This window comes from Lactuca virosa, chromosome 3, assembly GCF_052849685.1.
Source record: "Lactuca virosa cultivar CGN04683 chromosome 3, Lactuca_virosa_CGN04683_v6, whole genome shotgun sequence".
In the NCBI taxonomy this organism is placed as follows: domain Eukaryota; kingdom Viridiplantae; phylum Streptophyta; class Magnoliopsida; order Asterales; family Asteraceae; genus Lactuca; species Lactuca virosa.
Window position 1 is genome coordinate 116,787,226 of NC_136428.1, and position 72,089 is coordinate 116,859,314.

A 72,089-nucleotide genomic window follows, 5' to 3' on the forward strand; every position below is an offset into this window, starting at 1 on the left:
AAAGCTTAGGTGAGAGTAGTCAACTATTCATTTAAAATATCTTAGGTTGCGTTTAGTTAAGGAAAAACAGTTTTCATTTTCCGTTTTTCGTTTTCACATTTCAGTTTTCGTTTTTTATTTTCAGTTTTCATTGAAAAATTTAGAAAACGCGTTTAGTTAAAACTTATTCATTTTTCATTTTCAGTTTTAGAAAATTAGAAAACGCGTTTAGATGTGTATATTTCTATCGGTTTTCATTTTTAGAAAACGGTAGCGGTGGTAGGGTGGGGGTGGGGGCAGCGACGGGGGGCAATGGTGGTGTCAATGATGGAGACGGTGGTGGCGGCAGTGGGGTGGCAGCGGTGGTGGTGACGACGGAAATTGTGGCAGTGGTGGTGATGGTGGCGACGGTGGTGCTGCTGGTGATGGGGTAGTTGTGGTGGTGATGGTAGGTCGGTGATTGTGGTAGTGGTGTTGGGTGGGTGTGTGTGTATTTGTAGGGGTGGAGGTGGGTGTGTGTGTGTGTGTGTGTTTGTGGGTGGGGGTGGGGTGAGTGTGTGTGTTTGTGGGGGTGATGGGTGTGTGTGTATTTGCGGGGGTGGAGATGGGTGTGTGTGTATGTGTTTGTGGGTGGGGGTGGGGTGAGTGTGTGTGTGTTTGTGGGGGTGGGTGTGTGTATGTGTGTTTGTAGGGGTGATGGGTGTGTGTTTGTGGGTGTGTAGGTGTGTGTGTATTTGTGGGGGTGGAGGTGGGTGTGTGTGTGTGTGTGTTTGTAGGTGGGGGTGGGGGTGGGGGTGAGTGTGTGTGTTTGTGGGGGTGGGTGTGTGTGTGTTTGTATGGGTGGGGGTGGGGATGGGTGTGGGTATGTGTGTGTGTTTGTGGGTGTGTGTGTATGTGTGTTTGTATGGGTGTGGGTGGGGATGGGTGTGGGTGTGTGTGTGTTTGTTGGGGCGGGCTTGGGAGTGGGTGGGTGTGTGTGTGTGTTTGTGGGTGTGTGTATGTGTGTGTTTGTGGGGGTGGGTTTGGGAGTGGGTGTGTTTGTGGGGATGAGCTTGGGAGTGGGTGGGTGTGGGTAGGTAGGAGTGTGGTGAGTTGGGGGTGTTAGTGTGGGGTAGGTAGAGATGAGAGTGGGGGTGTAGTTATATTTTAGAAAAATTTTGGAATTAGAAAAATATGGAAAACAATGATTATCAGTTTTCCATAAATTTCCAATTTCTTTGTAATTTTAAAAAACAAAAAGTTTTTATTTTCCGTGAAAAATTTAGAAAAATAGACGAACTAAACGCATTTTTAAAATTCTCATTTTTCTTGGAAAATTTTCCGGAAAACGGCCCATTTTTATAAAGCAAATGGAGCAACCTGTGGATACCCACATAACTAAGCTTTTTTTGTTGATTGTTATTGTGAAATTGACTAGGTTACACTATTAGCCATGGAATAGAGCTTGATGGAGCATATCGATCAGCCGGAAGAATGTCAATATACAGAAGGTACTTTTTTTAATAAGTCGATACTTTCACCTTTAAAGCAGTATTCAAACTTTTATGTGATTTGATTTCTTTTTCTATCTTATAAATGATAGGTGGGGTAACTGTAATGGTGAGAATTGGTTTTATATCATTTTTTGTTGCTATTAATAGGCTTGGTATCATTTGGGGTTATATATATATATGATATTACCCCCGGTAATGATAGCCAGATGATTAGATTTTATGCTAAATATGGGGTATTGGGGGACCTTCAAGGATTTTTATAAAGTTGGGTGAACTGTTAAGAGAGGTGGGTGTGGGCAACGCCCACAGGCGTTATTAGGAGAAAAATAAAGGAAACGTCGTTACCAAATGTTGTGGTGGTAACAGGAAGTAACGGGGATGTCTTTAACATGCAATAACATGGGATAACATGGGAGGGGGGCGGTGTTCATTTGCGTTATTAGGTGTTATGAGGCATAATAACAGGAGTGGGCAACTGGATGAGCATACGACCCGTGGGACCGGACCGGACCGGAAAAAAACCGGGACCGGACCCGGACCGAACCGGATTATCATATTAATGGGCCGGTTTTCGGGTTTGGTTTTTATCAATAATCGGGTTTCGGGTTTGGACCGGACCGTACCCGAATTAAAGGATTTAACCCGGACCGGACCGGAAAACCAAAAGTTATTTATTTTTTTTTATCGACAAACAGTAAGCAAAAATTACCAAAATAAAAAAAATGTTGTCCGATTGAATTGATTCGGTCTCTCCTGTGGATCACATTATCTTGTCAATTTTTTTTGGTTTCGGCTTGTTCTCTTGATCGCATTATGGTTTGATTTTTTTTCTTGAAAAACCAAAAGTTATTTCCTAGTACAAATTTTTTTAATAAAAATAGTGCAGTTCTAAAAAAAATAATGCAATATTTTTTAATAAAAATAATGTTGTTAAGTGCAATTTTTTTATAAAAATAGTGCAGTTTTGTTTTATAAAAATATGGCAGTTTTTTTTTTTATAAAAATAGTGATGTTAAGTGCAGATTTTTTTACATAAAAATAGTGCAGTTTTTTTTTATAAAAACAGTGTAGTTTTTTAATAACGTTTGTATTTGTTTGCATACACCTCATTTGCACGTGTTCTAATTAGAGTCCCGCAGTGTACCGTTATATTCATCTTCTTTTATGTATTTTATCAGTCGAATTGTACAAACAACAAAGATACGAATGATGGATGTTACGTAATAAGTTTATAATTTGAAATAGTATGCTAGAGAGTAACAAACCAAACAAAACCTGAAACCGTAAACAACAAATACACGAAACCCAGTTTGGTATCAAGAACAAGATTGGACCGAAACCGTAAACAACACTACAAAAGTCTAATTCGGTCCAAAACCCGAAACCCGGTTTAGTACCCGGAACCAGACCGGACCGAACCCTGACCCGCTACACCTAAAAACGGTCCGGTTTTCGGGTAAGGTAATTCACGATTTTCAGTCTTCGGGTTTTCGGTCTTCGGGCCGGTCCGGTCCGGGTTCGGCCCGTTGCTCATCCCTAGAGTAGCCTAAAGGAACTTATAAGGTGGTATATCACAGATGGAAATTATCGTTGACCATAGACAATTTTACACTCTGTTACTTCACATAGGTCTGAAATTTTTTTTAATTTTTTTAATTTTTTTAATTTTTTTTTATATTGTAGGTTGAGATGTCTATGCTTAGCTAATTGTACTTTGGAAAAAATCTCTATTTTGTTTATTATAATTTATACACCCCCATATTCTTTACGCCTTTTGTCCTAGATACCTTCTACCTGACCTACTACCCAAGCTGATAGAAGTTAAACTGTTATGCGAGCTGATAGAATTCGAGAAATTACCCAAGCTGATACAACTCAGATTGTAACCCAATATGATACAGCTCAAATCTTTTCCCAAGTTGGTAGAATCAACCTTTTATCCAAGCTGAGAAGACTCAAACTGCTACCAAAGCTATTCCTTCATCTACCCTAAACTGCATAGGGGTTTCACCAATAATAACAATGAAGTTTGAAAGAACTCTGTAGCAGCAACAATAAGATAAAGTTGCAGCCACCTCATTTCTATGTGCAGTACCCTTGACCAAATGGATCAACTTAACCTTCCAAAGCTCACCGGGGGCATGATTTGGAACATCATCAGTAGTACCCTCCGTGATCCGATTTTATATTAGTACACATTTATTATTAGTCAGATCTTAATAACATAGTTATAGTTCAGGGTCTAGAATGTAATTGTGTTATCTATATATTCCTCTTGTACATGTCCTTTTAATTGATACACAACATACAATTACCAATAGAGTAAATTACACAAATGGTCCCTATGATTTGGGGTAATTTGCGCGCTTGGTCCATAACTTATTTTTTTAACTCGGAAGGTCCCTACTGTTTGTTTTTGTTACGCGCTTGGTCCCTACTGTTTGTTTTTGTTACACGTTTGGTCCCCGTCTTACCTAAAAAGACTATTATTTAAATAGAAAAAAATGGTGGGGTATGTAAGGTAAGGTGAATGAGTGGGGTTGGGGGTGTGTTTATTTAAATAGATTAAAAAATCAATGACAAAATAGTCTTTTTAGGTAAGACACGGACCAAGCGCGTTACAAAAACAAACAGTAGCGACCTTCCGAGTTAAAAAAATAAGTTAGGGACCAAACACGTAAATTACCCTAAACCATAGGCACCATTTGTGTAATTTACTCTTACCAATATTTAATTTGGTATCAGAGCTGTCATCATCGGCTCCCTAGGGTTACAATCCCTGCCGCCTTTTTTTTCTTCTTCCTTTTTGTTCAGCAGGTGAGCGATCAACACAATCTGATCATCATGTCAACCATTATCGCCTTCTCTACAACAGAAAAAACGTCCCACAACTCTCACAAGTTTCCCTTTACCCTCTCCCCTACCAACTATGGCTTCTGGAAAACGATGATCCACCCGTTTCTTGTAACCAACAATCTCTTTGGTTACATTGATGAATCTGTCCCATGTCCTAACCCGACCCTACCCGCAGCAGACAAAGCTACATCAACCGAACCCCAACCGAATCCTGCTCATGCCTTCTGGCTTGCGAATGATGTGCATGTGCGCATGCTCCTCCTGTCTACAATTTCAGAGGCGTCTTACCCACATGCACAGGGAACGACATCAAGAGATCTTTGGCTCTCTCTACAACGAGCCTATGCACCACAATCTTCCTCCAGGGAATACACACTCAAAACCCAACTTCTTAAACTAGAGATGAAAGCCGATGAAACCGATTCTGCCTACTTGTTACGTGCTCAAGAATACTCTGATGTATTGGCAAACATTGGAGAAATTATGAAAGAGAAAGACCTTGTTATGTTAGTGATATCTGGCCTTCGTGAGGAATACAACGGCCTCAAATCCACTCTCATTGCTCGACAATCACCTACCTCCTTTCAAGATCTTCATGGTCTTCTTGCTGATCATGACTTTATGGTCAAGAAGACCTCACCTACGGTTGCTCCTATCCAAGCTTTTACCGCCACTTCATCCAACCGCTCCACTCCTATCACCACTAATCTATCACCTGATCACCTTCAAGCCCTTCAACAGCTTGTTTCCCAGCTTGGTCTACAACTTAACCCGTCTACCACCTCACCTCGAGCCTTCTATACAAATCGCCACCAGCCCTCTCGTGGTCGCGGCTCCAACAATCGTTGTGGTCGGGGCAGCTACAACCCCACATCAGGAGGTACGAGGAGTCAATTCCCATGGGCTTCCACCCAAAACATCGTTTATGGCATGTGTAACCGGTGTGGTATTGGTCACATCCCGTCCCAGTGCCCTAACCGTGACCCTAACACCACCCGCTCCCGCCCACAACCCTCCGCTAACTTTGCAGAAAACCGATCTCAAACTACTACTTGGCTCACCGACACCGGTTCAAGCAATCATGTTTCTCATGATCTCTCCTCCATTGATAGTCACACACCCTATTTTGGGGAGGATGCTCTTCACGTTGGCAATGGTATGGGTTTACCTATTCTTAATATTGGTTCTACTCGTTTTTATTCACCCTCAAAAACTTTTTCATTGTCCAATATTCTTCATGTTCCTCAAATCAAAAAGAATCTTCTTTCTATTCAAAAATTTTGCTTAGATAATGATGTTTTCTTTGAGTTTCACTCTTCCTTTTTTGTTGTGAAGGAAAATACTACCAAAACTACCCTCCTCACGGGTCCAAGTAACAATGGGCTCTACTCTATTCGTCTTCCATCGTTTAAGAGTCTTCCCAAAGTTGTATTCACCGCTCTAAAAGCATCGACTAACATTTGGCATCAACGGCTTGGGCATCCTCATCCGCAACTTTTAAAGTTTATGTGTTCTAAATATTGTCTTCCTGTTTCTAGTATATCAGATTCTTTTTGCACTTCTTTTCATATTGGGAAATCATCTAAACTTCACTTGTCTACTTCTACTTTTAATAGTAAAAATTTCCTAGATCTTGTTGTGTGCGATGTTTGGGGCCCTGCACCTGTGACCTCAGTTGATGGTCATAATTACTTTTTGCTATGTGTTTGATGATTTCTCTCGCTTTATGTGGATATTTCCACTTACACGCAAATCTGATGTTTTTGAAGTGTTTAAACAATTTCTTACCGTCACTGAACGTCAATTCTCTACAAAACTTAAGTCTGTTCAAACGGATTGGGGGGGGGGGGGGGTGAATTTCGAAAATTAACACCCTTTTTCAACTCTCTTGGTATTACTCACCGTCTCTCTTGCCCTCATACGAGTGAACAGAATGGCCTGGTTGAGAGGCGTCATCGTCATGTGGTTGAAACTGGTTTGACTCTTCTTGCTCAATCTGGTGTTCCAAATACTTACTGGCACTTTGCTTTTAACACTGCAGTCTATCTTATAAATCGCATGCCATCTAGTACCACCTCTCGTATATCACCCTTTGAGCATCTCTTTAAACGAAAACCTGATTTCTCTTTTCTGAAAGTTTTTGGGTGTCAATGTTTTCCTCATCTTAGAGCATACAATTCACATAAAATGGATTTTAGGTCAATTCCATGTGTCTTTCTTGGATACAGCTCCTCTCACCACGGGTACCGATGTCTTGATCCCACTACGGATAAAGTATACATCTCTCGTCATGTTCGTTTTCACGAGAATTTTTTCCCCGTTCTCGTACCAGCTCCAGTTACACCTACACCCTCCACAACCAACCCCTACGTATCCACCTACCCACTCCCTGTTATCCCTGAGACATCCATACCACATGATATACCACCACCACCCCTTTCACCTTTACCCCCACCCACAACTCTGATTACCACACCCTCTCCTGCCCCTGCTTCGGTGTCACCTGCAAATACGACTGCCATGCCTTCTCCAGCAGTATCGGTTGCTGCCTCGGAGCCACCGTTATTCACCTATACGCGTCGGAATCGGCGCAACACTACCACCACAGACCCTGTCACGACTTCATCTCTTGGGGCTCCTTCTACAGACACTCCTGCCACTCGGGTTCGCCCCTCTAACCTTCGTCCAAACCCGAAAAAGTCAACTCGGTTTGACCCATCTGCTTTTCATGTTACTACCCAGCATGAACAGGAACCCACAACCTTCTGTGCTGCTGCTAAACATCCACACTGGCAAAAAGCCATGGATGATGAATATGAAGCCCTACTACGCAATGACACATGGATACTTGTGCCACACTCACCTAATCTTAATATTGTCGACTGCAAATGGGTTTACAAAATTAAACGAGACCACGCTGGTACTGTAACACGTTACAAGGCGCGTCTCGTAGCCAAGGGGTTTCATCAGCAACCCGGTATTGATTTTCATGAGACGTTCAGCCTAGTTGTCAAGTTTACTACTGTCCGGGTAGTTCTGTCCTTAGCTGTGTCCAACAACTGGCCCCTCCGTTAGCTGGATGTTAAAAACGCCTTTCTTCATGGTTATCTTAATGAGACTGTCTATTTACGCCAACCTCTTGGCTTTGTTGATCCACGCAAACCCAACCATGTTTGCTTACTACATAAATCCCGGTCTTAAGCAGGCCCCATGTGCTTGGTTTCATCGGCTATCTCGGGCTCTTCATGCTCTTGGTTTTAAAGGGTCTCACACGGACCCCTCCCTCTTTATACTCTCAGATTCGGGTACATAAATTTATATGTTAGTTTATGTTGATGATATCATCATTACAGGTAACAACCCTGGTGCTATTGAGAACATAGTAAGCAGCCTAAGTCAGACTTTTTCTCTTCAAGACATGAGAGCTCTCTCGTATTTTCTTGGTGTCAAAGTTGCTTATCATGGCACTAGCCTTTTCTTGTCTCAACAACAATATGTCTTGGACATTTTACAGCATGCAGGTCTTACCGATGCCAAGCCGACCAGTACTCCACTTACTACAGGTGCTTCTCTCTCTCTTGGTGACAGCCCACTCTTTGAGAATCCTGTACGGTATCGTCAAGTAGTTGGCGCTCTACAACATGTCACCCTATCCAGACCCGACATCACCTATGCCGTCAACAAAGTCTGTCAGTTCATGCATTCTCCAACTACTAATCATTGGTCTGCTGTTAAATGAATTCTTCGGTATCTTAAGGGCACCAGTACTTTTGGTCTTCGTCTTACACCATCGCCTGACACCACTATTCATGCTTATGGAGATGCGCAATCTCCTCTGGTTACTGCTTTCTCAGACGCTGATTGGGCTGGTTTCCCGGATGACCGTCGATCCACCGGGGGATATGCTATATATCTTGGTTCAAATTTAGTTTCTTGGTCAGCAAGGAAACAAAAGACTGTCTCTCGGTCATCCACTGAGGCTGAATATAAAGCCATAGCTGATACTGTTGCTGAAGTTACCTGGCTTGAAACCTTATTACGAGAGCTATGCATTCCGGTTACTAAAGCACCGATCTTATGGTGTGATAATCTTGGTGCTACTTATCTGTCTGCCAATCCTGTGTTCCATGCTCGCACGAAGCATGTTGAGATTGATTTTCACTTTGTTAGAGAGAAGGTTGCTGTGAAGAAACTCTTAGTTCAATTTATCTCTACTGATGATCAGATTGCTGATATTTTCACTAAACCGTTATCTTCACAGAGGTTTGAAGGGTTACAATCCAAGCTACATGTCCTTACTCGGCCTTAGCTTGCGGGGGAATATTAGTTAGATATTAATAACATAGTTATAGTTCAGGGTCTAGAATGTAATTGTGTTATCTATATATTCCTCTTGTACACGTTCTTTTAATTGATATACAACATACAATTACCAATATTTAATTTTTATAAAAATGAAAAATGTTTTGTATTTGAACAATAATTTTCTATTATAGATTGGATTTTTAAAGTACAGTATTGTAATGAGTTGTGTGTTGTGTGCATTTGTGTTGAGTGTGGTTGGATTTTCGGATTTTCAATGCTGAAATGAGAAATGTAAAAAAGTTTACTTTTTATAAAAAAGTTTGGTCTTTTGCATAACAAAATATGAATTATTCAAAAAGTTGAAAGACAAAGTGTGTAATGAGTAGGTCCTTTTGTTGTAGAATTAGAATTATAAGATATGAATAAGAGTATTGCTTTACTAGGTTTGATTTAATGATTGCTATCCTTTTGACATCTCAACTATGTGTTGACAAGTAGGAGTAGACCCAACGCTTCATAATATGTTCGTGTATTTCATCATTTATGTCATGAACGAACTATTTTTTTTTTCTTTGGTTACTAGGTTGTTGGAGCTGAAAGAAGTTGCCAAAAAGATTTTTTTTAATTGACATTTTAATGTGTCGAGTTGTCCTTTTACCTAAGACTGTGGGATGTGCTTAACGTTCGTACGGACCGATACATTTAGTTGGCGGCAAACACCGCCCTCGATCAATTTTTCGTTGGCGGTGACAACGACATACTTGCACCGATCAAAATTGTGATCGTTGTGACAATGTAGTGTTGGGAAATGAAATAAACAATAGCTTTGACAGTAGTATTTTGACCGTATACTATGCGTTAAATCTTTATATTTATTTTATAGTTATTAACTTATAAAATAACCAAATGCATAACTTATAACATTTAACTCATAAAATAATCAAATATATAGAGTTAAAATTGCCTCCTTAATAAATAACTATTTATTTATTTTGCATTATTAAATAGTATGGTACAGCAATCATTTATTTAGATTTAGGCAAGACACAATCATATTTTTCAACGCATTTTAAGTACTCATCTTACAATTTCATATTCTTTTTTCTTTTCACCAATTTAGATCCTCATTTGTCCTTATGCTTAGTTATGGACCAAAACCAACAATTTAAAATATACACAAGGACCAAAAATATAAATTAATGTTACATTTATTTTGTTTGATATGGGTCCTCCTCCATGTTCCCATTTCCTGAGAGAGAAGATACAAAAAAAATATGGTGTAACATCAACAATAACGGTAATAGCATACTTTATCCAAAAACACCATTTAGTCTTATCTGGTTGTTTTTTTATCCAACACCCAAATCAATCATGCAAATGAATATTTTGGAACAAGGGGATTACATTGCGTATACTAGTGACCAAGAGCATACTTTACGGTCCCTATTTACCAGTGCAATATCAACACTCTTTCAAACGTGACATTCATCGATACATCAACCGTTGCGAGCTCAATCCCAAAAAATGGATTGCTTTGAGACTGATTTTATAAAGGTCTAAATTACCATGTGTTAAAGAAATATTTTAGAATTCTTTAAGTTTGTGTTGTAGGTTATTTTTCTTTTTAATATTAAACTAATATTTTTTTTTATAGATTTTAGCAAAAGTCTATCATGTTTCGACTGTAGTTGACCTATGTAAGGTTGTATCTTTTTAGAGTTTCAGACACATGCTCTTTGGAAGGGGTATTTAGCCGGGAGAAGTTTAAAAAATCTAGAGCTTATAGTCTTTATAAAAGGTATTTAATTTTCATCAACATATTTTTTGGTTCTCTTACAAGTTCATGTTCATCAATTGATATGTTCTTTTATGTTTTCACTAACTTCCACTTCATTTATAATGTTGTAACAATAGTAATTATGTCTGGGATGTCTTACCTTTGTTCTAGAGGGTGGGTAGGTTGGTCTTTTTTTTGTGAAGTTTGTAACAAGTTTTTAGTCATATTTACTCATATTAACAACATTTTATCATACTTTTTGAGCAACCATAGAAATAAGGTGATATATATATATATATATATATATATATATATATATATTTGCATATTTGCTTTCCTTCTTGAACAGGTTTGCACATCCCTTCCGCATGTCAAAGTTTTATCTGAATCATAATAAGAAAAGCAAATTCATAAAGAAATTAACATACAATGACATTTTTTATTTGAATCATAAAAAGAACAACAAATTCATAAACAAACATACAAATCATGTGGTTGATTATTGATAATGATTTGTTTATTATGAATTTTATTTTTTTACTTCAACCAAGGAAAAAGCCCATTTGATGATCTTCGTGGAGAATGTATGTATTTTTTAATACGAAAGACATTTTGTTATTTATCTAAATATTTTTAGTAAATATGTTAGAAACTACATTCATTTTGTAAAAAATAAATTGATACAGTGTAATACCATTAAAAAAATTAAAAAAATAACACCTGATATGTCACATCACTCTTAATTTTATAACATTATTATAGAAAATAGTCATCATCACATCACTTATGATCATTATTTTAGAAAATGGTTATCATCACTCATGATCATTATTATAAAAAATGGTTATCATGTTATAATACCTACTAATTTATGTCGTTATTTGTTTTTTATAATAATTATAAAAACAATAATTTTATAAAGCATGTTATTTAAACAAAACATAAATTTTAAATTAAACATAACATTTAAATTATAAAAACATTACAATACCAAAAAAAAAAAATACGGTAAGTTTAAAAACATAAACGATAGTCCTAATTGTCCAAATGTTTCACCCGAAACTTCGTCTTCATCACTCTTAGCACTTCCGTATCTTGAGACACCAATCCTTTCTTTCTCAGATCGCTCCCTCTCCTCCTGTGCTTGCCTACAAAGGAAATCCAAGTGCTCACGTTGTGAATCAATTTTTTTTTTTGTAGTAAATTGTGTTCCTCAAACTTTGCTTCAATTTCCTCCATATGCTTTATTTTTTGTTAATTTCATCCGCATGTCTTGCAGCACGTTTCCCTTTGTTGCGTCCTACCGGTCGTTGTGGAGGGGAGATCTCTTCGATGTCGTCCATAATCTCATTGGTCTCGGCGTTGAGGTCGATGTGAGTCCGTGCGTCAGAAACGTCGATCGAACTCGAATTACGAGACCTCTTCGATTGAACCTCCACCGATGTTGGAGTCTGAGTCTATTTTGGATCTCCTCTTAGCATTTCTCGTGATTTATCAAACTCGAACACATGACCCATCTCGAATAAATATTGATCTTTTGCGACTTTAGACAAATCAAAGTCATCGGCACCGCTTTGTTTTTCAGAATGAAGCTTAATTGTTGTAGATCCCATTGAATTTGACACACCTCCTATCTATTACTACTAAGCATATCGCAATTACAATATGGTTTTTTCTTCAAAGTCATTGACGACGCTTTGCTTTTCAGAATGAAGCTTAATTGTTGTAGATCCCATTGAATTTGGCCCACCTCCTATCTATTACTACTAAGCATATCACAATTACGGTATGGTTTTTTCTTTAAAATACCGTGAAATTTAGCGAGCACCATTTCCCAATAAACAACTTTCTTCATACCATTTCCCTGACATTCATTTTTTGAAGTCCAACACCATGCTACCTCTAAAATGCACTCTCCTCACCCGGTGTCCATCATCGTGGAATTTATTAATTTTATGTGACAACTTTCCCTCTCCTACTACCTCCGGTTTGCGTTTCGGCAACGATTTCTACCGATGATTGTTTGGATGGTTGTTTATGTTTCGACATTTAACACCAAAGAAAAAGTATTAAAAAGTTTTTGGTGTAAATTTGGGTTGTGGACAAAAGATTTTTTTGGATTTACGGTGATGAAGGAAATTGCATTGGATGTTAGGTGGGATTCAAATAAGGGATAACGTCACTGTAGCACAATCAACTTTTGTGATTTGTCCAACTTGACCAATTATGTTTTTTTCTTGCGCATTAGGTCATCTAACTTTTAACCATTCCTCCGTTAACTAGTTATCTAAATTACACGAATGGCCCCTATGGCTTAAATTTCTTTCGTAATTGGTTGTTATCAGCCATGTTTTAAATCACACGACTAAAACTACCATAATTTTGAATCTCTAGGGACCAAAATGTAACATTGTCATCATCTTCCCTAAATTATTTCGTATCCCAACTTACCCGACGCTCCTTCAAAATTGATTAGAAATGTTGAGAGAATTTTCCAAAATTTTCGTATCTTCAGTCGAAAGGAGGACCTACAGGAACTTGAAGGATCAAACCGTCGAAATCCTGCTACCTGATTTCGACTTCGATCATACAACTGAAAGGAGGTTAAGTTCAGTTTCAGGTCTCGTCGTTTGGGTACTTGCACTCTCCAGATCATCCTGATACACCATCCTTCTGTGAGGGCACTCTCTGTTCCGAGGTTATGACAAAGTTCGTAAATAAGAATTTTGTTGCTTGGGGTGGGAGCATTAGGGCAAGTGAAGGGTTCAAGATGAGTAACAACTTGAAGGTTTCTAGGTTTCCTTTCTGTGCTGTTGTCATGGCAGCTACTAATCAGAGAATTGCTTTGCTCCAACATGTATCTTACCTAATGTCAGGACTCTTGAGTATACAAATAAATTATTTCACATTATGAAGTTTGAAGACTGTTAAACCTGAAGTTTATGCATCTATTGGTCCCTAACCAACCCAAGAAACATCAATTGTAAGCATTCACATTAGTGAAGGGCCCCTAAATGAGAAGGACCTTGTAACAAGTTCAATCACTGTTGTCAATAATAGTAAAGTATCTTTGCTTGTTCTTAACATGTAATGCCTTTACAGGAATTAGAAATCTACCATTAACTTTGTGAATATATATAATGTAGGTTGAAGGGCCTAAATCACCAGAAGAGCTGCTAACAATGTTGCAAATGGTTCTTGAAGAAAGTGCCCCTGTTCTTGTAACAGCAAGACTTGAAGCTGAGGAAAGAAGACACAACATCCGATTAAGGGAGGAACAAGATGCTGCATATCAAGCTACACTTGAAGCTGATCAAGTAAGCTCTTATTTACTTTATTTATCTTTTTTTTTTAAGATTAGTTTTCAATTTTTCATCTGATTGACTAACTTTATTTTACAAAATCAGGCTAGGGAACGCCAGAGGAGGGAAGAGCAAGAACGAGTAGAAAGAGAAGCTGCTGAAGCTGAGAAGAAGCAAAAGGAAGAAGCAAAAGGAAGAAGAGGGAACTAAGAAAGAACTCGACTAACAGATCAATGCTTACAGGGTATTCAATGTTACACTTTGGCCCCTAGAGTAACATGGCTGATAACGACCAATTACGAAAGAAAATTAAACCATAGGGGCCATTCGTGTAATTTAGATAACTAGTTAACGGAGGAATGGTTAAAAACTAACGATAATGACCTACTTGACATGTACAGTAAAAGTTAGATGACCTAATGCGCAAGAAAAAAATATAATTGGTCAAGTTGGACAAATCACAAAAGTTGATTGTGCTACAGTGATATTATCCCTTCAAATAACTTCTTTGGAATAATATTTGAGACGAGCTTTGAGAGTTTAAAAGATTTATATAATAGTTATATTGAGTGAATCCAACCGGAGAGGTTGTGTTTGGTTGTGCGTTTGGGTTTTTGTGACAACCCGAAATTTTTTTTTTTTTTTGCTTTAAAAGCTCAGTCAGTCAACTCAACTGAGTGTCAGACTCATTGTTAATGAGTTCTAGCCTGGTTGAAGGTTGTTCTAAGGAGTTTTAAGTCTAATACACTCAAGGAATAAGTGTTAGGAAGTACCTGCTAGAACCACAGTATAGCATGCAAGCCTTAAACTCCATCAAGAGGAGTTTACGGCCAAGTTACCAAGAGTTTACGGTCGTAAACTCAAGGGGGCCGTAAACTCACCCCTCTCTCTCTCTCTCTCTCTCTCTATATATATATATATATATATATATATATATATATATATATATATATATATATATATATATATATATATATATATAACTTAGCCATTTTTCCCATTCTTTCTTTCCTTGGCCGATTTTCTTCAAATCCTCTCAAGTATCATCCAACTTTTCATCCTAGATCTTCACATAAGTAAGTACTCTATCCTTTGATTAGTTGATACACCTTCTTAACTAGCTTCATCCATTGATTTCATCCATGGAAATCAATCTTTTCTTAGATCTTCAAGAAACACCAAGAACACCAAGAACACACACTAGTGTTCTTGGCCAAAATCTACCATTTCAAGCCTCTATATCGTAAGTACTCTTCCCTACACTTGATATCTAGTTAGGACTCATGCTTAGAGCCTTGAAAACATCAAAAACACAAGAACAAAAGGAGTTTACGGCCAAGCCATCTCCCATGGCCGTAAACCCCTATAAGGGTGCCATTTTGGCCATAAACCCTCCTAGATGCAAAGCTTGTGACCTAGAACCCTTCCTTGATGGAAATAGGACCTTAAACTACTCTCAAATGCATAATGACCATGAGTTTACGGCTGTAAACTCCTTTGGGGCGTAAACTCATCAAAAGCCTCCATTGAGTTGGTCTTTCTCATCCTTGTGTAGAGCAAAAGTCCCTCAAGCTTCCCTAGCCTTCAAACAAACACTTATGCATGTTTGACCATGAGTTTACGACCGTAAACTCCCTTGGCCGTAAACCCATGGTAGTAAACTCATGGTAGTACCATTCCACTTTCCTTTGATGAATCACATGTGATTCCAACACTTGGTCAAAGTGTTTCCTAGTCCCGGAAGGTGTTTCCTTTCATATAGTTGCTTATAAACACTATATTTATGTCAGTATATGCCAATATGTGTCATTTAGGACTTGTTGTGTCTCGGGACTTCATTCGTGGAACTTCTCATCCTTACACGCGTATTCGTTGAATCACCCACATCAGGTGAGTTCATACCCCGTAATGAATCTTTTAACTGTTTTAAATGCTTTTAAGGGAGAGAATACAAGTTGAACACAATGATAATTGTGTAATTGTTTGTTATAAACATCTTTCAAAATATTGCTTATGTCTTTTATAAGTGATCAAATCATATCAAAAACTCTTTTAAAGTTATGTTACTTTATAGTTTTACAAAAACTCCGTTTTTGAAGTACAAGCATAACTTAGTAGATAAATGAGTCTTTTCAATAACAGTTCAAGTAAAACATTAGTAAACTACAATAGGTATAGTTTAGGAAGATACTATTCATTTCTTCTAGTACAACGAAGCATACAAAGAGTCAGTTCATACATGAGTCAAAGCATACTATTATGAGAAACAGAACATACTATGATGAGAAACAAACAGAACATACATACATACTAGACAGAGAGAACATACAATACAGCTAGTACATACTATACATTATACAAGAGAACATACTGTGATGAGAAACAAACAGAACATACATACATACTAGACAGAGAGAACATACAATACAACTAGTACATACAAAACATATACAAGTATATTATAACATAAATGTGAATCACTGTTTCGAGGCATGACATCACATGTCATGGTTCGATTTGCAGCGAGAATCTCCTAGAGGGAGAGCGTGAATTTGGGTATAGAAATATACTGGATTGACTATCCTACACCTTGCTGTTAGCTACAGTGGGATTTGCAAGTCTACGGGTGCCAAATGTCATTCCTTCCGACGTCTTTCATCGTCGTGTTATTAGTCGATAGTATGGTACAATCATATCACATTATATACCTTAAATAACAATTGGTTTAAGGTAGAAAGTACATCAGTAGTTACTATAATACAACACTACAGTACTTTATTATTTCCCCATTTCATTCACATTGTGATCTTCTCACAATAAACAGTAATGTAAAAAACTATATTTTTGGTTAATGATAGTCTCACTTGGGAAATTACACAACTCATGCAAGAAACAAACATAGATAACATTAGATGCCTTGGTAGAAGGCTACGTTTAGTAGAGAGGACCATAATGCTAACCTTATGATTCCTTAATGTATACATCAAAGGATATATATATCAATAGGATCCGACAGGTAATAGGATGTGTGCTCTCCGCTTCATTTCCTGTTCCTTGTTTGGTTGTGGGCTTGGAACGAATTCACCCAGTCTATTTTCTATTCGATTTTAGATATATATATATATATATATATATATATATATATATATATATGCTTAGTATACATTAAGTCATCATAAGGGTACCAAGTATGGGTCAAGTCATAGGACACAGAGTCAATGCACAGTTTTCTAGTACAAAACATACTTTCCAAATCAGAACTTTTGGTATACAAAACTAGAAACTTACCAGTAAAGGGTTTAATCCATTTTATTAAACCAGTATAAACTTAAAGGACCTTAGGTGATTAACTCTATAATACCTGAGTTTATACATCATGGTTATATATAATTAATACCCGATAGGTAGTTGGATGTGTGCTTTCCGCCTTACTTCCTGTTCCTTGTTTGGTTGTGGGCTTAGGGCAGATTCACCCAATTAACTTTCTATTCGATATTAGATCATATATAGCCAGTATAAACTAAGTGATATAGAAGTAATCACTGTGGTCGCCATTTTATTATAAGAAATAATGGTTTTCTTAAAGAATCTTTTCATTAAATATAAAGGAACCATTACAATTAACTTCATGAGTAACAAGTGAATACACTAGGGTTATATACCACAATGATCAAACAAACAATGGGATGTGTGCTTTCCGCCTTAGGGCAGATGCGCACAATCGATTATTTGTTTACTCTGAGTCTTATATCACCTGTATCCATTTAGTACTAATAGAAAGGATTGTAGAGTCATTTTTACTTATCTTTCATTAAAGTAGGAAATATAGGATTTTCTAGTGGAACAGGCGAACTTTTCTAAACAGAACTTACAACTTAATACATTTTACAACTACATTTTTCAACAACATTTCACAACAACTTTCTACAACTTACTTACATCATTAAAATCTTATGAACTCACTAGCTTAATTGCTGATCAACTCTTTCAAATAACTTGTATTCTCAGGAGCCTAGTAGACAGGTACTCGTGCTGGGAATTCAGAAGATGGAGCATAGTAGCTTCAAGTCTTGTTTTGTTATTTGCTTATGTATTCTATGTTTTGGGAACACACACATTGTAAACACTTTCTTTCTAATGAAATGGTTGTTCATTACTTTGCTTACTATAATGCATATCTTGTGATACTAAACATGACGTCCTCCACCCCGAACGTTTCTGCGTTTCCGGTTTTGGGGTGTGACAGATTGGTATCAGAGCATTGTTTATAGTGAACTAAGTATATCAACCGATAAAAGATATACAACTATAAATACAATGGGGCTTAAGTGCTCTGGATAATGATATATTTTAAGAGTATAACGATAAGTTATAAAAAAAATACCTACTTGCTTATACATGTACATACTAGACCAAGTATCACAAGAAGAACAGAACTAAAGTATTTAAAGGTTGAACACTGTCGTCAAACCTGAACAGTTATGTAATCATAGCTACGATCAATATAGCCTGATCAACTATATTCATTCGAGATGTGACCGACATGTGTTTGGGAGCGATGTGGTGTTGCAACAGTCTTAAAACTTACCTAACACCAGTCAAGAGAATACTAGATCAAGTACATTAGAGTTAGAATACTATAGGAGTATTCTATGATACCATAACGCGATAACAAGTTTAAAACATACCAAGTACATTACATTAAAATAATGCAGGAGTGTTTTAGGCACCATATAAATAACTTGTGTGATAACTTAAAAGAACCTTACGGATAGGTCTATAATCTTACAATGTATACTCCCAAGGTTTTATATAAATTGAGATCTTATAGACTTAGAATTTGTGATCTACGCTTCACTACTCATTCCTTATTTGGTTGTGGTTTTAGAGTAGGATCACTTATTCGAAGGTCTATTTAATCTTGAATTATATACAACTTGTATACATTGTACAATTATAGCAGGACTCTATAAGGATCACCCCATAAAGTTATCTTAAATCTCATAGATTCTTTAGTCACTTCCATTCTCGCACGACAAGCCCAAAAAGATGTAACCACTTCCTCATAGTAGACAACAAAAGAGTCCAGGAGGAACAAGAGCAAGTTCATGAGGAGCTTTCAAAGAGGGATCAACCGCAGTAACCAAAACGTCTTACACGTCACACTAATAAATAATAATCTTGTTAACTTAATGAGCGAGTGGAGACACTGCTCACATTATGTGTTAGGATTATTTTCTTACATGCAGCTGGTAACAGTTATTCAGGTAACAGATATTCATTCGAGGATAGCCATTTCAAATTCATAGAGTTTATTAGGTATAGACTCTTTTATGAATTGTTTCTAGAACCCTGTGGAAGTCAGGACCCGATACACCCAGAACTAGGATAACCTTGTCTTTTCAGCTTTCAGCTTGTGTCCATTGCTTTAGACTTATTCTGTCTCATCTTTGTATTCTTTTAGCAAAGATGCCTCCTCGCAGATCAAACAGACGCACTACTCCGATAACTCCAACTCCGCCACAATTTGATACTGCTACTCTCCACGCAGCGATATCCTCCGCAGTGGCAACTGCTATAGCTCACCTCGGTGAAAGTGGTACCTTCGGATCTGGTAGCGGTACCCACTTAGCCAACCTCGGAGCTACTCACGGACACCCAAGGGAGTGTTCGTATAAAGACTTCATGAACTGCAAACCAAATTCCTTTAATGGAAATGGTAGAGTCATCGCTCTGATGCGATGGTTCGAGAAAAAAGATTCGGTCTTCGAAATCTGTTCGTGCCCAAAAAGGAGCAAAGTGAAGTTTGTTGCCTGCACCTTCTCTGACAAAGCCCTAACATGGTGGAACAGCCATGTTAAGTCACTGACCCTATCAGTGGCTAACTCAGTAGGTTGGGAGAACCTAAAAGCGATGATGTTGGAAGAATACTGCCCGAGGGGCAAAGTTCAAAAGCTGGAACAAGAACTATGGGAGCTCACTATGGTCGGCTTAGACATAGTGACCTACACTGACCGGTTCAGCGACCTAGCAGCTCTATGCCCCGGGATGGTTACCCCGGAGAGCAAGAAGATAGAAAGATACATATGAGGTCTAACTGCTTCGACCCAAGGAGATGTGTTGTCTTCTAACCCAACCACATTCGATAGCGCCAAACGCCTGGCCTAGCGACTCATCGACCATGGAGTCCGCCATGGTGTGGAAGTCCTTGTTCCCGAGCCATCAAAGGGAAATGACTATAATCAAAAGTCGGGGAACAAGAGGAAGAAGAAGTGAACAACACAGGAAACCCCGCAAGAGCAACAAACGAGTACTATGTACGCCGCTACAACGCCTGCTGCTCCAGCACCTACCAGTCGATATGCTGGAACCCTCCCAAAGTGTGGAAAGTGCAACTATCACCACACCGGAGTATGCCGGGAAATGCAGTGTCTGAACTGCCACAGAAAGGGACACACAGTCCGTTTCTGCAGGGCACCGGCTCAACCGATCTCCCAAGTCCCCGGAGCTGAAGAAAACCAAGCCTGTTATGGCTGTGGTGAGACTGGACACTATCAGAGGGACTGCCCGATAACAAAGAACTCAGGAGCGGATGGACGAATTCTGATGATCACCGCAGGGGAATCTACCCCGGAGTCGGCGACGAGCAGCTACATTTTCGAAATAGTAATTACTTTGAAAATTAATTTATATTCATATAAGATTAAAACTTGGGGAAAACACTTAAAAAGTAATTATAATAACTCACGTATTGAGATAGATCACAGTATTCCAGAGAACTAAAAGATCCGTTTAGAGAAGCTATGATGGCGTAACATATACATCATGGCTGTGAATAACTAAGAGGTTGCAGGCTTAGAGTGAGTGATTCCGCCTTAATCCCTGTTCCTTATTTGGTGGAGGATTTGAGGCAGAGTTACTCAGTCCACTGTCTTATTCATCTTAAATATTCATAACTTGTATATGACAGGCGATCGTAGTGTTACCAAGGAAGATCATGATATAAAGTATCATCACCAGTTATCAAAGCAGTTTCATTAGTATGTATGCGCACATAGCGGTACGATACGTAGAAGTGTTAACATCAAAGGGAAAACAGAAAGTACTAGAACATTCACAAAGAGTACATTATCGAACACACTTGGGATACATCATCATATAACAGACGTTTCTTTCAAATTGGTCAAAACTTTGTTCAGTAAAGAGTCCGTTACTATCATTCGTCATGAATTGGCGTGGTCCTCACCATACTAAGTTCATATGTTTCTATCGCCTCGATCGGCAAGTTCTCGAAACCTTCGTCATTAGTATCGACAGTCCGACCTAAACCTCAGTTTTATCGTTCGTATTCTAAACCCTGAAGTACTCATGCGACGGGTACTTTGTCCTCCGAAGCCTTATCGTCGGATGTCCGCAGACCGTCACGAAATACCACTCGTCCAACAGGCCAAGTTCGAGCACAAAGGCTATGGACGAATACAGCCCACCTATCACTATTCAGTGTATACGCGAGGGTGGTATATGATTATGATTACGCAGATTTAGTATGTGTGTTTCCGCCCTATCTCCTGTTCCTTGTTTGGTTGTGGACCTGGGGCAGAGTCACACATCCGACCGTCTTACTAATCCTAATTATATACGATTTGTATACACGAGGTAATGATAGATGGACCAAGTATAAATCCTATCATGAACACCAGGGCAAAGTTGCCAGGTCTACGAGTAGGTATTCTGCCAATCAGAGGAGCGCAACCCTAGTAGTACTGCTAAGAAAGCTAATTTCGGGACGAAATTCCATCTAACGGGAGGATGATGTGACAACCCGATTTTTTTTTTTTGCTTTAAAAGCTCAGTCAGTCAACTCAACTGAGTGTCAGACTCATTGTTAATGAGTTCTAGTCTGGTTGAAGGTCATTCTAAGGAGTTTTAAGCCTAATACACTCAAGGAATGAGTGTTAGGAAGTACCTGCTAGAACCACAGTATAGCATGCAAGCCTTAAACTCCATCAAGAGGAGTTTACGGCCAAGTTACCAAGGGTTTACGGCCGTAAACTCAAGGGGGCCGTAAACTCACCTCTCTCTCTCTCTCTGTATATATATATATATATATATATATATATATATATATATATATATATATATATATAACTTAGCCATTTTTCCCATTCTTTCTTTCCTTGGCCGATTTTCTTCAAATCCTCTCAAGTATCAAGAGGACAGTGGGAGTCTAAAATGGCTATAATCAAAAGCCGACTTTCTTTCCTTGGCCCATTCTTTCTTTCCTTGGCCGACTTTCTTTCCTTGTCAAGGAATGATTCTTGGCAAGAGAGTCTTATATGTCAAGAGGACAGTGGGAGTCTAAAAGATCCTGAAAGAGTTTCAAGATCTAATCAAGAATAAAACCTGTAGTTTATCACTAGCACACGACTTGAGGTTTATAACCTACCGTGTTGATATATTCCTATTTCTGTGCCCATTCCAGTTAAAGTTGGTTTTGCATTGAGTGCATAATAACTTGGAAGCAATGGCAGGCCCTTGTGCTGCCAAGTGGCAAGAAATTAAGATTGCACAAGTTCGGTCCATATGAGTTTGGATTTGTCACTAATCTTGTCTTGTGATTATGGTTTGACAAATTCACATGGATAGGAACACATACACCATAAAAATCTAAGTGTCATAAGGTTTCTCTTCGATTCATGAAAATGATGGTAAGGAAACACTTTCACTAAGTAGATTTTAGGTAGATAGCAATTGTGATATTTGCATTCTCAAAGTCGTTTGTGGAGCGCGTGTGGGTAACCGGCACACTAACATGGACTTGTGAGAAATGGCAAAGGTCTAAACAATTGAGACTATGATTACAGCATCCCTTTTCATAGTTCTGAAATTGTTTAGACACTCATATGAGTTATCTAAGGAAAGGTGTATGTTTTTTGATAAAGTTTTATCAAAGCATCTTGTATCAGAAGTCCGATCTTTGGTAAGAAAGTCAATAAAGTATTGATTTCTAGAAGTCCAACAGATTTCTGGATACATGTCAAAGCTAGTGGGAGCATAAGTGTTATGCTAATAATTATCATGTAAGTGGGAGCATGATCATTATGTTAAGTGTTAATTATAGAAAACAAAAGGTTTCAATTGGGAAAAGTTGTTTTGCTATAATTAAAGGAGAGGAAATTATACTTCATTTCAATTCTAAAAGCTTAGATTGAGATTTTGATCATCTTTAGTCAAGGATATATATATGAATTTTATGTTGGAATGGCCAAACGTAAGGAAACTCTATATATATTGCGTTCTCAAACTTCGATTATGATTACGGCATCCCTTTTCATAATCTGAATTATGAGAACATGGCAAATAGAAATAGAAATATTATAGCAAAAAGACTGGTCTAGTATCATGTCTTTATGTGAGACATCATGAATCGTGTCCCATATATTTCGGATATAGGATCGATTGCATGTGCTATAATATTCATCTTTTCTAAATTTTCCAAATGCTCAAGGCATTAAGAGGATAGAAGATCTAGAATTGGATATGACTAAAATGATTAAGCAATTGTCGAGGACAATCTGAGGTTTACCAAAGATTGGTTACTCATGGACAGTTGGAAGTATAAGTGTTGATTTTGGAAGGACCATATTGACATATTCGGAAAAGAGGTAACTCTTGTTCAGAAGTGATAGTCAAAATGGGAATCTGGAAAGGTTTCCATAGGTGGAAGTTGTTCTTCAAATCTTTGTAAGATTAGAAAACTTAATGCAAGAAGGATGTTCAAAGGAATGTACTTTGAATGTGAGACTTCGTTTCCATGGAATTGATCTCCATTGGAATACTCTGTAATGTCTGTTGACAAGTCTTTGTGACTTTGTGCATAGTCATTATGAGAGGATCAATGCATATAAGTTTAGAATCTAACAGATTTCGTTAAATGGTAGGAATTTGGAATTCTTACATTTGCGATAAAAAAAAATTTGGGATTGTGAAATAAGCATCATTGGAATCATGTTCAATTGATCTATTTCACAAAGTAAAGATCATAGATAAACATAGTGTGCATACTTGGTGTATGGCATGACTAGTGTTTAGAAAACATAGTTTACATGCTTGGAGCATGGGACAACTATTGTTTTAATTCAAGTATAAAGTTGATTATTTGAAACATTATACAATGAATAATGAGTAATCAATATGGTGTTTAAATAAAAGGTGTTTTATTTGCTCTCAAAGGTGCTTGGGACCATAGAGTGATTAGTATTATTCTTGTGTTTCACTTTGCATGTTTTGACTTCCAGAATTGCTAAGTTATTCTTTCCGAATGACTAAGTTATTCAAACCATCCACAGTCGATAATACGTTGGAAGTAGGTATTAAGGCAAGAGTGTCATGAATCGGGTTTGTAGATATCCAAGGTAGTGGACATAGTAAGAGTTACTACAACATTCATGAGTACTCCTGGAATAAGGATTCGAGTATTGGATTAAACCCACGCTCATTTGACTCACTTCATGGATTTTATCATGAGTGATCATGAGACGATAATATCTTATATTCTTCAAACCTAGAGATATGACTTGTTGCCTATGAGTTGGTCATACATTGATTGCACGTAAACGCATTTGGTAACTCGATGTTATAAAACGTGCCTTTGTGTATGATTCAACAAGTAGTAGAACAAGCATATGAGTCGAAGTTTATCCATTCCTTTTACCCTTAAAGGGATAAAAGCGATATATGTGGGCCCCTCGATGATTTGGTGATGACAAACGTAAGCGCTCGGCCGGGCCTGGACTGATTTGATTTGTTCAATTAGTCAGTCGTCATAAATCGGAAATCGGGAAACAACAAATGGACAGAGAGAATGATTATAATCCATGTCTCAGTCCATATGATATCTAGAATGGAGGAATATATGATCCCTTATCTAATGGACGCGTCATTGATTTGTTAAGAGTTCGACAGCGGCTTTAAGAGCTACGATTGCTAGTCGGGTTTTGGAGTCATATGCAATAATAGTTTTAGACTTATCCCAGTGGGAGACTGTTGGATTAGGTGTCTAAGCCCATAACTATTATTGGTATGTATTCGACCCGAGAGTAGCATGGTCCATTTGGGTTGCATATCATCAGTACAATTTGTTAGGATGGACTTTTGAGAGAAGAGGTTAGATATGATTTATTAATATATTATAAGTTGTAATATATTAATATGAAATCATATGTTTTAATTAGTATTGATCAAGAATTAATTTGGAATTAATTTAGTTATCAAAAGAGACTAATTAAAACTATGGGGATTAATTATGGTAATTAGTTATATTTATATGTGTTGGGCTTATGATCCATATTGGACCAAGTTTATGTATGGATACATAAAGAGTTGGGCCACATGAACCATGGATCATAAAACCCATGGATATGGGTTTGGGTTATAACCATGACTCTTAGAATTCAACATATATAAATACATATGTTATGACCTAAAAACCACCACCCTAGAGAGTGTGTGGATGTTCTTGGAGTTCATGAAGGTTTTAGAGTGCATGGAGATTCTCTCGCAAGTCCTACCTTTGTCCTTGATGTGTTGTGACTTCATTTGAGGCTTCCACACTATTGGGGCTAAGTTCTTAAGGCCAAATACATCAAGACTTCCAGCCACACAAAAAGGTATGTTACACTATCTAGTATTTTATGTAGTTTGTATGACAATTGCATGCTAGCTATAGGTTCAATACCTTGGAAACCATTTGCATGTATACTTAATGAAAACATAGATCCAAGGTATTTAGGGTTGTATGTGCACCATAGGATGTTGTATTATACCAAAACCCAACAGAAATAACGTAGCAAGCCCAAATCCTTCATAGCAAATCGATGAGATAGATCATGCTTCAAGGACTCAATACGACCATGGTCATCACCAGTAACAATCATGTCATCCACATATAAGGACAAAAGAATCTACCCTGTACTCGAGCATCTAACAAACAAAGTCGAATCATGATTACTCTGGACAAATCCAAGAGAAGTAATCACTGTGGAGAATTTCTCAAACCAAGCACGAGGTGCTTGCTTGAGACCATACAAAGCTTTGCGAAGCCGACAAACCTCACCCGGCTGGTGCTGAATTCTTGGGGGAGGAGTCATATAAACCTCTTCATGGAGGTCACCATTCAAAAAAGCATTCTTGACATCCATTTGAAAGATCTTCCACTGTCGAACAAATGCAACTGCAATCATAGTACGGACTGTCGTCATCTTTTCCACTGGGGCAAATGTCTCCTCATAGTCAAAATCGTATTCTTGGGAATACCCTTTTGCTACAAGTCTGGCCTTGTACCGCTCAACAGACCCATCAGCTTTTGTTTTTATCTTGTACACCCAACGACAACCTATCATATGTTTCCCAGGAGGAAGGGAAACCAAATCTCATGTATGAGTCTGATGAAGAGCAGTGAGTTCCTCAGCCATATCATTCTGCCAAAGAGGATCTAAAACAGCTTCTCTATACGATTCAGGTTCGTACAGATGATGGATGCTCGCTATAAATGAATCAAATGGTCCAGAGTATGTAGAGTAAGCAAAATCTGGAAGCTTGGTGGACTTGATAGGATGAGTAGATCTCCTTAGGGGTGGTGGTGGAGGTGGATCTTCAATTTCAATAGTCGAAAGAGCAGGCTCAGGAGCAGGAGGAGTCGTGGAACTCTATGAAGAAGTGGATGTGTCATGAGTTGAAGGATCAGGTGGCATAGATGGGTCTTGAGCCTTTATCTCTTCGTCAAAAGGATTAATATGCAGAAGATCTGACTTCGTTACATTGTGGACTGTAGCAGGAATCGAGTAAAAAAGGAATATGTTCCAAAAAAGTGACATGTCGGGAAACATATAACTTCCGACTCACAGGGTCATAGCAACGGTATCCTTTTTGTCCAACACCATACCCCAAAAATACACAAATAGCAGATTCCAGTCCCAACTTGTTCCTCTCAACATGAGGATGAAGAACAAAACAAGTACATCCAAAAACTCGTAAGGAAGAGTAGTATGGTAGGTGGCCATATAGCTTATCAAAAGGAGACATTCCTGAATTCAATGACGTAGGGATACGATTAATCACATAAACAACAGCAAGGACTGCTTCTCCCCAAAAGGCACTAGGGACCTGCGTAGACAAAAGAAATAAGGAGGTTGTTTCAATAATATGACGGTGTTTTCGTTCTGCCACACCGTTTTGCTGAGGAGTGTCAGTACATGATGACTAGTGTATGGTATCATCAGAATCAAGTGAATAAAATAATTAAAGGTATATTCACCCCCTAAGACACACCTGAAGCACTTAATCACAGCCGAATGTTGAGTTTTAACAAGAGCTCTAAAATTGATGTAAATGCTAAGGAAATCAGATCTACGTTTCATAAGATAAACCCATGTATATCGAGTATAATCATCTATAAAAGATACATAATAGGTTGAACCACCCTTTGTGGATACTGGTGCAGGACCCCACACATCAGAATGAATAATATCAAAAGGAGCACAGGAATAAGACATACTTTTATTGAAAGGTAAAGCAGAGAATTTTGCCAGTTTACAACCATTACAATCAGAAATATCACAAGTGTTCAAATTACCCAAAACACCAATAGATGCTAGAAAACTCAAACGCGATACATACACATGTCCCAAACGATAATGCCAAAGATAAAACTCAGACGACAAAGGACTCAAACAAAAAGAAGACAAATCAATACTGGAGGCATACAGTTCCTCCACCCTACGGCCGATCCAAATCACCTTCTGGGTGTGTTGATCCTGTATAACACAGACAAAATCAGAAAATAACCCCCAATTACCAGAATTACATAACTGACCGACTGAGGCAAGATTCAAAGTAAGTTTGGGAATGTAATAAACATCAGGGAGAGTGATATGAGAAATAGAGACAGACCTAACACCCTCTACTAGCATAGATGTATCACTAGCAGACATAACAGAAATAGATGACACATGTGACAAAGAAGTAAATGATGACAAATGAGGAGTCATGTTATGGGTTGCACCATAATCTAAAATCCACAAAGACGAGGGAATACCTGATGTACCGGATGAAGTAGGACCAGAATGAGACATAGATGCAGACATGGCAGTGGGATTAGAAGCCAAATATTGTCTAAAACTCTCAAAAACCTTGGGATCTAATATAGATGGTGGCATGTTTTCAACAGATTCCGTGTCAACTGGTGGTGTAGTAGCAGCAACAAACTGTGGACGGCGAGGTGTCCGTGGAGGAGTATCGGATGAATGTGGCTGAAACTTCTGTTGACCAGACCTATTTTGTAGTCCCGACTGAGGCTGACCAGATTTACCCTTTTGACTAACAAAGAACACTGAGCTTTCCAATGATTTTTTTGTTTGCAAAATGCACACTCATGATAATCAACCCTTGAAGTTTGTCGAGACTGATTAGAGAAAACATCAAGCACAACAGGAGTGGAAGTAGGAATGAAGGTTGCTTTAAACACTTTAAAATCTCTTCAACAATCAACTCATGAACAACAGAATCCACTGAGGGAAGGGGGAACGATGAAGAATCATTCCACGCAGGCCTTCAAAATCAGAACGCAAGGCCATCAAGAACTGGACCAAACGTTGTTCTTGATGGGTTTTGAGCATTACAACAATCCTATGGTGTACATGCAACCATAATTGCTTTGGATCTAAGTTTTTCTCTATTAAACATACAACTATGAACACCAAAGCAATAACCCTATGGACTAGCATACAATTTTCGAAATTAACATACAAATTAGGGTTAGAAGCTTACCTTACTTGTTATGTAGCAATAACAAGATTAATCCTTCTTGATCTTGACTTCTGAAAGCCTAGTGCCCCAAGTGTTGCAGCTCTAATGGAGTCACAAACACTCAATGCAACAAGATGACTTGGAGAGGGAAGGATTTCGGCTAGGTTTCCTTAGAAGACATGCATAGGCCGAAAATCTTTAGTGAGAGGGTCTTTATATAGTTGTGGCTGCTAGGGTTTTCAGGTGGAAACCCTAATACCTTACTTAGGCAACAAGCAGCCCATGGACACCTCCTTAAGAGGCCTTGGACGAAATCTATAGGGCCTCCTATAGGATTTCGTCCACTCCATAATTAAGGAGTCCAATCAGCCCAGTTCTGCAACTATCAATTATTTGCAGAACAGTCCCTCAATTATTAATCAGTTCCTTTAATCCTAAAATTAATATCAAATTAATTTTATGATTAATTACTAATTAATAATATGATTTCCAAATAATATATTAATCTTGTAATGTATTAATAAAACCATTTTGAGTACCAATTTATTATTCATATAATAAATCCTACTCTCTCTCCTCTTGTCATCCTATCAAATTGCATGAGCGAAGGCAACCCAAAAGGACCATGCTCATAATCAAGTTAAGTACATACTAATTATAGTTATGGACTTAGACACTTAATCCAACAGTCTCCCACTTGGATAAGTCTAATAACTATTATTGCAAGTACGATTTCAGAATCTGATTAGCAATCGTAGCTTTTAAAAGTCGTTGTCGAACTCTGATCTTATCAGTAATGCGTCCTTTAGATAAGGGATCAAATATTCCTCCATTCTACAAGATATCGTATGGACATGAGACATGGGTTATAATCATTCTCTCTGTCCATGTGCTGTTTCTCGATTTCTGATTTATGAGGACTGACAACAGACTACAATTGAACACATCAACTTAGTTCAGGCTTAGCCAAGCGCTTAGGGTTGTCATCACTAAATCATCAAGGGGCCCACAGATATCGCTTTTATCCCACATTGGGTAAAAGGAACGGATAAACTTCGACTCATATGCTTGTTCAATTTACTCATCAAATCACACACAACAATACGTTTTATAACACCAAGTTACTGGTGCATTTACATATTGTCAATGTGTAACCGACTTGTAAACTACAACTCATATGTCTCTGTTTCAAGAATATAAGATATTATCGTCTCACAATCACTCGTGATAAAATCCATGAAGTGATTCAGATGAGCGTGAGTTTAATCCAATACTCAAATCCTATTTCAGGAGTACTCATGAACACTGCAGCATACTTGTTCCATGTCTAAGCTCTTAGACAATCTACAGTTAGATCCATGACAGTCTTACCTCATTACTTACTTCTAAAGTATGATTGACTGTGGATGTTTGAATAACCTAGTTATTCGGGAAGTAAAACATGTGAAGTGAAACACAAGAATAATCTAATTAACTATGGTCTCAAAACTTTTGAATATAAATAAAGCACTTATTATTTAATCACCATATTAATTTGACTTATTCATTGTATACTGTTTCGGTTAATCAACTTAACACTTGAATTAAAGCAATAGTCATCCCATGCTCTTAGCATGCGCACTATGTTTATCTATGGTCCTTTCTTTGTAAAACATATCAACTGAACACATTTTCAACGATGCTCATTTCACAATTCCAAATCCTTATCATAAGTGTAAGAATTCCAAATTCTTGCCACTTACTGGAATCTGATAGATTCTAAACTTATATGCAAAGATCCTTTTGTAATGTCAAGGCACCAAAGTCACAGAGACTTGGCCAAAGATATTATAAAGTATTCCAATGGAGAACAATTCCATGGAAACGAAGTCTCATATTCAAAGTACATTCCATTGAACATCCTTCTTGCATTAAGGCTTCTAATCTTACACAGATTTTATGATTAACTTCCATTTATATATTCCCATTTTAACTATCACTTTTGAACAAGAGTTGCCTCTTCTCAGAACATGTCAATATGGTCCTTCCAAAATTATACTACACTTCCAACTGTCCACAAGCAACCAATCTTTGGTAATCCTCAGATTGTCCTCGACAATTGTTTAACAAATTTAGTCATATCTCGTTCTAGTCATTTTTCCCTCTTAATACCCTAGGCATTTGGAAAATTAGAACATATCAATATTATAACAAATGTAATCAATCCTATAAATACATGATACTTTATCATTCTCTTGTTATGATATTTCCATATATTGAATTTCCTTATGTTGAATCGTTTCAACACAACATTCATATATATCCATGACTAAATTCTATTAAAATTTCAATCTAAGCTTTTAGATTCGAAATGAAGTATGAGTATCTTCTCCCTATAACTTTCTATAGAGAAACAACATCTAAACTTGCAACTTTGCAAATTTGTAACTCTTGTTTCCTATAAATAACATTGCCTACTTGCAATATTAAGTATAATCATACTCCCACAAGCATAACAATTATATTCATACTAGCATAACACTTATGCTCCCACTAGATTTGACATGTACCTAGAAACCAGCTGGACTTCTAGAAATCAATACTTATTGACTTTCTTTCCAAAGTTCAGATTTCTGATACGTGGTGCTTTGATAAGTCCTTACCTAGACTTTCTCAAGATCATACACCTTTCAGATTAAGTGGCACAAGTGTCAGTTTAAACCCTTTCAGAACTTATAGTGATAAGTTCCAAATGTTCAAACGTTTTGCCATTTCTCACAATTCGAACTATGAAGAGGGATGTCGTAATCATATTCGAATTTGAGAACGTAATTATCACAACTGCTAACTCTAATCCTTTAAATCTACTTACTGAAAGCGTTTCCTCACAATCATTTTCATGAAGTGGAGAGAAACTTTTTGCCACTTAGATTTTATGGTGTATGTGTTCCTATCCATGTGAATTCTTCATTTTCAACCACTATCATAAGATAAGGTTTATGAAAAATTCAAACTCATACGGACTGAACTTGCTTAATCTTAATTTCTTGCCATCTGGTAGCACGAGGATCCTACCATTGCTTCTAAGTTATTGAGTAGCTCACCCCACAGATCAATGTACTTTCCATTGATCAAGTTGCTTTGACTTATGCATTCAAATGAGAACTCATAGAACTCACATGCATAGTCAAACTAACTAGAATAGGCACAGAAACAAGAATATGTCAACACGGTAGGTTACCAACCTCAGGTCGTGTGCTAGTGATAACTAAAAGGTTTATTCTTGATTAGTTCTTGAAACTATTCAAGACCATTAAGACTCCCACTGTCCTCTTGACATATAAGATTCTCTGTCAAGGAACATTTCTTGACAACCATATATTCAAGAGTTAGTGTGAGACCTTATCAAGACAACACTTCATGTAATTGGTTTTAGTTGATCTTTGTTTTATCCGAAACATCACAACTACCAATTTCAAATGTGCAAGAGTTAGAAAACATTTCTACTCCACATTTTATGAGGCGTTATAAACCTACTTAGAACATGTTACTCAAGGTACAACTTGGAGTATGACTCTAAGACTCGATTTTGAAACGAAGCATGACTCATCGTCTTGATTTAACCATTTCAACAATTCTCGATTCCTCTTCTTATCCATACAAGTGCACTAAGGTGTTCTTAGAGGATCAATTGTGACATGGTTCCACAATCATTAGGATGATCATAAAACACGATACTAAAGTATTCTCCTTTCCTTTCATATTGGATAAACTTTTATCTTTCTGCCTAATTTGATTCTTCTTATTCGTTCTGCTATACTTTGAATCTTTTCAAGGTATCAAAATTATACTTAATCTTGTAAGCATAACCATATTTACTGAGCTTTCAGTAAATCATAACGAATAGATCCTTTTATCTTTCACTTGACCTACATACTTATGAAAACAAGAAATTAGTCCTAATTTTCCAAGTACCAAGATTTTCATACATCACATGATTCAAATCATATGATTCCAAGTTTCTATCTAATTGAAACTTGGGTGATGAGAATCTTTCCTTACTTAGAAAATTACGACACTACCACAATCGATATAACTAAGAATCAAACCATTTCCAACATTGCTATTAATAGAAACATACAAACAACAATTTTCACAAATGTTATTGTAAGGAAACATAAAATAAGATAAAATCAAAATTTCCTTTATTTATAAAATTGCGGAAAAACTTGTCCTTACAACGCAAATACATATGAAAACTATGTTTCTAAATATTCCTAAGAAATCTATCATAACTCCTAAGTAGTAGCTTCAAGAATCTGATCATTGAACCATGCGATTGAAATTCATCTCTTCATGATCAAACTCAGCTAACTTCTTCTTCTAAGCTTCCATCTTTCTTTTGGATTCTGTAAAACATCAAAATGCAATCTTATCACATCATGTATTAAGAATCTATAAATAGGAACTTAATAAAGTTAGATAGTGAACTTACCTGAAGTAGAACCATACAATTTGATTTTACCATCTCTTAGATCTCTCAGGTAGTTAGGGCAGCTTCGCTTCCAATGTCCCTTCAAATGGCAGTAGAAGCAAATGGACTCTTCAGGAGTGACGCATAGACCTATTTAAGAATTTTCCTTTCTCTTATGATCAAACCTTTTGACCATGGCCAATTTCTTTCCCTTAGGAGAAGAAATCATTTCTGGACTATCGTTGTTATTGCCTTTGTCCATGGAAATTTGGGAAGTAGATCTTCCAATCAACTTTGCTTTACCAGTGTGCCGAATCATTTATGATTCAGCAGCAATTAGCAAATAGGTCAGATCAATGAGGGTTACGTCGTGGTCTATCATATAGTAATCTTTTACGAACTCACTATACGACTCAGGAAGTGATTGAAGAACCAAGTCAACAGCCAACTTCCTTGGGAAGACGATGCCCAACATTCCTAGTCTGTCAATGTGCGACTTCATCTCCAAGATGTGTGCACACACAAAACTACCATCTCGATGCTTGCATGCCAATAGGGCTTGAGTAACCTTGAACTTTTCAAGTCTTCGAGAACGTGGGTCAAAGAGAATTATTGGAGGAAGTGCAAGAAGTGAAGTATGATTTCCAGTTCCATCAATGCACGACAAAGGGATTGATCTGTCACCTCGATCGCCACATGGAATATCATCTTCATGAGGAAAGCTTTTTCCAAGAGGATAAGGAAGACCATAGTTGTCAGAACTAAACATCTACAAGGGGAGAAATTCAAGTTAGTTGAATTAATCCTTAATATAACACCCAAAATGAAATATTAAGGCTAGGACCCTTCACAATAATTCACAATTCATAAGAGGGATGTCGTAATCTAATTGCAAATTATTTGAAGGTAGGTAAATGATGACTTACCAATTCCACCACGAAACAAAATTTTAAACGAATTAGGTTTTTAAATGAAACTCCTAGATCTTTTGAGATTCATTGAACTTTTCAATGGCATGTTTAATCCCAATTATGCCCTTCAAGTTTGTGACCGGGATACCGAGGATCACAAACAAGGTGTGAATAACCATGCAAATTAGCTTGGTACTCTCGATAACATTTATCGCCTAATCAATGTGTCGGTTAGCCACACACGCTCCATTGATCAACGATAATTTTCGAGCTACCCATTGACATCCTTCATTAGTCCCAAATTAGTGTGCCGGTTAACCACACACGCTCCACTAACGACCAATAAGGTGCAATGTGCAATTTCATGGATTAGCACCAAATTCACATTTTTCTTATGTAACTAAGATTTGGGAATTTATAAAAAAATTTAGTTACTTGTATTTCATTATACTTATTAATGAGAGTTTGTGTCCTATCATACCCGTTCGGCTAACGACCCTCCACTGGTCAAGGGTGCGGTGGGTAAGAATGGATACCCAATGACGGTCATTTTACTGGCTGCTTCCTTAAACACCCCTTATAGACCAGCTTCGTGAATGAGGTCTACTAATGGTAAGACTGACCTTTTACTTATACATATAATATATTAGACTTTTAATTTTATATAGTATAAGGGTGTATTTTATACATTTAAAATACTAAGGTTTAATCTTTTAATAAATTAGATTTTTAATTTAATTAAACTTAAACCTATCTATGGACTTATTAATTGTCCTTTAATTAAAATACTTAATTAATTAATTAATAAAATCCATTAGGGTGTAATTTAAACTATTAAAAATACTAAGGTTCTAAATTTAAGATTTCAAAATTAAATCTATTTAATCAATTTTTAAATTACAAAACCATGAGGGTGTATTTTTAAACTATTTCAATCACTAGGGTTTAACTATTTAAATTACCAAAAATTAAAAACGTTTAATTTCAAATTTAAACTATAAAACCACAAGGGTGTAATTTGAATCTTTTCAAAAACTAGGTTAAATCTTTGAATCAAAATAATATTATATTATCCATATTTAACCAAATCCATTAATTTTGATAAGGATATCACATACCAATCAGAAAAATCGAATTTAGGCATTAAAAACGAGTTATGGTAACTATCCAAATCAAAAAACTGATCAAAAAGTCGAAAAAACAGGCACCAGACCAGTCAACTGGACAAGTCCACTATGGAACTCGTCGAGTTCAGCAGTCAGACAGCACAAATTTTCGATTTCTTGATCTTTTGGCAATTCACTTTTGCATCTATTCAAGTGAAAAACATTCTAGGCTCTGATACCACTGATGGGTTTTGAGCATTACAACAATCCTTTGGTGTACATGCAACCCTAATTGTTTTGGATCTAAGTTTTTCTCTATTAAACATACAACTATGAACACCAAAGCAATAACCCTATGGACTAGCATACAATTTTCGAAATTGACATACAAATTAGGGTTAGAAGCTTACCTTACTTGTTATGTAGCAATAACAAGATTAATCCTTCTTGATCTTGACTTCTGAAAGCCTAGTACCCCAAGTGTTGCACCTCTAATGGAGTCATAAACACTCAATGCAACAAGATGACTTGGAGAGGGAAGGATTTCAGCTAGGGTTCCTTATAAGACATGCATAGGCTGAAAATCCTTAGTGAGAGGGTCTTTATATAGTTGTGGCTGCTAGGGTTTTCAGGTGGAAACCCTAATACCTTACTTAGGCAACAAGCAGCCCATGGACACCTCCTTAAGAGGCCTTGGACGAAATCTATAGGGCCTCCTATAGGATTTCATCCACTCCATAATTAAGGAGTCCAATCAGCCCAGTTCTGCAACTATCAATGATTTGCAGAACAGTCCCTCAATTATTAATCAGTTCCTTTAATCCTAAAATTAATTTCTGATTAATTACTAATTAATAATATGATTTCCAAATAATATATTAATCTTGTAATATATTAATAAAACCATTTTGAGTACCAATTTATTATTCATATAATAAATCTTACTCTCTCTCCTCTTGTCATCCTATCAAGTTGCATGAGTGAAAGCAACCCAAAAGGACCATGCTCATAATCAAGTCAAGTACATACCAATTATAGTTATGGACTTAAACACTTAATCCAACAGTTCTTCCCTCATAGCAATGTAAGGCTCAAAATCTTTTAACTCTTTAGATTCAGTAAGAGCCAATTGATCCCACAAATCAGACAAAGCAACATAGATACTCTGGTCATTTTGAAGGGCACGAATATCATATTCTAATTGATACTGTTTAGCAAAGTTGGACTGAGTATACAGTCTCTCCAAGTGATTCCAAATTTCCTTTGTCGTGTCATATTTAGCCAACTGCATGCCAATAGACTGAGTAACAGAATTATTAATCCAAGTAATGACATTGGAGTTATCAGTCTCCCAAGCATCAACCAACAAATCGAAATTCTCAGCTTGAGGCACTGAGGGTTTGGTTTTAGTCCCAATGACATAGCCTCACATATTCTTACCACAAAGGAAGTTCTTCATAACATAACTCCAATACGTATAACTCTTTCCATCTAGACGAGTACTGATTGAATGAAGGGAATCATCCTTTCCAGTTATGTTGGCAATGAACAAATAACCACAACAATTATTAAGCAATCTGAGAATGAGAGTAGTAACAAACCAGCGGAAACAATCAATCGAACAGCAAGAGATCGATCAGCAACAACGAACTCTGCTCTGATGACTGCTACAAAGTCTTCTAACAACGTATCAAACCTTAGTGCCACAGAAAACTGCTACGAAGTCTTCTAACAACGTATCAAACCTCTGCTCTAATACCATGATAACATTGCCATATGATTATAATTGAGAGAAATTATAAGGTTTTCAATGAAAGCATAAATGCTACAAAGAATAAAGCGGAGAATAAATACTAGCTAGACAAAACCCTAATGGGCTAAAGACTAAAAGGGCCCACAAACATGTGGGCTAATAATATATAGGCTAACAGATTGGTACGTTTCTGGTCAACTATGTACCTGCTTTAGTTTTATTCTATTCGTGGGCGAGCTGTGCTCTTAGGTCGCTTGCTATTTCCAAGGGTATTGATGTTGCTCTAATAGTGTCGTAGCGATGATAGGATGACTAGGAGCCTCTTTAATTCATTAGGGAGCGATATGTGATTAGAATTACATAGAATTAGAAAATTGACTTAGCCCTACTTCCTGTTCTTATTTGATTGTGGTTTTAGGGCGGAATATTTGAATGACTATTTGACTACGTATTATTGATAGTCACTTGGATTTACTTAGAATCCAGTATGGATTAGTTGAGCTAGTTTAGGGATCTGATTGATTGTGGACGACAACAAGTGATAGTTCGGATCTCAATTGGGGAGAACTATCTCTCAGTCCTCTTCCAAATTACACCTACACTCTTTAAAGTTTTTACTAACATTTTGATACGATCCAAAGAAAGAATCAAATACTTAAAGTGTATTTGATTGGGATACTTTGAAATAAAACATTAGACTCCTTTTATAGGCTTGGAGAGTGGAGACCACAACTTTTTTTTACCTTCTACCAATGCGGGACAAGTCTAAAAACCTTATTTTATATTGTCCAATATCTCAACAGGTTTTAATTGAATAGTTTTGGAGGGAGGGGGCTCAAAATATTGATATATAGATGATTGTGAAAGGTTCGCATGGAAAAATCCTAAAGTTTCCACAACCAGATTGTTGGAACCAAATTCGGTGTTATCCACCAAGAGTAATGAGGGTTTATGCACACCTAAAAGAACAAGGTGAAAAAGATCGATTCTTCAGTTTCAAAATTCAATATTATTAAAATTCATTTAAAGATAACCCCCTAGATTTTTATGTATATCTGTCTTCAAGAATAAGTAGAAGAACACGTTGTATTTTCCATTAGGAAACAAAAGCGATAAACTTATAATAAAGGAAAAGATGTTTTCCTTTAATCTTTTGCAGGTTATTGAAGAAGATTAATGTCTTGATTGGGCAAGAGCACATATTAAAATGTCTAATCCTCACCTTGATATTTTTAGTCTTGAAAGCTTCATGAACAATAGGTGGTTATATTTTCGTACTCCATGCTTTTGAAAATTATAACTATATACTGAGTGTGTAGATCCTTAACCAATATATCGTTATTTTCATTTCTCTTGATCTTTAAGTATCATATATTGTTAATTGGCTTTTGGGAAGGGATTTCTTGGTGCAACTATGGTGACAATGGTAGCTGGACGTTTGAGTATCTTGCTCCAAATTACATATCATTGCTGGGTCTTCTCCTCTTTTTTGGTGGCGATCTAGGAGGGCAACATGGTTTATAGAGTTTGTTCTCCTTCCAACTAAAGGAGCTTGGATGGTTATTTTAAGACAAAATTGCAAAAATGGTCCCCGTGGTTTCTTATTTTATGTGGTTATGGTCCAAACGTTTGAAAAGTTGCAGATTTGGTCCTTTTCAACAAGTTTTATTGTGGTTTTGGTCCCTCATCCGTTAAGTTTAACTGGTTGGCTGTTAACTTTTTCAAAATGACAATTTTACCTCTAGGGACCATTTTCGCAGTTTTGTCTTTTACCATACCATAAAGACCATTTTTGCATACATTCTTTTTTATTTTATTGAAGTATTATATATTAATAAATATTATTTTTAATATATAATATTATATATTAATAAATATTGTTTTATTAGATTATTAATTTATTATAGTTGATTTTTTTTAAAAAAATTTTGTTAGAGTAATTCTTTTTATTGAGTTATTATATATCAATACATATAGTTTTTAATATATAATATTTATATCATAATAATATATTATTAGATTATTAATTTCTTTTAGTTAATATTTTTAATCCTTTTTATAAAATTATTTTTATTGGATTATGTAATTTATTATTTTCTTCATATACTAAATATTGTTTTATTTGATTATTAATTTATTTTAGTTAATTCTTTTTAAAAAAAAAGTTGTCGAAGTAATTATTTTTTATTGAATTATTATATATCAATAAATATAGTTTTTAATGTATAATATTTATATCATAATAAATATTATATTATTGGATTATTATTATCTTTTAGTTAATTTTGTAATTTTTTTTAACTATTTTTTATTGGATTATTACTTTTAATTTATTATTTTCTTCATATACTAAATATTATTTTATTGGATTATTTATTTATTTTTAATTATAATAATAGTTCTTGTTAATTTATTGGTTCCACCACAAAGTCATGTGATACGCAAAACCGTCGTCTCTTATCATCAAAATCGTTAGGATCGCTGCCAAACACTTTCATTTCATCTAGCTTATAATGAGAAACCATAAGGAAAATACCACCACCATCACTCGGTCACCACCACCACTTATAAATGTTATAGGGGTTTGTTGCGCATTATGTGGGATATGAAGGATTCCAGTGGATTATGAAGAGGTTGTCACAGGTGGCTACCAGCAACGCTAGGTGAAATAGGGTAGGGTATCTATTGAACCTCCAATGAAGGTGTTTGGAGGTGATCCTGCCAATTTTTGACGATGATAAGCGACACTTTTACGTATTTCAACGACTTTGTGGTGAAACTAATAAAATTAAAAACAATTAATAGTATACATTAAAAATAAAATAATAATCCAATAAGATAAAATTTATTATATTAAAAAAGTAATATTTCAACAAATTAATAATTCAAAAAAACAAATTACAAAAATTAATAATCCAATAATGTATTATTTATTATGATGTAAATATTATATATTAAAAATAATATTTGTTGATATATAAGAATCTAATAAAAAAATTGCACCAACAAAAAAGAAATTATAAAAAGAATCAACTAAAAGAAATTAATAAGTCAATAAAATAATGTTTTGTAATATATAATAATCCCATAATATAGTATTTATTATGATATAAATATTATATATTAAAAACTATATGTACTGATATATAATAATTGAATAAAAAAGAATTACTTCAACAAAAAAATTAAAAGAAATATAATTAACTAAAATAAATTAATAATCCAATAAAACAACATTTAGTATATGAAGAAAATAATTAATTAAAAGTAATAATACAATAAAAAATAATTAAAAATTACAAAAATTAACTAAAAAAATTGATAATCCAATAATATAATATTTATTATGATATAAATACTATATATTAAAAACTATATGTATTGATATATAATAATTCAATAAAAAAAAATTACTCCAACAATTTTTTTTTTAAAATCAACTAAAATAAATTAATAATCCAATAAAAAATATTTATTATTATATAATATTATATATTAATATATAATACTTCTATAAAATAAAAAAGAATGTATGCAAAAATGGTCCTTATAGTATAGTAAAAGACAAAACTGCGAAAATGGTAAAAAAACACAGAGACTATTTTTGCAGTTTTATCTTATTTTAACAACTTTTTGGAGACTCGAAACAATTATAGAATCATCGATTGTTTAGGTAAAAAAGCATCAACATAAGCATCATTAAGCTCATTATCTTCATGTATTCATCATAATATCTATCTTCATTTTATGGCAGTGGATCATGCCAAGATATGGTTGGGATTATGAGAACTTTTTCTGTAATTAAAAATAAGATGTGTTATTTTTAGATGATTTGTTATTAACATATACTTTTTTTAGTATGACACCCAACTCAAAACAAATATAGTCACATCTTTCATTTGACTCTTTTTTTTTCATTACCATTGAAGATGAATTGGGTCCGAAAGCAGTAAAAAAACATGCTAACTTCGATACAAAATACATATATTTAAAACAAAAATAAAAACTCAATAAAAATTTTGTTTGATAATCAACAATAGTCTAATCCTAGAAAGAATATTTGATGAACAACAACGATGACAATAAAAATTTTGTTTGATGATCAACAATGGTTTAATATGTATAGAGTCTTTCAAAACAAAAATAAAAACTCACAATAAAAAAGTTAAAAACACAAATATTAGAAGTAATTTTGTTTGATAATCATCAATAATCTAATCCAAACCAGAATGTAATATTCAATTAAAAACATTTAAAAAAGTAGTCATGATGTTTTTTCCTTCACCAAATGACAAAAAGACATTCGCGTATATATAAAATAAAATAACCAAGTAATAAATAAAAATACCAAGAGGAATGAAGCACCAAAAACCGTGAAGATTAATCGATTTTTAAACTCGACTGCCCTTTGATCTCCAATAGACTGACTCTGGGTCTTACCAACGATTGGGTTGATCTTTTTTGGTGGTTTAAGATTCTGATTTGTACACCATTCAGCTATCAAACTTCTCAAGGCATAATTTGGAGTGAGAGTTAGGTTTTTAAGTTTTTGGCAACTTTTTGGGCATGTTTTATTCCCAAGATTTATCCATCTTTGTATGTATGATCTCTCATATGTCTGCAACGTAATATAGAAATCAAATCTAGAAGGAAGAAGAAGACGTATTATTCATTCATTTCAACTCACCTGTCCTGTGGACACCATAACAGGATCCCTAAGCAGTTCTCGTGAGATTGGGCAGAGGAAGTCGATTGGAATCACAGGATTCTTTTCTGCATCATATGTTTTCAATGGAACCAGTTTTGATTTAATTTTGATTGTTCCATATCGTCGTGTTGCTCCTCCTTTCAGTTGACCTCTCACTAAATCAACCTAACAAAACAGATGATTCAGAACAATATTCCTACAAGATATGTAATCATATAATCAACTGTTCGATCAACTCTTCTTACTTGATCTCTAACATAAAATCATCATATGGCAACTTAGCTAACGCCTTTTCCAAATTGGACTTAACACTTTGGAGTTCAACTTTGAATTCCAAGCCTGCTCTTTCCTATACATGTAATTAAACAGTGAAAGATGATCATCTAGTGTTGTAGATCAGTAACAATGACAGATGAATTAGTTGAAAAACTATCTAACTTATTTGATTCTCGATCGAGTAGTTCATAAACTTACAGGGGAAATATTAACGTTGTGATCGAAGCTTCCTGCAGACTGAAGCAATCTTGTAGCAGCTTTAAGAGTCTTCGTTAGCTCAGGTAAGGAACAATGAAACGTTAACAAAGTACCTGTCATACGAAACGTGTACGATCACATAGAAAATCCCTAATTTCTTCGAACAAATGCAACAACAAGGAGACTCTTCTGGAAAGATCTGTACACTCCTTCTTGAATGCTCCTTTGAATCCGGTAGCGGAGAGACCTGCTACATCGCGGATTAAGCGGAGAAGAGACTCGATTGCTTGCACAGTGGAGGTGGAGTCGACGTCGGCGGCGGCTATGGGAACCGAACTAAACAAAAATAAATACTATTAGTCAGTCATCAACATTTGAGCATTACAGAGAGTTATAATGTAATACGCATTCGAATTTCTACTACCTGAAAAAACTGAAAACTTCATCTCGGATTCGCATACATTTTCTGACTCCAATCCTCCACGCTGTTTCTCTGAATCTCCTTAGCATTTTGGCTCGTTTTTCTGTAACGAGAACGATGAAGCGGTTTCTTCATTTTAATATGATCTATTCAGGCGAATTTTGGCAAGGATTTGCCATGGCGACTTCGAGGATCCTTCCTCCATTGAAGCCGTTTCCATAATTTCTATTTTCTTCTACAGGTTGGCTTTCCTTTTTTAAGTTAGTTTTTGACTTTTTAGTTTGTACCTCTTACTTAATTGCCAATTTTCCAATAATTACTTACAATTTACTTTACATGCTTGAATTTTAAATAAATTTATTTTGTATTTCGTTTGGGGTTAAATTGTTAATGGTTATTCTTCTAAATTAACTCTTGAATATATAAGGCTAAAGGGAATCGTGCAGCACTTGCCGAACTCCACATCAGCTCCACCAAGGAAGAAATGGGGGAAGAAGCTCCGAAGAAGAAGAAGAGAGGGGTGGGTTGTCGAGTGGGGAGAAAAAAAAAAGGAAAGAAGAAAGGAAGAAGAAATAGACTTGGCTTGCCATTGCCAAGTTGCCTTTCCGAGCTCGGCATGCCGAGTTCAGGGGCCGGTATTCCTCGAGTCCATGTCCCTTGTCGAGGGTGTGTCGAGTCCACTCCGTGCATCCTAAATTCCAGTACATTCAAATATTGTGGATTTAACTTAATCATAGTAAATACCAAATATCAATGTTATAAAAAAATGTTGTGTCATTACTTAAAAGGATAAGAGAAAATGACAAGAAATGCAAATGTTTGTAAGATTTTTCTATCAAATAGCCATAAACCATAAAAATACGCAAAACATACATCTTTTTTTACATGTCTATTTGTGAAAATGTAGCTGGCCTGCAATTTTTTTTAAAAACCAAAACGTCGTCGTTTTGTGCTCTACGAAAAGATATGTCATCTGTGAAAAATAACGTCATTTGCAAAAATCTATAAAAAATACTATATTTTCTGAAGAAAAAAAAACATGTATTGTCTTATCACATTGACTACTAAAATCAGAGAACATATTGCAAACATCAGAATCCGTACAACAAAAATCTATACAATGTAGAACATGCTATCTTATAAGAAATTGTTTTGAAACAAAACACTTTCCATAACCTATTGTCCAATTTTGAGAGCCAGCTTTTTATACCATTTTAGTATCATTTTACCAGGAATTTTTTCCAACTTACCATTTCTGCTTTTGTTAAGGTAACATGAGTTCAAACATTCTGGATGAGTATTTTATTGTTTTTTATATCACTGGTTCATGACAGTAAGAAAATATGGAATTAATATATTTTAAATCATTTGTTAAAAACTTCAATGATTAAATTCCCTTAGAGATGAATTTCCCATATCTATACAAATTGGTCAAACATATGACGTGTTTATAAGACAGACCTAATATAGTATGTCATACCAAAACCATATATTGAAGTATGTTATACAGGTAGCTGATGTGAAATGTTTAAAAAGATTATTCAACAAGTTTCAACTCATGTATATCTATATCTGGTGGAGAATGATCAAGTGGAAGAGACATATATTGTTCAATATAATGTTGCAAATTGATATGTTACTGGTGGAAACCGATAGAGCAACGGAAAAAGTAGCAACAATCAAGTAGGTATGCATACATATGCAAATGATCATCACAATGTTGGTGGATATGTTGCATACAGAACACCAATACAACAACAAATTCAATCTACAAGTTGTTTATGAAAACCATTACATGTATCTACAAACCATTACATGTATCTACAAATTTATTATGTTGATCATGGATATTATATACCACATCAAACGTTGATAGTTACACATCAAATGTCAGTAGAATGACAAATTCATTATGTCGAACCAGAAAATTATCAAAACTTTGATGACATAGATAATGTTACATGTAACTAAGATAAAAATGATGGTGCCTGTCAAAATTAAGATGGCAATTATGATTTTTAAAGAAATTAAGGAGAATATATATATATATATGGTACTTTTGGAGTTGTACTTTAATAGCAATTCAGTACTTTGAATTAATATGACACTTAATGTAACAATATACTTTCTATATGTTTGTTATTTAAGACCACAAAAGTTCCAGAGCACTGTATTTAGTATAGTTTAATAGCAATGTACTTTAATAGTGTTGTACATATATGCATTGTACTTTAAATGCAGTTTACTTTAATAACATTATATGTAATAGCAATGTACTTTAAATGGTTTGAAAACTCGACCTTTTTTTAATATAGATCATTTCTATGAATTTATCAATTAAGATTTAGATAATGTCATAAGATAGGAAAGAAAAACGATTGGCATAAATATGACCGAGAAGAAAAACAAATTTATCATTGAAAATATAAATGTCACATCATCAACCATGTTGGACAAAAAAGGACTAAAATGGGACTATATCAATATTTCCTTACTCCAACTTTTCCCTTAAATAATAAAATAAATAAATATAGAATTGATTTGATTAATCATTTGTTCATAACTTTATTTTCTTGATAATTGTCTTTAAAAATCGGTTAAAAGTACATGTGGCCGATCGATTATGGTTCTTTAGGACTATGCACAACTGACGCTGTGTTTAGCGCACCCCAGCTAATTTTTTTTTCGACTTGTTTGGGATTGGCATGTTTGTCAAACCAAAAAATAGATGATAAGCTACTCCGATCATTGAAAAAAGAAATGTCGCATCATCAACCATGTTTGACAAAAAATGACTAAAACTGGACAATATCAATATTTCCTTACTCCAACTTTATCCATAAATAATCAAATAAATAAATATAGAATTGATTTGAGTAAAAAATTGTTAACAAATTTATTTTTTAGATAATTGTCTTTACAAAACAGTTAAAAGTACATGTGGCCGGTTGATTATGGTTCTTTACGACCGATCGATTATGGTTCTTTAGGACTATGCATGATTGAGGCTGTGTTTAGCGCACTACAACTAGATTATTTTTCGAGCTTTTTGGGATTGTCATGTTTGTCAAGCCAAAAAATAGCTGATAAGATACTCCAACCAATGTTTGAAGGAGCTTTTTATATTTTTCCAATTATGTCCTTCAAAAATAGCTAAGAGATATGCACAATCTCAAACAACGAGCAACGTGATTATCCCAAATCATTATATATCCGATCCAATTCACCTCCAAATCGCAAGAATATTTTTCCCCCGCCATTAATTTCTATAAAGCGATGCATTATCAATGTTATCGATTTATGTTAGAGAAGCACGACATCGTAGCAATTTGTATAAAGCAGGCATCGTTGAAGTCTTGTTTATCATCATCATGTATGTATTCTTTTGATTTTCTTTATTGTTTCATTCAGTTGATCGAAACTATTCACACATGAACTTACATATTGGTATTACTATATAGATCAATCTCATCCATTCATATAGGAAAATATTACATAGTAGACAAATGATAGCCTAACCGAAAAGGATATTTAGCACTATATCCACATCTCATGTATCATCGGTCACAGTTTAAACATGTGCTTACAACCAACGTCCAAGAGGCTTTTAATCGTGCACATTCATTTCTTCGAAGTTCAATTGAACGTTCGTTGGGAGTGTTGAAAAAAGAGGTGAAAAATATTGAATAGAATGCCAATTGGAAAATATTGAACAAAGATGGAAAATGACGACATTTACGCTTCATACAATATTCGAAGAAATGACTGGATAAATATGAATTTCAACATTGTTCAACAACATAATTACATGCCTACTGAAAAACAAGATAATCATTTAAGATTTGGTCAATAATAATATTCGACAGTCACAACATGAGATGCGAGAAATTTGTGATAATATTACAAATATGATATAGGATGCACGAAATTTCACTTAAACACATAATCGGGTATATGTTATTTAGTATTTTCTTTAATTTAGTTTTCTGATTTACATATTTGTCTTATAATATTGAATCATTTTCGTACATGTCATTTTATATCGTTTTACATTCCCAGCTAGCTTATCAAATGGTTTTGTGTTGTTTTCAGATAATCTTTCAAACATAACTTAAGACTTACGAATAATTACACGATGATTAGTTAGAGATAGACATAAAATTAGTTATCCGCATTTGAACCGAAAACAACACAAAACTGGCTTGAGGAATAATCGAGTTTTTGTAAACCGGGCGGATATATCCGAGCCGACTGGATTAACCATATTTTACCGAATAGAAAGCATGTTTCAAAAAACCGGCTAAAACTGGATTTTCTTAGACTGATTTTAAATCGTTTAACAACAGTTCCACATTTTTTTTTCTGAAAACCAGTTTGAATCCGAAAATGTTACAGAATATTTTGGCTTAAAACAATAAAACCACGGCTAATTAAAACAGGTTAAGACCTAATTAGGCCCGGTTTTTGTCCACCTCCAACGTTAAAAATCTCCACATATGAAAATGTAGAGTAGAGAGAGGGAATAAAGTCAATAAACATGGAAAGATGAAATTGATTCCTAATAATAATTTAATGATTTATGATTAGGTTAATATACAACATAACAACACCAATCAACTGTGTACAAAGTAGAAACTTGGGTATTAATTAATTTTTAAACAAACACAAATGTTATCCTCTATAATCGATATCAAACAAATAATAACAAATATCAAATCAACTATTGACCAACAAGAATACACAAAGAAAAGCACAAGAAGTTGCTTCACCTCTTTGGTTTTTCTTCAACTAAAGAATCGTGTAAAAAAAATAAAAAATGAGATAAATAAGTCAGTCAACGCGTACTTGTACATGTTCCAGATTTTGTCGAAACCTTTCAATATGTCCCAACAACAAGTTAGCCTTTCGTCTACCTCGCTCACTACCATTATCAGCAAGCTCCACCAATGGCGTCAATGCCCCAAGTCTGATCACACACCCAATATTCTCATCGTCTCGCTTACACAACGAAAGCAAAATCGAAGCAGCATTCTCCTTGTTTCTCGGAATCCCGGATTTTACAAAATCAATCAAATTAGGAATAATATGAGCTCTCACCATAGCCGATTTAGCTTCGTTGTGACTAGCAAGAATCGAAAGTAAAGTCAAAGCTTCATCAACCATGGCGCTATTCAAATCGGTCAACATTTTAAGCAGCACCGAAACAATCCCAGCCCTAACCGCCCTCCCTTTATTTCCTTGATAAATACAGAGATTAAACAACGCCGTCGCAGCGTCGTTCTTCCCTCTTCTACTCCCGTTCTCAAGTAAATCAACCAACGCCGGAATCGCACCGGATCCGCCGATTACGATCTTGTTTTCGTCGGAGAGCGATAAGCTGAAAAGCGTCGCGGCGGCGTTTTCTCGTGTTTCCATGGTTCCGGATTTGAGAAGTTGAACAAGAGAAGGTACTGCGTTTTCTAGCATTATTAATCCTCTGTTGTCGTCGTATATCGATAGGTTTAAAATCGATGTCACTGCGTGTTCTTGTGTGGTGACATCTTCAGATGTTAATAACCCAACGAGAATCGGAATCCCTCCTGATTCAGCGATAATCATTCGGTTTTCTGTGATTCTTTTTGATAAACATCGGATTTTTGACAATGCTGCCCTTCGTTCTTCGATAGATTGACTCGAGAGGCTATGAATGATTGATTCAATGCTTACATCAAGAAACGATCCATCGCTGTCTTTTAACCTTCTGTTTGTTAGTAAAGTTGAGTGTTCGACTTTGTGAATTGTACACCATTGAGTGATTAAATTTCTCAAGACATAGTTTGGTGTAAGAGTTAGGTTTCGAAGTTTTTGGCGCGTTTTTGGGCATGTTGTGTTTCCGCCATTGATCCATCTTTGTATGTAGGATCTCTCATAAGTCTGTAACATAATATAAAAAGATATATTTAGATGCAAATAAATTTAAAAGAAAAAGAGAAATTTTATGAAATTATGATACGCCATACCTGCCCTGTGGACACGATGACAGGATCTTTGATGATTTCTAGTGAAATAGGGCAAAGGAAGTCAACTGGAATCACAGGAGAAGTTTGTACATCATGAGTAGTTTTTAATAGGGTTGATTCAGTTACAAGCTCTAAATCTTTTGGAAGATTTTCATTTGTAAAACTTCCCACTTTTGATTTAACTCCATCATCATCATCATGAATGTTGATTATTTGAAAAGAATCAGACTCTGTTGCCAATAATAGGATTGGATCTTGTTGTCCACCATATCGTTCTGTTGCTCTTTTCAATTGAACTCTTACTAAATCAACCTAAAAAACAGAAGGATTGAGAATAATGTCATTGCAAGATATGTATATGAACAAGTGTTTGATGTTTGAATCTTACTTGTTCTTTAACTTCTTCTGATATGTCAAAATGATCATATGGTAAGTTAGCTAACGCTTTTTCCAATTTCCATGTGACACCTTGGAATTGACATGCGAATTTCTCGGCTGTTCCTTCCTTTAATCACAAGTAATTAAAAGACTATCAGGAGAAAGAAACTAGAAGGCTCATACGATAATATGCTTGACTAATTCAATCGAAAGACTTTGTAAATTCAGTCAAACAGAAACAAGTTAAATGTAGCGTAATTATGACGCATTCAATTTCTAAACTACGAACTTAGAATCTATTAGCTGAAATTTCCTCCATCGAATCGACAAAATTGGGGATGTACTTACAGCGGCAATATTGTGATCGAAGCTTCCAGCAGATTGAAGCAATCGATTAGCAGCTTGAAGAGCGGTGGTTAGCTCAGATAAGGAAGAAGGAGACGATGAAGAAGAACATGCGATATCCAACGGCATCAAATCACCTTGAAAATCCCTAATTTCTTCCAATAAATACGACAACAAAGCTACTCTTCTAGAAAGGTCTATACAGTCCTTCTTGAAGCCTCCTGTGAATCCGGTGGCAGTGGTTCGCGCTACATCGCGGACTAGGCGGAGAAGAGACTGAATTTCCGACACAATGGTGGTGGAGTCGTCGCCGGCCATCGGTGGCGCTGGTGGATTATTCTTCTCCTCCTCCGTGAACAGCCGCTATTCAAGGAGTAACGGCGAGGAATTGGCTCCCGGTGATTTGTTAAATCTCATGAAAATTGGAATCAATCAAATTTGATTTTGTAGGCAATGATTTTTGAAGGAGAAAATGCGTGTTTTTGGTGAAAGAGAAGAAGACAGTTGTAAGGGGGAATATTACATGAACGAATACGATAAGTATTCAAAAGTTTGTTGGCAACTAGGCTGTATATATCCAACAAAACATGTATTTAATATTTAACAAATCAAACCCAAAAACATAAATTTGGTCAACTTATTTTAGACAATGTCTTCTGAAATCTTTTAAAACGTATGTTCTAGATTAGTAATCAAAGAAGGGAAATGAGTTGGAAGTAACTTGTAGTTATATAAAAGTGATCGACAATATATTGTTATAATTTTTTATATTATAAAAACAAATAAAATAGTATATAAATAGTAAATACGTAATTTTTTAAAGACAGCCTAATATTATAACTATACTTAAGATAGCTTTTAAAATAAATTTATTTTTAAATTTAAAATATACGTTTTAAACTTACACACATAAACAAAGGTTTTTATGGTGAGTTTTACACGTATACTGCTTTTGCCAAATGTTATTCAAAGCTCTTTTTGAAAGTTTTCAGAAACTTTTCGCTACAAGTTTAAAATTCAGAACAAATCATATTGTAAATATGTATAATTCGTAAAAAAGACATAATTAGTTGACTCTTATTCATAAGTAATTCAATTAGAGCATTTTAAATTCAACACTTAGGCTGTCTTTGGCGCGCCACAATTAGCTGATAAGCTAGATTATTTTTCGAGCTTTTTTATGTTGTCGTGTTTGGTAAGACAAAAAGTAGCTTATAAGTTAACGTTTTGAAAAGTTACTTAGACTAGCTTTTTAGGAGTTTTTTTTTTAAATTTTCCAAATACACCCCTTAATTAATTATAGAAACACATACTTTTACATGTCTTTTTATGTAATTTTATATATTTCAGCTAGATTTTCAGCTAGTTTTACCAAACGTTATTTTTCATCAGCTAGCTTTTCAGCTATCAGGTAGCTTTTCAGACATACCCTTAAGTACAAACATTGTCCAAATTGATGAGCGATACTAGATTAAGATCATGTGAACTTTAAGCAAATAATCAAATACCGATATTATACTAAACAAAAGGAAAAATTTAGATAACACGATTACTTTAAGATGATTATTAATTTCTATTTTAAATATATTTGTGCTCAAATATAATAACTATAATCCATGGCCATGCACCATTTATTATCTACGTTTTTGTCCAATTAGTTCTTTTTTTTTTTTAAAGTTTCTAACCTACACATTTTATAAGTTTATATTTGATTATTTATTGTTAATAAATTTTCTCTGCTATAAGTTATAGATATGACCACTATATCCTATTTTAAACAAAAAATTATTTGCTTTGTATATCTTGAAATTTAAAAATCATTAGATACAATTAAATGAAAATTAAAATAATAAATGTCGAACAATCGTTATCTGGGAAAATGAAAAATCGAAACATAGTTTTGGTTCTCTAAAAATTTATATTATTTTCATCATAATATAAATATCTACACATCCACAGATCCACTTGATATTTCTAACAAGATACATACTCCTAACAAAACTATGGCGATATAGTTGAAATAAATATATTAATTTTATCTATCAAAATATTTCATTGTTGTGAGTTGTCCCATTTATAGGAAAAAAGATATCCACGAACGTACTTTAAGGAAAACATATTGGGTGTATATTTAGATACTCTAAAGTTGAAACATAAATATTATGGAATTGTAAAATAGGTACTTTTTTTCTTTTAAAAAAGAGTGATAGTTTTGTAAAAGGAATTGAATACACAATTTAAGATTAAAAAATAAAATAAAATGTTACATTGCATAAATACATACAAATACAAACATGTTATTACAGGTTGGGACTAGCCCATTTGACTAACAAGGTATTATAACAATGAGGTGATGGGTTAATTCCGTACGTATATTTACCATTCTAAAAGAAACATAAAAATATATTATTCAGGATGGAGAAAAGTAAAATAGGTATAAGAATCTACCCAAAAACGAAACAAGCAACAACCAAAAATGAAATTTATTATTATTCCCTGAAAAAACTTTAAACCCGTCATATATTTTTCCTGTTATAAGTTATAGAAAATCTATTAAAAACTAAAATGTTGTTACGATTGTAGGATGAACAAGTGTCACAAAGTACAATCTAAATACGATAAAAGAAAATAGTTTGATATCAAGTTTGATAAAATTTATGACAATAACCTTTGAACAGACAGATAGTTTAGATTTTTAAAATTCTGCTAAAAGTAGCGGCACATGATGTTTGAAGGTTGTGCCCCACTTCACTTTTAAAATATAAAAAAATTGTTGTTATGATGCTATCTTAAAAATCTAATTTCAATACAAATATAACTATGATAATGAAATCTAATCACCAATATAATGAATGCATAAGTATAACAGTAGGATCAGATCATTCTTATCCATAATGATACTATCTTCCAAATTGCATTAAACATGTACCAAAAGAAAACTCCCCCAATGACTAAATCAGTGGTCACAATTAAAATGTAGCATCATGCTATTATCCGATCAATATTCTTTTCATGCAAATAGATATATTTAAATCTCATGAACACATTTGTACAAAAATAAAATTTGATGACAGATCTGGTTTTACTATATCAACAACATGAAAGTATCTCTAAATGTCAATCTCTCGTTCCAACAGTAAGATCAGATCTTTTTTTTTATTACGTATTTGGAAATTTGTCGTGAATCTTGGAATCAGGTGGCTTCTGGCACGGTTCTATTGCCAATTACCTTCGCTGACTATTTATAACTGAACAATTTTCTGCTTTTTTAATCACACTCACTAATATAATTAGCAACAGTCTATTAAGTATCGATTTTATCATATTATCAATAAATTTTACTTATATATAAAAAACAAATTTCTTACATTAATATTTATTTGCTATAAACATAACACTATTACCCTAATCAATAAAATAAATAAATATAGACAAAACTACAAAAATGGTTCATATGGATATATTATGTTTATTATATGTTATATTCATATATGAATGATACTTAAATTGTAAAAAATAAAATTAATCATACTTTTTATTCATAAGTGAATATAACGTGGTAATTTAGTTTATGCATTTCATCAAACAGTTGGAGTGCGTACAAGTTAACTTTTTTAAAAATGTTAAAAACATGATACTTCCGATTCAAGTTATCAATTCCAAATCATCATATACTTCCGATTTCGACTTTGAAGCGTGCAATTCCGATTTTGATTTCATTCCAACAAAAATTCCGATTTCAATTTTGAAACCTTGAAATCCTGATTCCTGATTTCTTTGTAATACCGATAATCAAGACGCGAACTGTTCCGATTAGAATATATGTTCCAATTTCAAATGCTTCTGACTTCAGATGCGACATCCTATGTCTGATCGATTTCACATTTTGATTTTGATTTCCGAAAATCTGATTGGGAACTGTGAGTACCGATTCCGAGTCTTTCAGTGTCGACTGTAACTGCGAGTCCAGAACTCTGATTCCAAATTCATGAACAGCGAAGAAATTCTGATTCCAACTGAGTTCGTTTGCGAATCTGGGAAATTCTAATTCGGAGTATTCAACAAAGAAATCGATGTTACGTATTTGAGATTGAAGGTTATTATCATATTTACAAGTTTGCCACCGTGTCTTTTTATGCTTAGATTAAATGAGTGGCTGAGAATGATTCCCCCATTCTTAACCTTTTTTATTTTCTCAATTGAACTTACCTCTATATATATATATATATATATATATATATATATATATATATATATATATATATATATATATATATATATATATAACAATAAGAGATCATATATCATTCAAAAGCACAACTCGGTAGCGAAGATTGTAAAAACATCATGTGTCGTTTTGAGAACCCATAAATCATTGAATACCAAGTGAAAAAAACATTACAATAAACATGTTACCTAAAAAAACATCTGACATCTTTTTGAAGCTCACTGGATCGTTTTTAAGATCCAATCCATCAACTTTAGAGAGAGAGAGAGAGAGAGAGAGAGAGAGAGAGAGAGATATTATTTTAATATCTATTAAATAATTATAAAAATATTTTAAAAAAATCCATAAAAATAGAAAGGATATAATAGTATTTTTAGTTTAGACATGAACCAAAATTATAACAAAACCTGCTGAAAAGAACCACTATTCTAAAATTTTAGTTATTTGAAATTATAACCAAACTTGCTAAAAAGACCATTATTCCAAAATTTAGTTATTTGAAACTTTTTCCTTGAAAAAATGCAAATCAAAGGGACTTTTTTTTTTTTTTTTTTGCAGTTTTGTCATAACTATATATATACTATTTTTTTTTCTTATGATCAGATCAATCAACTTTTATATAACTAAATGTTTTTCATCGTTTCAATAATATTTTTGCAATTCTAGGGGTAAAAAAGGAGGTGGTTTAATGGATCAACTTGGTGCTTGAATACGAATAACAAGTTGGAAGATTGCATGAAAGAACAAACTAGTCATTTTCATCTTTTACGCATTGATACTCGTACATTATCCGTTTCATATGTTTTGGTATAAACACAGTACATAAATTTCATTTTGCATTTGCATATTAAATTTATTGAAAATTTCGAGAAAAAATATTTTTTAAAGAAAGAAAAGTTTAATTTTAATTGAAGAAACATTGAAAAAAATAATATGAGCAAAAAAGACAATAAACAAAACATCATATCATTAAATACAGGGAAAATGCTAGGATGGCACAACGAAGTTTGGTGAATTTACTAATTTACACTAAAGTATTTTTTTTGCGCAATTAGTCGTTAATGTTAGGAATTACCTTCTAATTAAACCATTATGAACCGGTGTAACACCCGTTTTCCAAAATGAATCGGTCGAATATTTAGTGGGGCCAAAGATAAGGTTTTTGGAGAAAACCTTATGTCACGACGTGGTGCATGGAAGTCCACGACGTGGCATAGCACGAATGGATCGCGTGTTCTGATGAACACCACAACGTGGCACGTAGGATGTCACGACGTGGTGGCTGCTGCAGCCCAACCCCATGATTTTTAGGGTTTCTCTCGTATTTAAAGCCTCTAACTCCAAGATTAGGGCATCCTCTTGAGCCTCCAATCTTCCAAAACGAAACCTTAGCCCCCTCTTAGTGATTCTTGTTGTATTCTTGGTTTTCTTGAGGTTTGAAGCCTTGGTCTGCATTTTGGGAAGAAGAAGAAGAAGGTGTGCTTGCTAGTTGGAAGAGTGTATCTACTTCAGATCTTGCATATCTTGCATCTTGTGGAGCTTGGGAAGGTATAAAGCTTCCAACTTTGTCATTCTTTTCTCTTATTTCATGCTTTGAAATCCTTTGAAAGAATGTTCTTGAAGTTTTGGGCAACTCTATAACCTTAGGCTTGTTTGGTGACCATCTTCTAGCCTTATTTGATGGAAAAAGTGTTAAGTCATGATCCCTTGTGTTCCATGCACAAGTTGTGGTCATATTAAGGACTTTATGGACCGAGGGTTTAAGACTTTGTCTTATGGTGAGGTCCTAATGGATAAAGTTGGAAACTTTATACATTAAGTCATTAAGAAGAATCAGACCTGGAAGTATGAGCCGTGATCTGTAAGGATTAAACTCTTAATGAGAAAAATGGTTTATGGCAGTAGCCACGACGTGACCAAGAGGTCACCACGTCGTGATGGGGTTCAGTCTCGCGACTGTTTTGTCTGGGCATGCCCACGACATGGCCAAGAGGTCACCACGTCGTGGTGATGGTTGACTCAGTTGGTCATTGACTTTTGTTGACCATTAACTTTTGACCAGTTTGACTTTGGGTCAAACTTGGAGGATTTGGGTTGTTGATTCAGGATCTGTCTCTTTTGGTGTTAGTCGGTTCGTGGGATTGATCATTGCAAGGGGTGAAAGTGTTGATGTGCTTCTCCGGTTCTTCAGTTTAGGTGAGTTTCTCACTATGCCACATATCCCATTGTATATCCTATGCATGGTAGGATAGAGGTACAGTTAGAGTACAAGTATGCTAGTTGCCTAGGATAGCTCCCTATTATACATGTGCAGTATAGGACACTTGGTGTCATGGTCTGTTAGACCGATAGGGTCTTGCCTGTTAATCGTATGATACTGTTAGGAATTATGTTTGGTTAGGGTAATTGGGGAAGGCTAGTTATCAGGATTATCTATGATTGACCAGCAAAGGACTTAATTGATAAGTGGCCATTGGCAGGGTAACTAGCGAACGCTAGTTGCCAAGGGTATGTAATATGCTAATGTATATATGTGTTTATGTTACATGATTACGTGGTAATGATAACTTTGGTTTTATGTAGTTTAAGTTGGATAGCCTGAGAAATCTTGGTCTAATGCCTTATTGCGATCTTCTTGTCTGTTTGTTCTCTCTTGGGTGGATCATTTGTTTTATTGTCTATCTGATCCCTAACTACATATGACTTTGTGAATTGTATGAAAGATCAGGATCTGGCCCCTGGCATTTATACGGAAGACCAAGATGTAGCTCCTGGTAGTGGAATTTGGGTTGGGCCCATTTACTCTTTGGGCGGGGTTGGTTATGTATGGTTGGACAGGCCCGTTATGTATGTTTGGGCGGGGCCCGTTATGTGAGTTAGGTTGGGCTCGTTACGTATGATATATGTATGTGGATAGGAGTTTTGGTTGCGCGACGCTAGAGTCGAGGATTTTATGTGGATAGATTGTATGTATGGTGGAATATGTGGTGTACTGGAGAACTCACTAAGATTTATGCTTACAGTTGTGTATTAAACTTTTTGTAGGTCGTTCGTGGGAAAAGCTCGGCGGGACTGTACACAGGTATCGAAGATATTCATTTTTGTGGTTTTGTAAACTTAAGGTGAATAGCAACAATCTTTTAAAACAACTGAAAAAACTAGAAGGAAAGAAAAACTTGTAATCTCTAATCTTGGGAACATCCACTCTACTCTTGTTCCCCATTATCAACTCAAGCTCTCCATTCCTTAGCTTCCCACTTCGACTTAGTCCCTGCACATCGAAACAAATGTGGGATCCACATCCTATGTCAAGTATCTAGTTATTAGAAGTAGAAGACGAATGTAATTCAATTGTAAACATACTTGAAGAGCCAACACACTTAGCCTTGTTCTTTTTAAGACCCTGCAGATACGTAGGGCAGCTACGTTTCCAATGGCCCTTCTCTTGCCAGTAGTAGCAAATGGCTTCCTTAGGGTCATTTACTGGAGGTATGCCAAAAACGTCCTTTTTAGGGTTAGAATTAGGAGCAACCACCTTTCCTTTCGCTTTTATGCTTGGCATTAGGATGAGAGGACCTCTTTATCTTAACACCACTTCACTAATAGCCAACGAAGGAGTCGTTGAACTTGTGTTCCTGGGTGGAACAATGCTTTCCTCAACTGTCTTGACATCCCATGTGGCTCCATGATACTCTTCTCCAAACCATTCATATAGTAGTTCATAGTGAACTGCTTGTATGCACTAGTCAAAGAATTAAGAATGACACCAATAGCCAATTCTTGAGTGAATGGATAGCCAAGACGATCAATTCTATCAAAGTACCCTTTTAGTTTTAACACATGGGCACTCACAGAACCACTTTCCTGTTGCTTGCAACCTAGAATTAATTGCATCACCTTGAATATTATGTTCAAGCTTGCTCTTGAAACATGTATTTGAGCTACTCATTCATGTTGTACGCCCCAAGGTTCTCACAACTCTTTTGGAGTTCAGAATACATGGTTTATTAACATTAGACACGAGACTTCAATCGAGTGATAGTGATGTTTTTCATGTTTGGTTGTTTCTTCTTGAGTAGCATCATCAAGAAGCTCCTCTTCAAGATACTCATCCAATACATACTCCTTCTTTTCGTGTTGGGTTGTGATACGAAATAAAAGTTTGTTTTTCATAAAAATCAGCAACGGAAGACTTTAAAAATAACAAGTTTATTTTTAGTTCATAACAAAACCGAACCATCATGGATCCATTTATAGAGGTTAGAATAAAATAAAACCAACCATATGATGTTTTAGAGATAACCTTTGAAGCCTTTGAACCCACTTGGTTTTGGAGTGTTGATGAAGATAACAAAAGATCAAAGTGTATGATCTTCTCTACAAGTATCCACCATCAAGAGTAAAGCACTTGAAATGCTAGTTCCTTCTTGTATGCTCGAATGTCTAAAGCCTTTAAGTGCTTAACTCAATTAAGCAATAAAGGGAACAACTCAATAGGGCTTCTAATATTGCAACAATATTCAAAAGACAACAAGAAGAGAGAGAGAGAGATAGAGAGAAAGAGAAAGAGAGAGAGAGGTGATTTCGGCCATGCGAAGAGATGGAGAGAATCACCAAAAAATTGCACCACACTCATGGAAGACACCTCTGTAAATACACACGAAAAAGCAAAAGTAACACCATATAATAATGTAAGTATTTACTAGCTTTTAGGAGCATGGGGAGCATGGGAGGAAAGTTGACAAGCAACCTCCCATGCTTGTCATAACTTTCGGCCATAAGGCTTTGGAAGAGACAAAACTTGTCTCCAACTTTATTAACCATGGTAGAGTAAGTCTTTAACTTAATCATGGTTAACCAAAGTGTCCAAAAAATTTGTACATGACTTATTAAATCATATCATATGAAATAATAACTAGTAATACTCTCTTATAATTATTATTTTCACAAAACAATAATTATTCCCTAATTAAAATACAAGAATTGATATTATTTATTAATAATAATATTAATAATAAATATACAAAATGTGTCAACTTGATAAAGGTGTGACCCTATAGGATCATATATTATTAGCAATATCACTCCATAATGATTCTTGGGCATATAGATCCAACAATCTCCCACTTACACACGATTCATTATAGCACTGACATAGACAGTAGCTGATGTCTAGCAACGGGCTACTGCCCCTAACAACATATGAAGGGTGTCATTTCATCAACAGCCAATTCCAGGAGCTCTAAGCTACAATTGTTACTAAAGGTGTGGTATCTATTATTCCTTTGTCTCAGACATCATGTCGAACATGAGATATGGATCGCGATCAATCTCATTTAGTGTTCAACTTTAACTAAGGCCTTAGATGTCATGCTCTCAACGAATAAGAGGGACAATCCCATCTTGACTACATACGCCTATCAATGCAGTTCATGTCACACCCAACGATGGCCTTTATGACTGCCTTTTACGGAACAACGTTGAACCATGTCTAAGCACAACAATACCTACACTTCAAGTCCCAAATATACATCTCAGGTCTAACAAAATACAAAGATCATCTTGACTACATACGCCTATCAATGTAGTTCATGTCATACCCAATGATGACCTTTATGACTGCCTTTTATGAAACAACGTTGAACCATGTATAAGCACAACAATCCCTACAATTCAAGTCCCAAATATGTATTTCGATTCTAAGATTAAAAAGATACAACCTTGATCAAAACATCACTCTTGACTACGATCCATAAAGTGGTTCTGATGCGGGTCAAGTCCAATACTTATTCTCCCAATAAAGTATCTATGAAGTTGGTAGCAGCTCTTTGCCATTCTCATCTCTATGAGAATCCACCAATCCACTCATATTAGTCTTACTTCATAGATGCTCTCACAACTATGAAATACTATGGACATTTAGAATAACCTAGTTATTTAAGGATTTAAATATGCTAATATAGAACACAACAATTATTTAATGAAAGACTCATATCTCATATATCATTCATTAAAACATATGTTGCTTTATTGTTCCAATATCTAAATACTAAATTTCAATCAAATACATCTACTTGTATCAACAATGCTCTATAGCACCAACTTGACTTTCATGCTTTAGCTAATGAAGTAGCTTTGTTAAGTAGATTTGAGAAACTTGATTTGTGTAAACTTTGCGAACACAATCATTTTCAGTTTTATATATATAACTCATATATAAAGAAAAACTATTGAGAATGAATTAGATGCTTGAATATGACTTAGATACCAATACTTACGTAATGGGATTACTCATAGTCATAATGAACTATACATTAAGCATCTTTGTACGTAATGGGAAATCACGGCTTTGGATTTGTAGGTTATTTTGGCTTCGTAACCCATCAGGACTTCATAAGACGACCCATAAAACTGGGAAATAAGGTCTTAACAAAGACTACAAGTGTTGAGTAAAAAATGAGAATGGAATTGCAAACTATAATCCAAAGTACAGTGACAAAAGAGAATAACAAGGTTCAATTCTTAAATGATAAAAGCATCAAGTTAGGGTTTGGACTTCTGTTCACGACTCAAAGCTCCAAAGCATGAAAAACAAGCACCACACACCACCACCACTGCAAGGTGGAAGGTGGTGGTCGACAATAGCATCCATGGCTGATTCCCATGGCAATTAACGGTGATGATAGTGATTAAGATGTGGGGATCGAACCATGAGAAGAAACAAGAAAAAGAAAGGGTTTAAAGCTTACCTTTTAGTAATAATCTTCACCACAACTCCTCCACCCTAAATCACCAACGGGCAGTAGCAAACAACCCTCTTCAGCCTTGCTTGCTCGATATATCATTCCTTCTCGCTGCCTTCTCCCTTCGGCCGACACATGCAAAACACGCACCAAAGAAATCACAACTTAGGCTATTAGGGTTTGGGTTAATTCAAGATTACTTATTGGACTAAGTATTGCAAGGGAAATAAAGGAACGTCCAAAAAAAAATAAACTCCATCTGGTCAAAGTATGGGCTTACGCCCAATTTACGTTTTTGGTCCATCAAGTTTCCCATATTGAAAAAATATACCCTAACTACAGAATTCTTCGCACCATGAGGTTTCCAAGTGGACAACTTCAATCCTTCTTCTGGAAAATAATTACAACTCCCTCAAATACTCAATTGCTAATTATTATTATTATTATTATTATTATTATTATTATTATTATTATTATTATTATTGTTGTTGTTGTTATTGTTGTTGTTGTTGTTGTTATTATTATTATTATTATTATTATTATATTTAGCTTGTATTTATACTTATTTTCCATTATTAATTAATTACACGGAAAATGGGGCATTACAACGATGCTTATTTCACAATACCAAATTCTTGTTATTACTAGAATGCGTTAGAGTTCAACCTTAAATACAATGATCTTTTGTAATGTCGATGCTTCAAAGTCACAGAGACTTTGCCAATGATATTACAAAATGTTCCATTGAACCTTTTGTTACTTAAAACAATCCCATGGTAACGAAGTCTCAACTTCAAGGTACACACCTTGAACACCTTCCTTGCATTAAAGTTTCCAACTCACATGCAGATTTTAATAAACAACTCCTACTATGGAAACATTTCCATATCCCCATATGAACATATATTCTGGATAAGAATCACCTACACCCAGAAGTATGTCAATATGGTCCGTCCATTATAATACTATACTTCCAACTGTCCACAAGCAACCAATCTTTAGTAAACCTCAGACTGTTCTTGACAGTTGTTTAACAACTTTAGTCACACCATGTTCTAGTCCTTTTTCCTTCTCAATGCCCAAAGCATTTGGAAAAATTAGAACAAGTGAATATTATAGCATATGAAAATGATCCTATATCTGAAGCATATGGGACTCGATTCATTATGTCAAAGACTTGATATCTATTCAGTCTCTTACGATAATATTCTTTGTATATCGAATTTCCTATGTTGAATCATTTCAACACGATATTAATATATGTATAAGACTGAGTTCTTTTAAACCCTTCAATATAAACTTTTAGATTCGAAAAGAAGTATGAGTGTCCTTTCCCTGATGTCTAACTATAGCGAAACAATTTCCACACTTTACAACTTGCAAACTGAAAACATTTTTTTCGTACAATTAGTATTGCCAACTTGTAACACTTAGCATAACAATTATGCTCCCACTAGCATAACAATTATGCTTCCAGAAATCAATTGGAATTCTAGAAATCAAAACTATTGACTTTCTTACTAAAGTACAGATTTCTGGTACGTGATGCTTCGATAAGTCTTTAGTCAAACTTCTCAAGCTTATACACCTTCCATTAGATAGCATATGTGTGTGCTTTCAGAACTTACAACTATAAGTCCTGAACGTTCAAACTGTTCCTTGCCATTTCTCACAATTCGAACTATGGAAAGGGATGTCGTAATCATATTGCAAATTTGAGAATGAAACTAACACAACCACTAACCAAAATGATATTTTTCAAATCTTTAAAATCTACTAGCGAAAGTATTTCCTCATAGTCATTTTCATGAATTAGAGCGAAACATTTTGCCACTTAGATTTTATGGTGTATGTGTTCCCATCCATGTGAATCTATCACTTTCAACCTACAATCATAAGATAGGGTTTATGGAAAATTCAAATTTATCTTTCATGGACTGAACTTTACTTGTTCTTTATTTCTTTCCTTCTGGTAGTACAAGGGCCTACCAATGCTTCCATGTTGTTTAAGCAACTCACTTCCATTGACCAATGCACCATCACTGACCAATATGCTCTGCCTTTTGCATTCAAATGAGAACCATAGAACTCATAAGCATTGCCAACTCAACTGGAAGATGCACAGAAACAAGAATGTGTCAACTTAACACGATAGGTTATCAACCTCTGTTCGTGTGCTAGTGATAATTAAAAGGTTTATTCTTGATTGACTCCTGAAACTCTTCATGATCAATAAGACTCCCACTGACTTCTTGACATATAAGTTTTCCTTTTAAGGAACATTCCTCGACAAACTAAAAACAAATATTCAAAAGTCATATTGGATTCTCAACAAGAAAACACTTCACAGAATTGGTCTTAGCTTATCCTTTGTTTTAACCAAAACATCACAACTTCCAATTCCAATGTGCCATAGTAAGAAAATATTATTACTCCATATTTCATGATGTGTTATAAACCTAATTAGTACGAAACAAGCTTCAAGATACGATTTGTAGTTAATAGAGCATGACTCCAAAACTTGATTGGGTACGAAGTATGACTCATCTCTTGATTGAACTATTTCAACAATATCTGATTCCTCTTCTTAGTCATACAATTGACCTAATATGTTCTTTGAGGGTCAATTGATATATAGTTCCACAATCATTTAAGATGATCACAAAACACGATACTAAAGTACTCTCCTTTCCTTCCAGATTGGAGAAGATTTTATCTTTCTGCCTAATAGATTCTTCTTATTCGTTCTGCTACTCTTTGAACTTTTCAAAATGTAAGAATTATGATTAATCTTATAAACACAACCATATTTACTAAAAACATCAGTAAATCATGACGAATAAAGTTATCATCCTTTGTGGCAGATCTGAATAGTCCACATTAATGTGTACTAGATGCATTAGTACTTCACTTAACTCACATAAAATTGTGATCAACAAATTATTCATAATCTTCCAACGATCAAGATTCTCATACATCATACTATTCAAAATGCATGACTCCAAGTTTCTTATCCAATTGAAACTTGGGCGATGAGAATTCCTTTTCACTTGGTTAATTATGACAATACCACAAGCGGCATCAAATCCACAGTTAATATTTCTAATAATAGAAATGTAACCAACACTCTCATAAATGCCATTGCAAGGAAATATAAAGTAAACTAGATAAATCAAAAATCACTTTTAGTGATAATAAGCGGAAAAAATTTTGTCCTTACAATGAAAAAAATATGAAAACAATGTTTCTAGACATTTCCTAAGCAATCTATTAAGTTATCATAACTCCTAAGCTGTAGCTTCCGAAATCTTATCATCGAACCTTGCGACCGAAGTCCATCTATCATGATCAGATTCAACTCGCTCTTTTTAAGCTTCCTTCGTTCTCTTAGATCCTACAAAACATCAAAATGTAATTATCACATATTGTATTAAGAATCTGCGAATAGGAACTTAATAAAATAATGGAGTTAGATAATAGATGTACCTGAAGTAGAGTCACACGACTCAACTTTACCATCTCTAAGTTCTTTCAGGTAGTCCGAGAATCTTCGCAACCAATGTCCCTTAAATTGGCAATAGAAACATATGGACTCTTTAGGGTTAACACATGGAACTATTTCAGAACTAGCCTTTCTCTTTACCATACGATCAAACGGTTTGACCTTGGCCCATCCCTTTCCATTCGGAAGAGATTATTCTGGACCACCATTGTTGCTATTATCCATGGAAATTTTGGAGACATATCCTTCAAACATTTTTTCTTGACTTGTGCTCTTAAGCATTTCTGCTTCAGCAACAATCAACATATGTGTCAGATCAATTAGGGTCACGTCGTGGTCCCTCATATAGTAGTCTTTAATGAACTGACTATATGACTTAGGAAGCGAAAGTAGAACCAAGTCAATGGCTAGATCCCGTGGGAAAACGACACCCAACATCCCCAATCTGTCAATGTACGATTTCATTTTCAAAACATGCGCACACACAAACTTTCCATCTTGATGTTTACATGCCAACAGGGCTTGAGTAACTTTGTATTTTTCAGCTAGAAGGAAACATGACTTAGGAAGAGTCACTGGAGGAGGATGAGGTAGAGTTGAAGAAGCATGACCTCCATTTCCACCGTTTTTTGAAGAAGGTAACACTCTTTCACCTTGACCATAATGTGGAAGGTCATTGTGACAACTCAAAATTTCTATCTTGTACAACCATTCACTGCAATAGAAGTCAGACTCATTTCTGTTAACTTTTAGCACTGTTTAGATCCGTTTGAGTGTTCTAAAGCCTAGTACTTCAAGAGGTAATTATAGGAGGGATACTCTAGAGTTGTTTATGCAACATTTAAGCCTCAAAACTCCTAGAGTTTGGAGTTTACGGCCATAACATGGAGTTTACGGCCGTAAACTCAAAGGGTATAAATATGACACTTAGCCATTTTAGTCATTTTTACCATTTTCAAGCCTAGAAGTCATTATCTCTCAAGTATCATCCGATTTTTCTTCTTGATCTTCAACTTTGTAAGTGTTTCCTTCCTTGATTAGTTGATATATTACAACATCTAGTGATTGTACATGATTTCATCCATGAAATCTCTTCATTTTGATAGATCTTCAAGTGTTCTTCATTTCACCAAGAACACCAAGAACACACACTAGTGTTCTTGAGCCTTAAACACCCATTCAAGCTTCCATATTGTAAGTACACTTGTCTTAGATTGTTATATGCTTGAATCAGTTGGTTTACACCTAGAAAACATCAAGAACACAAGATCATAAGGTGTTTACGGCCAAGGCAATCACCTTGGGCCGTAAACCCTAATTAAGGGGGAAAATGAGCCCTAATCCCTTCCAAAGCCTTAGGACCAAGTCTAGAACACTTCCAACTTGAACTAAGGACCTTAAACTTCAAAATGGTGCAAAATACCATGAGTTTACGGCCGTAAACTCATGGAGAAATGGTCCTTGGGCCGTAAACCCTAGTTAGTGGTGCATAGGTGCCACCATTCCTTCCTAAGGCTTAGACTTGATCAAAGAACACTTCTTTGTGACTTATAAGACCTCATACAACAACTTGGTACATAATACCATGAGTTTACGGCCGTAAACTCATGGGGAAATTACCCCTTGGCCGTAAACTCATGTGGTAATTACCATGGGCCATAAACTCAAATGTAAAGCGATACAACCCTTAGGAGCAACCCTTTAGTACTTATAACACTTGAATCAAAGTGTTTTCCATGTTCTAGGGTGCCTATACTTGATAAATAGGTTGTTAAATCACTAATTAGATACATATATGTGCCTTTATATGTTAAATAGGATCAGTGTGTGTGCTCGAGTCTTCACTTGACACCTAGCATCCTATACCATCCGTTCATCCAAACCACTCACTACAGGTGAGTTCATACCCCTTAATCAACCTTTTAAATGATTTTAAATGCTTTTATGGGGGGGGGGAATACAAGTTGAATTATTATAGTTATTATATCAATCACATGTGATTAATGACTACCAAACAAATGGATTTTCTTACTTTTCAAACTGTATTATCAAACAAACTACTTCAAATCGTTTTACAAACTCTTTTACATGTTAAATACTTTTATTAAACTCTTTTAAACTTATATTTTGTCAAACGTGTATCTATATAGATATAGTTATATAAGTAAGATTGAAAGGACTTAGGACTGATAGCTCACCTTATATCCTGTTCCTCGTTTGGTTGTGGACTTAGGGCATCGGTTGTTTGTCCGAAGGTCGTTTGAATCTTAGTTACATATTACGTATATGTATATAGATATAAAAGTTCCTTCATTCAGTTCAATACCCTTGGGTAGCAAGGGTATACAATCATGTTCATTCATACAAACAACATTACTAGTAAACTATAATAGGTATAGTTTAGGAAGTTACTAATACTATTACAAGAACAATGAAACATACAAAGAGTCAGTTCAAATACCTTTGGGTAGCAAGAGTATACAATCATGTTCATTCATACAAACAACATTACTAGTAAACTATAATAGGTATAGTTTAGGAAGTTACTAATACTATTACAAGAACAATGAAACATACAAAGAGTCAGTTCAAATACCTTTGGGTAGCAAGGGTATACAATCATGTTCATTTATACAAACAACATTGCTAGTAAACTATAATAGGTATAGTTTAGGAAGTTACTAATACTAATGCAAGAAGAATGAAACATACAAAGAGTCAGTTCATACATGAGTCAATAACATACAAATAGAGAATACTATGATAACATACATATAGAACATACATACTAGACAGAGAGAACATACAATACAGCTAGTACATACATTACATATACAAATATACAATAACATAAATGTGGACCATCGTTCGGGGCATGGCATTACCTGTCATGGCTCGATTTGTAGCCAGAATCTCCTAGAAGGAGAGCGTGAATTTGCGTATAGATCTATACTGGATTGACTATCCTACACCTTGCTGTTCGCTACAGTGGGACTTGCAAGTCTACGGGTGCCAAATGTCATTTCTTCCGACGTCTTTCATCGTCGTGTTATTAGTCGATAGTATGGTACAACCAGGTCACATCATACCTTAAATATCAATTGGTTTAAGGTAGAAAGTACATCAGTATTTACTATAATACAACACTACAGTACTTTATTATTTCCCCATTGCATTCACATTGTGATCTTTTCACATAAAAAGGTAATGTAAAACTATATTTTTGGTTAATGATAGTCACACTTGGGAAAATATACATACTTACAAGAAACAAACTTACATTTCATTTGATGCCTTGGTAGAAGGCTACGTTTAGTAGAAAATATAGGATTTTCTAGGAGATACAAACATTTACAAACATTACAAACATTTACAAACTTATACATCAAGTTCTTACAAACACTTTCATACCAACAATGACTCTAAAATGCTTATGGACTCACCAGCTTTAAAGCTGATCAACTCTTTCAAAATAACTTGTATTCTCAGGTCATCAGTAGACAGGTACCGATGCCAGGTTTGAGAAGATGGAGCTCGTTCAAGACTCATCTCTTATTTTTTTTTTATTTACATTTTTGGTGTCTTATAAACTTCACAGAACACACTTGTATGAAATTATATTATTAATGCAATGGATGATGTTGTTGCTTGTTTACTACTATGCTTTGTTGTGATACTGTACATGACGTCCTCCACCCCCGAACGTTTCCGCCGTTCCGGTTTTGGGGTGTGACAGATTGGTATCAGACCATCGTTTATAGTAAATCGAGTATATCAACCCATAAAAGATATACAAACTATAAACACAGCGGGATTAAAATACTCTGACCAAGAGTTTATACTTTTAAATAATAAAATATTTAACTAAGTATACATACCTGCATTCATACTAAAATCAGTGTCACTAGGGCAGAACAAAAGTATTACGATTGTTGGGCAACACAATTAGACTTAGAGACATATAGTCAACCCTGGGAATGATATAGCCTGATCAACTATATTTTTCCGAGGAGTGACTAGCATGTGCCTAAGGGTGGTTGTGAGGTTGCAACAAGTCTAAAAACTTACCAACACGACTACAATGAAAACATTAGAACAAAACATAAACTTAAAATACTATAGGAGTATTTTGTGTTACTATAATTACTTATCTGAAAACTAAAAAGATCATCTTACAATTTTCTAATTAGTACGTCTATTTAGTTATTTCTTATACCCCTTTTCTCGCGTAGATATCATGGCTGGATTCCATCCCCACGGCGACCAGTACTTCCCTAACCAAGGTGATGGAGGAGGGTTTGAAGCAGAGCCAAAAGATGATCACCCAATCCCTTTGGATGATCACCAGGCTAAAGGCTTTTCTAATAGTTCGGACTCCGAGTCTGAGGTCAATAACCTACCCCCGGTGGCTCCTGTTCCAAATCCTAACCCTCGTCCGGCTTTTCATGGCCCGACGCCTCCGTGGGTGAAAAGCTTGGAAACATGGAGCCAAGAGCAGGATCAGCCCATGTCATTCAATGGAAACCGAAGCTTTTATGACCTGAGCGAAGGAGGCTCAGCAGACAGAGTCTTGCCAATCCTGGTCCGCAGAGTTGCCCGAAACGAAATTCAGGGCAGGACAGCTCTCCATTGAATCACGGAAGTTGATGCCAATGCGAGAATGCATACCATCTGCACCATTCATCTGGAAGATGCTCGTGAGAGATATAGGGGAGACCACGAGGCCCTGCAGCAAGAACTAGCTGAAACTCGAGCTGAAGTCATAGAGCTCCGAGTACGCCAAAGGGTGTACGAAAGGCACCTTCTCGACATGGAGCGCCAACTGGCTGAACTAAGGGTTCACCCGAGGGATAACAGTTACCAGTAGGAGACATTCTACCTTTCTTTCCTTGGTTTAAAGAATAGTCTTCCTATCTATGCTCTAAGAACTAGCTACATAGCATAACACTACTTATTTACCCCCCTTCCCTCAAGTACTCCAGACAAGCAGCTCCAAATTCTCGTCCTCTTGTTTCCTCATCAAGCATCATATGGTATGCTCTAGATTTTGGCTTTGGCGGCATGTTTGGCTCCGTAGCTGCTTCCTTCTTTGGGCAGTCTTGCTTGAAGTGTCCTTCTTTACCACACGTAAAGCAAACTTCTTTCTTGGCCACACATTCCCTTAAATAAGGCGCAAACCCCGTATATTAGGGTTTCTCATAAAAATCAACACAAAAATCTTAGAGAGCAACAATGGAGGTTAGGGTTTACTTGGAGACTGAGTGTGGTGGAGGCTGATGGTGAGCAACCCTAGCCATTACATTCCCTTATATAAGGCGCAAACCCCAAATATTAGGGTTTCTCATTAAACAGCTGCCTCACTGTGGCATTAGGGTGCCACGCCGTGGCGACCATTTAAAATCCACGACACAACGACCATCACCACATCGTGGGTTGCCTTCACCACGACATGGTGCTGCCCAAAATCCAAAATACATTAATTTAAATACCTCCAAGTATCCTGATGTTACAATAATTACATTTGATTAAAAAGAGTGTGTTATGTTTATGCGTATACTCATATGTGATTGATTTTATAAAGTATTTTTAGGAGTATAATCACATGTGAATGAATTATACCTTTCTCCTTCCTTTCCTCTGTTCCTCTCTCTATTTCTGCTATTGCTCCATCCATTTTTTTTCTTTTTTTAGGAGTGTCTGAGATATATAAACATATATATAATCAGAAAATCACAAAGTAAATTTTAATCACATGTGGTTAAATATCTTTACCTAGGATGTTGCACACATTGTAATAAAATAGAAAATCACATGTGATTAAACAAAGTTTTGATAACTAAACACACACATTGTTTATAATAGATGTTAATCACATTAAAACAATGTTATTATAATAAATCATACATTGTTTTTGATATAAGTTAATCACATGTGGTTAAATATCTTTTGTATATATAAAAGATGGTAATCACATTTGACTAAAAAAGAGTGTGTTACGTTTATGTGTATAATCATATGTGATTGATTTAATAAAATATTTTTAGGAGTATAATCACATGTTAATGAATTATACCTTTCTCTTTCTTTTCGTCAGTTCCTCTCTCTATTTCTTCTGTCGGTATAATCTTTTTCCCTTTTTTAGGAGTTTCCGAGATATATAAATAGATATATAATCAGAAAATCACAAATTCAATTTTAATCATATGTGATTAAATATCTTTACCTAGGATGTTGCACAAATTGTAATAAAATAGAAAATCACATGTGATTGAACAAAGTTTTGACAAATAAACATACATTGTTTATAACAGATGTTAATCACATTAAAACAATGTTATTATAGTAAATCATACATTGTTATTGATATAAGTTAATCACATGTGGTTGAATATCTTTTGTATATATAAAAGATGGTAATCACATTCAACTAAAAAAGAGCGTGTTACGTTTATGTGTATAATCATATGTGATTGATTTTATAAAATATTTTTAGGAGTATAATCACATGTTAATGAATTATACATTTCTCCTTCTTTTCGTTAGTTCCGCTCTCTATTTATGTTGCTGGTATATCCTTTTTTATGTTTTTTAGGAGTTTCTGAGATATATAAATAGATATATAATCATAAAATCACAAAGTCAATTGTAATCGCATGTGATTAAATATCTTTTGTGTACATATAGTGTTCATAACAGATAATAATCACATGTGATTGAATCTGTTTTGGTACATAAAAGATATTAATCACATGTGATTAATAACAGAGTGTTGGTTTTTTTTGTTTTATAATCATTTGTGATTGAAATATACCTTTTGATTCAACCTGTCGTGATGATTTTCTTGTCGTTATTTTTTTCTCGGTAGGTTGTTTCTCTGTAGGCTTTTCTTTGTTTTGTTCTGAAAAATATAAATACATATATAATTAGAAAATCATATTTGAGTATACACATAAAATATATGAATCATAACTCATTACTGAATGATTGAAGTATTACCATTTTGAGTTGGTTTTCTTGTTGTTGCTTTTGTAAATTTTTTAGTACTAGTTTCTTTAGGTATTGGCACCTCTTTATTTGTCTGTGAGATGTACAAATACATGTATTATAAGAAAATCATATATGATTAATCCAATTCATGGAAAATAAATAATAAATTGTTTATATAGATTATGATCACATGTGATTCAATCTTTGATGTATGTATAAATGTAATCACATGTGATTCAATCCTTTTGGAGATTATAACATCAACAAATCATATATGATTGAACATGATCATTATAAGTAAAAATTCATCAACAAATTATATATGATTGAACACAATCATTTACAACATATGATTTATCACTTTCATGCACATTTTTTGATCTATCCTCTTTCTGAAATATTTTTTTCAAACGTTTTAGTAGTTTCTGCAAGTTCAAACCAACTTTATTTAAGTAATACATGAATAACAGAACACTAAATCGACAAATTAAACGTTAATATTCGTAAAAATGAGTGTTATTAAACTGGAAAACCTTCAGTAACTTGTTCGACATCGAAAACTAGGGTTTTAGTTCGAAATAACTTTTGAAAAAATGCAGATTTCGTGTATAATGAACAAATCAACAGTAGAAAAACCCGATATAATCGTAAAATCGAGTGTTATTAAACAGAAAACCTTCAGTAAATTGTTCGACATCGAAAACTAGGGTTTTATTTCAAAAAAAACTTTTAAATAATGCAGATTTCATGTATATTGATGAAACGAACAATAGAAAAACTTGATAATCATGAAAATCGAGTGATATTCAGCAACAAAAAAAACTCGATAATCATGAAAATCGAGTGATATTCAGCAAAAAAAAACGTCGAATATGTATATATTGATGAAACAAACAGTAGAGAAACTCGATAATCATGAAAATCGATTGATATTCAGCAAAAAAAACTCGATGATCATGAAAATCGAGTGATATTCAGTAAAAAAACGCCGAATATGCATTTTGATACCTTTCGATGAAGCTTTTGATGACATTTTCTCTGTTTTGGATGACATTTTCTTCGTTTTCGTTGAAAATTAATGAAATGTTAGAGAGAAATGAGAGTTTTTGTTTTAGTAAATCGAGGATTCGATGATGTATGGAGAATTTAGTTATCATTCATTTTTACTAATATACTCCCGTTATTTTTAAATGTCATATGTTTGCAACAAATTGTTAAGTTATTTACAATTATGCTACCTTGTAAAATTAAAGTGTAATTTTTGTTCTCAAATGTTCTCGCAATAAAAATGTTCTCGATTGAACGCCCCCCCCCTATATATATATATATATATATATATATATATATATATATATATATATATATATATATATATATATATATATATATATATATGGGGATAGGAAATATACATTACAGCCTCATCTAAGCTTAGGTACTAAACCTCTAAAATATGTCGTTTTAACATGCTAAATATGCCCGGTTTGATTTCACTTGGTAAATATATCATCCTCCATAACATTTCTTTCTTTCATTATCGTTTTACCATCTCTGTTTTCTTTCC

At 35.0% G+C, this 72,089-nt stretch overlaps 1 protein-coding gene and 1 long non-coding RNA gene across 2 annotated transcripts; both read right to left on the reverse strand.

Moving 5' to 3' along the window:
- Window positions 1–41,006: 41,006 nt before the first annotated feature.
- Window positions 41,007–42,572, reverse strand: LOC145162563 (uncharacterized). Its single transcript, XR_013739179.1, has 5 exons — window positions 42,347–42,572; window positions 41,923–42,258; window positions 41,694–41,797; window positions 41,428–41,613; window positions 41,007–41,358 (listed from the first exon to the last, which is right to left on the reverse strand). It is a non-coding gene; the product is annotated as an uncharacterized LOC145162563 (long non-coding RNA).
- Window positions 42,573–46,961: 4,389 nt separating this feature from the next.
- On the reverse strand, window positions 46,962–49,614 carry LOC145166443 (U-box domain-containing protein 11-like). Its single transcript, XM_079085421.1, has 4 exons — window positions 49,069–49,614; window positions 48,731–48,847; window positions 48,343–48,654; window positions 46,962–48,256 (listed from the first exon to the last, which is right to left on the reverse strand). Exons 1-4 carry the CDS (start codon window positions 49,381–49,383, stop codon window positions 47,174–47,176), a joined length of 1,827 nt encoding a protein of 608 aa, XP_078941547.1. The 5' UTR covers window positions 49,384–49,614; the 3' UTR covers window positions 46,962–47,173.
- Between the last annotated feature and the right edge of the window lie 22,475 nt (window positions 49,615–72,089).

What these genes read in the sequence shown, in the direction of transcription:
- LOC145166443 (XM_079085421.1), bottom strand. Translation starts at nt 49,383, where the DNA reads ATGGCCGGCGACGACTCCACCACCATTGTGTCGGAAATTCAGTCTCTT. An exon ending in TCGATCACAATATTGCCGCT is followed by an intron (nt 48,848 to 49,068) that starts GTAAGTACATCC and finishes TTGTGATTAAAG; the next exon opens with GAAGGAACAGCCGAGAAATT. An exon ending in CAGAAGAAGTTAAAGAACAA is followed by an intron (nt 48,655 to 48,730) that starts GTAAGATTCAAA and finishes TCTGTTTTTTAG; the next exon opens with GTTGATTTAGTAAGAGTTCA.